The sequence below is a fragment of the Somniosus microcephalus genome, chromosome 31, assembly GCF_052327205.1.
Source record: "Somniosus microcephalus isolate GS21.2 chromosome 31, FLI_Smic_1.0, whole genome shotgun sequence".
NCBI classification, from domain to species: Eukaryota; Metazoa; Chordata; class Chondrichthyes; order Squaliformes; family Somniosidae; genus Somniosus; species Somniosus microcephalus.
The window spans coordinates 10083911-10154564 of NC_141017.1; the positions used below are offsets into that span (position 1 = coordinate 10083911).

The window sequence follows — 70654 nt, forward strand, 5'->3', positions numbered from 1 at the left end:
GGGTATGATCTGGTGGCCATTACGGAAACATGGCTGCAAGATAATCATGACTGGGAACTAAACATACAAGGGTATTTGACAATTAGGAATGACAGACAGGAAGGAAAGGGAGGTGGGGTTGCTGTGTTAATCAAGGATGGATTCACTGCAATAGTCAGAAATGATATTGGGTCAAAGGATCAGGATAGTGACACAGTTTGGGTGGAGATAAGGAATAATAAGGGGAAAAAGTCACTAGTCGGCGTAGTCTATAGGCCTCCTAACAGTTGCAAGTCTGTTGGTCGGAGTATAAATCAGGAAATAGTTGGGGCTTGTAATAAGGGAACAGCTATAATTATGGGGGATTTTAACTTTCATATTGACTGGACTAATCAAATTGGGCATGGCAGCATTGGGGAAGAGTTCATAGAGTGTATTAGGGATGGGTTCCTTGAGCAGTATGTAACTGAACCAACCAGGGGGCAGGTAATCTTAGATCTGGTCCTGTGTAATGAGACAGGATTAATAAAAAATGTGCTAGTAAAGGATCCCCTTGGAATGAGTGACCATAATATGGTTGAATTCCAAATTCAGTTTGAGGGTGAGAGAGTTGGATCTCGAACCAGCATACTGAGCTTAAATAAAGGAGACTATGAAGGTATGTGAGTAGAATTGACTAAAGTGGACTGGGAAAACAGATTAAAGTGTAAGACGGTACAAGAGCAGTGGTCTACATTCAAGGAGATATTTCACATCTTTCAAGATAAGTATATTCCACTGAGGAAAAAGGGGAGTAAAAGAAAAGACAGCCATCCGTGGCTTAGTAAAGTAATAAAGGATAGTATTTGACTGAAAACAAGGGCATATAAATTAGCCAAATCTAGTGGGAGGATAGAAGATTGGGAAGCATTTAAAAGCCAGCAAACAATAACTAAAAGATTAATTAAGAAAGGGAAGATAAATTATGAAAGTAAACTAGCAAAAAATATAAAAACAGATAGCAAGAGTTTCTACAGCTATATAAAAAGAAAAAGGGTGGCTAAAGTGAACGTTGGTCCCTTAGAGGATGGGACTGGGAAACTAGTGCTGGGGAACATGGAGATGGCAAAGACGCTGAACAAGTATTTTGTATCAGTCTTTACAGTAGAGGACACTAAAAATATCCCAACACTGGACAAACAGGGGGCAATGGGGGGGGGGGGGCGGCGGTGGAGCTAAACACGATTAAAATCACTAAGGAGATGGTACTCAGTAAAATAATGGGACTTAAGGTGGATAAATCCCCCGGACCTGATGGCCTACATCCTAGGGTCTTGAGAGAAGTGGCGGTAGGGATTGTGGATGCATTGGTGATCATTTTCCAGAACTCCCTGGACTCAGGAAAGGTCCCGGCAGATTGGAAAACTGCTAATGTAACACCCTTATTTAAGAAGGGAAGTAGACAAAAAGCTGGAAACTATAGACCAGTTAGCCTAACATCTGTGGTTGGCAAAATGTTGGAGTCCATTATTAAGGAAACAGTAACAGAGCATTTGGATAAACATAATTTAATAGGACAGAGTCAGCATGGTTTTACGAAGGGGAAGTCATGTTTGACAAATTTGCTCGAATTCTTTGAGGATGTAACATACAGGGTGGATAAAGGGGAAACAGTGGATGTAGTGTATTTGGACTTCCAAAAGGCATTTGACAAGGTTCCACACAAAAGATTACTTATCAAGATAAAAAATCACGGGATTGGGGGTAATATACTGGCATGGGTGGAAGATTGGCTATCTAACAGAAAACAAAGAGTTGGGATAAATGGTTCGTTCTCGGGCTGGCAATCAGTAACTAGTGGTGTTCCGCAGGGGTCAGTGCTGGGACCCCAACTCTTTACAATCTATATTAACGATTTGGAGGAAGGGACCAAGTGCAACATATCCAAGTTTGCCGACGATACAAAGATGGGAGGGAAAGCAGTGAGTGAGGAGGACATAAAAAACCTGCAAAAGGACATAGACAGGCTAAGTGAGTGGGCAGAGATTTGGCAGATGCAACATAATGTTGGAAAGTGTGAGGTTATCCACTTTGGCAGAAAAAATCAAAGAGCAAGTTATTATCTAAATGGAGAGAAACTGCAAAGTGCTACAGGACAAAGGGATCTGGGGGTCCTGGTGCATGAAACACAAAAAGTTAGTATGCAGGTGCAGCAGGTGATCAGGAAGGCCAATGGAATCTTGGCTTTTATTGCAAGGGGGATGGAGTATAAAAACAGGGGAGTCTTGCTGCAGTTATACAGGGTATTGGTGAGGCCACACCTGGAATACTGCGTGCAGTTTTGGTTTCCATATTTAAGAAAAGATATACTTGCTCTCGAGGCAGTTCAGAGAAGGTTCACTCGGTTGATTCCAGAGATGAGGGGGTTGACGTATGAGGAAAGGTTGAGTAGGTTGGGACTCTACTCATTGGAGTTCAGAAAAATGAGAGGCGATCTTATCGAAACATATAAGATTGTGAGGGGGCTTGATCGGGTGGATGCGGTGAGGATGTTTCCACTGATGGGTGAGACTAGAACTAGGGGGCATAATCTTAGAATAAGGGGCAGCCATTTCAAAACTGAGATGAGGAGAAACTTCTTCACTCAGAGGGTAGTAAATCTATGGAATTTGCTACCCCAGAGAGCTGTGGAAGCTGCAACATTAAATAAATTTAAAATGGAGATAGACATTTTCCTAGCAGATAAGGGAATTAGGGGTTACGGCGGGAGGGCAGGGAAATGGATGTGAGTCTAGATTCAGATCAGCCATGATCCTATTGAATGGCGGAGCAGGCCCGAGTGGCCGTATGGCCTACTCCTGCTCCTATTTCTTATGTTCTTATGGTCACAATTACGGCATCTCTGAGATCCCCTGGCATGCTCTCCTCCTTCCAGATAAGAGAAATGAGTTCATGAATTCGCGCCAGTAGTGCTTCTCCGCCATGCTTCAGTGCCTCGGCGGGGATTCCATCTGCTCCTGAGGCCTTGATGTTCTTCAGTTGTCGGATGGCCTTTTCAACCTCATGCCGGGCTGGGGTTGTGCCGAGATGGTGGCGGGTAGCATGCTGTGGGATGGAGTTGAGGACACTCGTGTCGAAGACAGAGTTGTGGTTAAGGAGATCTTCAAAGTGCTCCTTCCAGCGGGCACTGACTGCTTCCCTGACCTTGATGAGTACATCTCCGTTCTTGGCTCGCAGTGGGGAAGGGCCTTCGGTACTTGGGCCGTAGATGGTCTTGGCTGCGCTAAAGAATCCTCAAATTCGGCTGCCCTCAAAAGTTTGTCGCTATCCTCCGCCTGCTTCGCAATGACATGCAAGCCGTGATCCTGACCAACGGTTCCACCACAGACCCAATTCACGTACGAAAGGGGTCAAGCAAGGCTGTGTCATCGCACCAACGCTCTTCTCGATCTTCCTTGCTGCAATGCTCCATCTCACCCTCAGTAAGCTCCCCAATGGAGTGGAGCTAATTTACAGAACAAACGGGAAACTGTTCAACCTCCGTCGCCTCCAGTCCCGATCCAAGGTCGTCCCATCCTCTGTTGTCGAATTACAGTATGCAGACGATGCTTGCGTCTGCGCTCACTCGGAGGTCGAACTCCAAACCATCGTAAACACCTTCACTGAAGCATACGAGAGCATGGGCCTTACACTAAACATCCGTAAGACAAAGGTCCTCTACCAACCTGCCCCCGCCACACAGTGCAGCCCCCCGATTATCAAAATACATGACAAGGCCTTGGACAACGTGGACCACTTTCCATACCTCGGGAGCCTACTGTCAACAAGGGCAGACGTCGACGACGAAGTCCAACACTGTCTTCAGTGTGCCAGTGCAGCCTTCGGTCGCCTGAGGAAGAGAATGTTTGAATACCAGGACCTCAAGCCCGGCACTAAGCTCATGGTCTACAGGGCAGCAGTGATACCTGCCCTGCTGTATGCCTCAGAGACATGGACCATGTACAGCAGGCACCTCAAAGCACTGGAGAGGTACCACCAACGCTGCCTCCACAAGATCCTGCAAATCCATTGGAAGGATAGGCACACCAACGTCAGTGTTCTTGCTCAGGCCAACATCCCCAGCATCGAAGCTCTGACCACGCTCAATCAGCTCCGATGGACGGGTCACATTGTCCGCATGCCCAATACGAGACTCCCAAAACAAGCGCTCTACTCGGAGCTCCGGCACGGCAAGAGAGCCCCAGGTGGGCAGAGGAAATGCTTCAAGGACACCCTCAAAGCCTCCTTGAAAAAGTGCAACATCCCCACCGACACCTGGGAATCCCTGGCCCAAGACCGCACAAAGTGGAGGAGAAGCATCTGGGAAGGCGCCGAACACCTCGAGTCTCTACACCGGGAGCAAGCAGAAGCCAAGCGCAAGCAGCGCAAGGAGCGCATGTCAACCCAAGCACCCCACCCACCCAACCCTTCAACCACTGTCTGCCCCACCTGTGACAGAGACTGTAGGTCCCGCATTGGACTAATCAGCCACCTGCGAGCTCATTTTTAATGTGGAAGCAAGTCATCCTCAGTTCCGAGGGACTGCCTAAGAAGAAGAAGCTGAGGCTGACCAAACTCATTTCACACAGTCAGTGGGGACCTCCATCTCTCGAGAGGTGGGCTTGAACCCAGGCCCCCCACAGAGGTGAAAGGCCCAGAGTCCAACCCACTTCAACACCTCATTCTCCTCAACGCATTCTTCAACAGAAATGACCCTTCGTTCACATTAATCCCGGGAAAGGGAGGGGGTGAGGGGGAGGAGAAGGAGGGGTGAGGAGGAGGGAAGGAGGAGGAGGATGGAATGAGGGGGGAGGGGGAGAGGAGGAGGAGGGGATGGGAGTTGGAGAGGAGGAGTGGGATGAGGATCGGGGATTGTGCGGCTGCACCTCAACAAGTTTTAATCTCTTTTCCCACTCGCCCCTTCGCTCGGGCTGAGGCATCTCCATTGTCAGGAACCCTCTAGTGTCATTCTTCATGTGTTGAGACATTGAGTGTCTTCTGGCTATTCGATTGTGAGGGGCATCGCAGCCGAGCCTGCTCCTGGTTCTGGTCCTTACCCACTTCCCTGGGTTCAGGGGGTGGCGATGGATCGCAAGAACGCTGCTCGATTTACCTCCACTCACCAGCCAGAGGTACTGAGGCCAACCGTAGCACCCAGGGCGACAGAGATTCCCGGCACTGACCTCCCTCGCCTTGATACGCTTCCCCCTCCCCCTCCCCACAAACCCCCTCCCCACAAATCCCCACCCCACAAATCCCCACCCAACCCCTCCCCCTCCCCACAAATCCCCCCCTCCCCCTCCCCACAAATCCCCTCCCCACAAATCCCCCCTTCCCCCTCTCCACTCCCCATCTTTCCCACTTTGAGCTTTGTTTGTTACTACCATTTCCTGCAGCACCTTCAGCAGAGCCAGTGTCGGCACATTGTCACTTCTGGTTAATTCATGAAATATGAAAACGATGGTCGTTCACAGATCCATTTATAGGTGTTCGCGCATCTGTCATCATTCCACTGTCCGTTGTTGAATGTGTGAGCGCAGTGTTCGTCTTTATTTTTATTATTGGGCTCCCCGGGTGCCCAGAACCTGCAATGCAGAGAATGGCAGGAGAATCAACCAGAGAACAAGGAGACGTGGCTCAGCCCAGGTTTGTGGGGCTCGGTAGAATTGACCGAGTATTAACAAATGTTAAACAACCCATTTGTACGGGATCTAAGCTTTTGAAAGATGACAGATGTGATTTAATTATGTTCAAGCAGCGTTGCATTGTGCTTTAACCGAAGGAATGTGTCTGACAATTATCTGCCTCTCCATTTTCTGTGAAATAAGGAAAATATTCCCAGATCCTCAGTGGATAAATACTTAAAGGGGAAAATGTTCAGGGCTGTGGAGAAAGGGCAGGAAGGTGGGACTAATGGAATTGCTCTTTCAAAGAGGAACAGGCTCGAGGGGCCGAATCCCCTCTTGGTGATCAGTGGCCCCACTCCGGTCTTAGTTCCTTTATTCCCCTCTGACTCTCTCAATGCTTCTCCTGCAGGAACTGACTCATGCCCGGGTACAGTTCCATGGGCACCATTGCCGCCCATTGCCACACTCAAGTGACCATGTGCGAACCTAAACAGCGAGTGTTGGCAGGCTGTACAGCCAAGCCAGGTGTCCACGCGTGCACACACATTCCAGCAGGAATCACCGCTAAGTGATTAGGGGCAGGAATGCGGGCGGGTTTTCTTTGCTCCCACCTAGCCCAGGGTCACAGTGGTGAATCGTGCCTATACCTCCACCTCGAATAGGAATAGCGAATCTGACTCGGAGCAAGGATTGGTACCTGGGATTTTCCTGGTTCCGTGCCACACCAGCCTTGCAATGGACGGCGTTCGGTATGCTTTTTTGTAATTCTATCATGGGAAGCGGGCATCGCTGGCAAGGCCAGCATTTATTGCCCATCCCTAATTGCTAATTGTGGTGGTGAGCCGCCTTCTTGAACCGCTGCAGTCCGTGCTTATGTAAAACCCTTCTCTGCTGTGAGTTGGGAGAAAGTGCGACCATATAGCAGCAACGTTTCAAACTTACGTTCCGGTGGTTTTACTCTCAGTCTCATCGACCCAGTGCCATTGCCCTTCCACAGTAAGGTCACTGAGCCCTATCCAGTGGCGCTGATTCTGTATGTTGGTGATCATAAAATTCTACAATTAAAAAAAATCAACACATATTAACGTAAAAAGTGATCACCATCACAATATTTTAAAATGAACTAATTGTGTGGCGTTGCACACAGAAAGTCTTCGGGTGAAGTAGTGCTGGAGGGGTTTTGGACCGCGATTTGGTTCCTATTTTAGAATCTTATATTCTCTCCTTATTGTTATATATTTTCCATTTTAAATTCCTCTGTCCACATTTATAATGGAAAATGGCTATGTCAACTTTTCACGCTGTAATTACACCCTCCTGCCACTGGTCATGCTGCAGCGCCACCACTGCCAGCTGAGTGCAATTACAGCGTGATCTTGTAATTTTGTCTGATTATGCTGCTGCGAGGCATCTTGTGACATTTCACTATGTTAAAGGCGCTATATAAATGGAAGTTGTTGTTCGGCTAGGCAGGAAGAAACAAAATTGACAAGAATTCCTGTTCCCGATCATTAAACAGTGATCTCTGCTGGAATGTGTGCATGTGGACATCTAGCGTGGCGGTGCTGCCGATTAACAATATAAGAAATAGGAGCAGTATTAGGCCATACAGCCCCTTGAGCCTGCTCCGTCATTCAATAAGTTCATGGCTGATCTTCCAGCTCAGCTGTACTTTGCTGCCCTATCCCTTGATTCTCTTAGTATCCAAAAATCAATCTCAGTCTTGAATATACTCAACTTCTGAGCCTCCACAGCCCTCTGGGGCAGAGAATTCCAAAGATTCACTACCCTCTGAGTGAAGATATTTCTCCTCATCTCAGTTCTAAATAGCCGACCCCTTATTCTGAGACTGTGACCCTTAGTTCTATACTCTCAAGCCAGGGACAACATCCAGAATCCTCTAAGGATTTTACACATTTCAGTGAGATCACCTCACATTCTTCTAAACTCCAGAGAGCATCGGCCCATTTTACTCAATCTCTCCTCATAGGACAGCCCTTTCATCCCAGGAATCAGTCTAGTGAACCTTTGCTGCACCGCCTCCAAGGCACGTATATCCTTCCTTAGGTAAGGAAACAAAAACTGTACACATTACCCCAGGTGTGGTCTCACCAAAGCCCTGTATAATTGCAGCAAGACTTCCTTACTCTTATACTCCAACCCCCTTGCAATAAAAGCTAACATATTATTTGCCTTCCTAATTGCTTGCTTTACCTGCATGTTAAATTTCTGTGATTCACGTACAAGGACACCCAGGTCCCTCTGCATACCAACATTTACTAATCGCTCCTCTTTTAGAAAATAGCCTGTTTTTCTACTCTTCCTACCAAAGTGGATAATTTCAAATTCCCGCACATTATACTCCATCTGCCACCATATGCCCACTCACTTAACCTGTCTATATCTCATTGCAGCCTCTTTGCGTCCTCCTCACAACTTACTTTCCCACCTAACTTTGTATCATCAGCAAACTTGCTATTTACATGCATCTTGCCCTTCACAGGCTTGGGGGTATCAGACTGGTTCCATTCCTGTTCTTGGAATGGCAGCAAGCATTCCGTGAGAGGGGCCTAGAAGCTACTTCTGATCAGCCTCTGACGCGCAGCCTGAGAAGAGCCGCTCGCGTAGAAGTTCAGGCCAGCAGGCATCTTCTCAGCCACCGACAGAGATGTCCTGCACCTTATCTGAGGCTGCAGATCTGGCTGAAGCAGCTGGCACAGCTCAGTCACCACCTCCTTTCTAAATCGCAGCCTTCTGACACACTGCTCCTCCGGCATGTTCATGTAGGAAAACTGCTGTCGGAAAACCCTGCCAGCGTAAGGTCTGCTGTGGCGACGTCTGTTGGCCCTCCTCCGTCTGGCCATGCCCGCCCTCCTCTCCCAGCATCTCAGTGCCCTTTCCAGATGATTCAGCAGCAGGACGTTCCCCTCCAATGCAGCACCCATAATAAGTGCCCACAGGAAGGTTCCCCGCTGTCAAGGCTCACCAACAGCAAGGTGATGGTCAGAAGGCTGAAGATCGTCTGTCTGCGCTGGCTCAGTGGTCAAATGGCTCTCAGTGTGCAGCTCAGCAACTCTTTGTAGCTCTCGAGGAAGTTGTGCTCCAAAAATGGCTGCCGCTTTTAAACCACACCAGTCCCCTTTAAATAACGCTCCTCCAGCCCAAGAGTGACTTGGTAAGGTCCAGGTAAGCTGTCACTTTTAGCGCCAGGCGCTACGGAGGGGGGCACCACTGAATTTCCGGTCCGGGGCGCCCAAAAGGCGTTGCACACTCAAATGACGTCATAATCAGCCTGCGCCCATGAGCGGGCGCTAAGATTTAGCGCTGGCACTAAATGCATGCTCAATATAGGGCGAGGTGCTAGGCGCCTTGCGCCCGCCCGGAAATTGGCTAACGCCCCACTTCTCGGCCTCTTTAGGCGTTAATCGGTGGTGCTAACAACTGAATTTCTCCCCCATAGAGTCATATATGGCCTAGAAATTGGTTATAGCCCCACTTGGGGCATTAGAATTGGCGCTGCGCAAAGTTTATAGCCAGACACAACTTATCGCCACCTTGCGCGATATTGGGTTGCAGCGCCCCAAAGGTGATTGAGGCGCGAGTTCAGGCATTACACGGGGCTCCTAAGGCGCTGAACTTCCGGGGCAACCCAATATCGCGGCAGACGGGCGCAGCGCAGGTGCTCTCAATTACCGATGACCACAAGACTTCCAGGCGCCGGCCAGCTCTTAAAGGGGTGGGTCAGTCAGCTTCAGCATCCACACTCTGCGCCTTGCAGGCCTCAGAATCGGCACAGGCCCTTCTCTGGTGCTAAAAATGTGGACCAGATGGAGAAGGAGAGACAGAGAGCAGAGCGCTTCACCAAATGAGGCTCTGGAGCAATTGGTGGCCGCAGTGGAGCGCCGGCGAGATGTTCTCTACCCAGACAATGGCAGGAGGCCGAATCATAAGGACTACCGACGAGCTTGGAGGGATGTATGCCAGAGGGTCAACTCCAGCAGCATGGTAACCAGGAGCCCTGTCCAATGCAGAAAGAAATTCAACGACCTCACTCGGGTCGTGAGGGTGAGTGTTGTTTCTGCAAACTTCTGCATCCCTTCATTTGCACCTGACTTTATGGCTACAGGGTGGGCTGTGTCCCATTGGCCATCTGCCAGCAAGCACCCATGGCCCTTTCTGGGCACACACATGCATATTTGACTCAAGGCATCATGTAAGGGCTCTTCCACCATGGGGGGCATGAGATGATCACTCAGGACATCATGTAACATCACTTCCCCTCCTTTCCCCTGCAGTCCAAGCTGGCGAGGATTCTCAAAGACCAGCTTCGCACCGGTGGAGGTCCTCCTCAAGTGGTCACTCTCACGGATCTCGAGGAGAGAGTCCACCAGATCCTTGGAGGACGTCTGAGTGGTCCTGTAACCACTGCAGCTGCCGACCCCATTGTCGACAGCGATGGTAAGGTCCTCACCTTTTACAGCTGTCTCCTTCCACTTGTTCCCCCCGCCAGCATGCTTTCTCACTGTGTAACCATGTCATAACCTTGCCGCAATCTTGCATCCCTTGCTGCCAAGCTGTCCTTTTGCTAAAGCCACTCTTCCACCTCCCTGCTTTCAGATGCTGCATCACCAGCTCGGGAGCCGGGCCCTCAAGCTGCCAGTGCCAGTGACTCCGGAGGCGATGATCAGGAGGAAGCCGGACCATCCGTTCCAGCCTCAGGGGAGCCTACACATCTGGAGACTGGCACTGTCCGAAGCAATGGAAAGAACTGGCCAGGGCTTCTCCGAAGCAATGGCACCTGCCGCACAGGTCCTCACTGCTGCCACGCAGTCACTTGCGGGCCTCGTCCACACCCAAATTGAGGCAACGCGAACTCTCACTGCTGCCACCCTATCTGCATCAGGCAGGATCACCCCGGGCCCTTCCAGCACCACAGGAGGCCATGAATCTGTGGAGCAGTCGATTGTGGCGGATGATCCGAAGCGGCCCCGTCAGAGAGCCAGTGTGTCGTCCAACGATGCTGCAGGTGTCCTCTCTCGGCATGTGAGCATTGCTCATGCCACCGCTGGAACGTCTGCAGTGCAGCTGCCACCACCTGCAGGGTACACTGCTTCCAGCCATGCCCAGCTGAAGCAGCCAGCTTCCGCGCCCTCCAAGCCCAGAGGTCGTCCAGGCCGTCCCTCAGGGGCTTCTGTGCTTCCAGACACTCAGCAGGCGTCCCCCAGCCTTGACGCAGCCACTGGGGTGCAATTGCGGAGGAGCTGCAGGGAGGGAAGGGGCCGACCTCAAAAGAGAAGTCGGTCTCCATCAAGGGGTCAACAGTAGAGGGAGGTGCTGAGACATCTCTTTTTTCGAATTCAAGGACCTCCACACCTGCTGTGATTGTTTGTCATGTTTTGGTTAGTCTCGCGGCTTTGCCAGAGAGTTATCTGTTAGTTAGTTAGTTCTGGTTTCTGTTGACATGACGTTGTTATGCTGGAAGGAAGCACTTTTTGGAAAATAAAGATTTTTTTTTATTTACAAGGGAGCTCCTGACTCTTTACAATCATGGTGGTCTTCATAGGCTTTGTGCGAACCGAAGGGCGCGGATCCAATGACACCCAGCATTCCGTCAGAGGGGCCTAGAACCGAGTCCATATGAGCCTCTGACGGACGGCCCTTCCAGTTTCAGGAGCCCTCCCATCTTCCTCCTCCTCCTCCTCGTCTGCATGCTCCTCCTCCTCTTCCTCCTCCTCCTCCTCGTCCGCCTGCTCTGCTGGACCTTGAGGGTGGGCTGGGTACGTCGAATGGCCAGGTTGTGGAGCATGCAGCAGACAACGACGATGTGCGCCACTTGCTCCGGCGAGTACTGTAGGGCTCCCCCCGAATGGTCTAGACAACGGAAACGCTGCTTGAGCACACCAATTGTGTGCTCCACAATGTTCCTGGTCACCTGATGGCTGCTGTTGTAATGCTCTTCTGCCAGGGTGCTGGGCAAACGGAGTGGGGTCATGAGCCATGGGCAGAGAGGATAGCCCTTGTTGCCAAGAAGCCAGCCTCGTGGGTGAGCCGGGGCCTCAAAAAGGTCAGCCACTGAGGTCTGCCGCAGGATGAACGCGTCGTGGCTGCTGCCAGGGAATTGTGCATTGGCTGCCATGATCATCTGCCGGTGGTCACAGACCAGTTGGACGTTGAGGGAGTGGAAGCCCTTGCGGTTGCGGAACTCCTCGGGATTCTGTACTGGTGCCCGCAAAGCCACGTGTGTGCAATCAATGGCCCCCTGCACCATGGGGAAGTCCGCAATAGCAGCGAAGCCCTGCGCGCGCTCCCCCTGCTTCTCCAGGGTCACAGGGAAGGTGATTAATTCACGCCTCCTTCTATAGAGGGCAGCTGTCACTTGCCGGATGCAGCAATGCACCGCAAATTGTGATATATTAGCTATGTCCCCAGTGGCTGCCTGAAAGGATCCGCTGGCGAAAAAGTTGAGGGCAACAGTGACTTTGACGGCCACCGACAGAGAGGCCCTGCACCGTATACATGGCTGCAGATCTTCAGCAAGCAGGTGGCACAGCTCAGTCACAACATCCTTACCGAATCTGAGCCTTCGCAGACACTGCTCCTCCGACATGGTAAGGTATGACACCTGCTGCCTGAAAACCCTCTCAGCGTATCGTCGGATTGGGCGACGTCCATTGCCCCTCCTCCTTCTGGCCAATCCCAGCCCTCTCTCCCGCCGTTTCTGTGCCCATGCCAAATGTTCAGCCATGAGGATGTTCCCCTCCAAAGCAGCTCCCATTGTTATGCCAGACGAGCAAGACGCAGTAATCTGTAACATTCCAACTGTTCCGGACAGGGCTGAAGGTCCCAAGTCTCCGATGGCTCAATGAGAAGATTACTGTCCCACTGAAGGTCAGCAACTCTCTCCAGCAATGATCAGAATGGCCAGGCCAAATGGCTGCAGCTTTTATACTAGTGCTGTCCCCTTTAAATAGCGCCCCCCGAGTGCGAGAAGGACCTGGAAACGTTCCATCCAACTGTCACTAATAGCGCCAGGCGGAAAGGTTGCGGGCGCAACCGAATATCCGGTCCAGGGCGCCAAAAAGGCGTTGCACACTGAAATGACGTCATGATCTGCCTGCACTCGCGGGCGCGCGCTGGCACTAAAAGGCTACGCGATATGGCAGGTGGTGCTAGATTTACTGCGCCCGTCCGGAAATTGGGTAATGCCCCAATTCTCGGGCTCTTTAGGCGCTAATCGCTGGCGCAACCAACCGAATTTCTAGGCCATAGAGTTATACAGCACAGAAAGAGGCCCTTCGGCCCATCGCGTCCGCGCCGGCCATCAAGCCCTATCTAATCTAATCCCATTTTCCAGCATTTGGTCCGTAGCCTTGTATGCTATGGCATTTCAAGTGCTCATCCAAATGCTTCTTGAATGTTGTGAGGGTTCCTGCCTCTACCACCCTTTCAGGCAGTGAGTTCCAGATTCCAACCACCCTCTGGGTGAAAAAGTTTTTCCTCAAATCCCCTCTAAACCTCCTGCCCCTTACCTTGAATCTATGCCCCCTTGTTATTGATCCCTCTACTAAGGGGAAAAGTTCCTTTCTATCCACCCTATCTATGCCCCTCATAATTTTGTACACCTCAATCAGGTCCCCCCTCAGCCTTCTCTGCTCCAAGGAAAACAACCCCAGCCTGTCCAGTCTTTCTTCATAGCTGAAGCGCTCCAGCCCAGGTAACATCCTGGTAAATCTCCTCTGCACCCGCTCCAAAGCAATCACATCCTTCCTATAGTGTGGCGACCAGAACTGCACACAATACTCCAGCTGTGGCCTTACCAGCGTTTTGTACAGCTCCATCATGACCTCCCTGCTCTGATATTCTATGCCTCGGCTAATGAAGGCAAGTATCCCATATGTCTTTTTAACCACCTTATCCACCTGTTCTGCTGCCTTCAGGGATCTATGTACATGCACACCAAGGTCCCTCTGATCCTCTGTCTTTCCTAGGGTCTTACCATTCATTGTGTATTCCCTTGCCTTGTTAGTCCGTCCAAAATGCATCACCTCACACTTTTCAGGGTTAAATTCCATTTGCCACTGTTCCGCCCATCTGACCAACCCATCTATATCGTCCTGTAGCCTGAGGCTTCCCGCCTCGCTATTTACCACCCCACCAATTTTCGTGTCATCTGCGAACTTACTGATCATACCTTTTTCATTCACATCCAAATCTTTAATGTAGACCACAAACAGCAAGGGACCCAGCACCGATCCCTGCGGTACCCCACTGGACACAGGCTTCCAGTCACAAAAATAACCTTCCACCATCACCCTCTGCCTTCTGCCAGTTTTGGATCCAATGTGCCAAGGCACCCTGAATCCCATGGGCTCTTACCTTCCTGACCAGTCTCCTATGTGGGACTTTATCAAAACCCTTACTGAAATCCATGTAAACCACATCCACCGCACTACCTTCATCCACACACCTAGTCACGCTCTCGAAAAATTCAATCAAATTGGTCAGACATGATCTTCCCTTGACAAAGCCATGCTGGCTATCCCTAATTAATCCCTGCCTCTCCAAGTGGAGACCAATTCTGTCCCTCAGAATTTTTTCCAATAATTTCCCTACCACTGATGTTAGGCTCACTGGCCTGTAATTCCCTGGTTTATCCCTACTACCCTTCTTGAATAATGGTACTACGTTAGCTGTCCTCCAGTCCTCTGGCACATCCCCTGTGGCCAGAGAGGTTTTGAAAATTTGTGTCAGAGCCCCTGCAATCTCCTCCTTTGCCTCACATAGTAGCCTGGGATACATGTCCAGGGTGAGAGAGAACAATGGTGCCCTTGTGCCCATTAAAACCAAAGGTGAGGGTGGGATTAGAAATGTGGTGAATGGAGGGGCAATGGCTGGACAGTTGGGAGTTTAATAGTGCCGTTGTAAATTACTTGGGGCAGAGTTTTTTCCAGGGGCGGACACAGAAGTAAATGGGGTTGGAAGGGGGAAAGGGGATGTGAGTGGAGAGCGATACAAGGAAGTGATCAGAGATAGCCTCCTACGGGCTGGGTCACTGACGACCAACAGGGTTGGGGGTAGAAGTTAGACGGGGGAAGGCCGTTGGTGGTGCCCCAGCGTGCGACTGCAAATCCTTACCTGCTCCTCTTTAGTGTCAATGACTATGAGGTGGGACCGGGTGGAGAAGCAATGCATGTTTGCTGCATGCCAGTCCCTCACAGATGATGAAAAGTAGTAACATTTGCCTCTGAAGTACTTCCAGCCAGTGGCACAAGGTGTACATTGGGAATCTGTAAAACACTACAAATAGTTACTCTGTGGAACATTATTTCCACGGCTTGTTCATTTCATTTCCCTTTATTACACGGGAGAAAGCAGTGCGCTGTGCAAGCTCGGTGGTGTAGCTGGTGTCCTAAACTCACTCAGGTTTCTCAATACAAAACTATCCCCTCTAACCAGCCACTGAGGGGGTGAATTGGGCATTGCCCCATTCGGGGCGCTAGCTTATGAAATTTTGAAAATTTAGCGCCAGGCACTAAGGATTCTGAACTTCTACTAGATTGGGTGTTAGCACCCCAGGAAGGAAGTGAGGCGCTAAATCAAGCGCTAATGACCTCAGTGGGGCGCGACAGGGGCGCTACCAGCAGAACGCTGCTGAATTTCAGGTGCAATGAATTCAGCAATGATCCTTCACACTGGTTCCTTCCAGCTCTTCAAGGGGAGGTTGCATCACTGTGTAGATGCTTGTTGCTGGCTTCGAGGTGACCTGCGAGCGAGTGAATCCATCGATGGATACGGCTGTTCCCACTCCCAGGGAGAAAGCTCGTCGGTTCACAGATGTGGCATTGGAGGCTGGAGTGGAGCGAAGGAGGATGATGCTGTTCCCGGCCACTGGAAGGAGGCCATCGCTTCAGGTGTTCAGGGCAATGTGGAGGGAAGTGGCCCAGGAGGTCTCGGCCAGTAGTGTGGTGGAACGCAGCCTGACACAGTGCCACAAGAAATCAACAACCTCACTCGGGTGGTCAGGGTGAGTACATGCTTCAACAGCTCCTACATACCAGCATCTGAACCTCAGTCTGTGCACACTGCACAAACAACCACACCCCCACCACTCACCCACCAAACATCTTCACCGACTCAAACTCACATCCACATCTCACGCCTTGCCCACAATCACAGCTATTCAATGACAGCAGGCATATCGCCCAAACACATAGCTGGACTCTGACTCAAACACATTTGTTTCTCTTGCAGGCCAAGGTGGCCCACAATAGGAGGGAGCAGCAGAGAACAGGCAGGGGTGATGCGCAGCTCCAGCAGCTCTCAGACCTGGAGGAGCGAGTGCTGCGACTCATTGGGCAGCAGGTGGTTGGCGGTGTGGCCGTCGGCGATGTCGATCCTGATGGGGCCAAAAACGGTATCTTCAGCCCCTCTCATCTCATCCCACTTCCCCCTCACACCACAAACCTTTCTCACTTCCACCTCCTGAGAATGTCTGCGTTCCTTGCTCCCTTCCTGCCCCCACTGCCTTCACCTTAATGCGAGTGTTGTGCCTTTATGCTTTCAGTGAATCAGCAACCAGATGATCAGCCTGTCCCTGAGACCCCACTGAGAGTGAGGAAGGAGAAGAGGAGGAGGAGCAAAGCAGCGCGTCACTGCATCTCTCACCCGCAGGCACCACCTCAGATACTGGCACTACGCGATCTTTAGAGGCAAGTTTAGTAGAGGGGTCTGCACTGGGTGATGCACCAGGGACGAGTGGGCTGCAGCAAGGCCAGGGGGAAAGGGTAGCTCCGGAGTCAGCTCCCCAGAGGGTGAGTTCGCACACAAGTTCTACTGCACAGGACTCAGATGAGGAGCTTGATGGGGAGGCGTTCACAAGAAGGGTGATGGGCATACAGACGGAGATGAGAGGTGCAATGGCAAGGGTGCCCAAGAGCCTCTCAGCAATGGTAAGGAGCATGGAGGAGTCCACCTCCAACATTGCAGGGCTCTGCGCACACCATGGAGACCATCATTCCCACTGTGCAGAGGATAGTGGACTTCCAGAGAGACCGTGGGGACCCAGACCTCATGCCGCGTGTCATGGGTGATGTGGCAGCTTCCATTGCAGCACAGGCAGAAGCGATGCAACGTCTTAGTGCTGTAATGCAGTCACTGGTTGCTGCCATCGAGTCTCAGACTGCTCTCATACAGTCTCGGCTTGATGCCACGCAAGCTCTGACTGCTGCCATCGTCACTGGGTTCACCACAGTCCACCAGGGATCTCACGGTGTCGCAGCAGGCCAGCAATCTGTGCTCCAGCAGATTGGTAGGGATGCTGTGGTGCTGCCCCGGGGGACTGGAAGTGGGTTAGTAGAGCAGGAACCTATTGTATCACTCAGGATGACAGCATTCCTGATCCCATCACTGCCACTCCGCCATTGCCCTTGTCGCTGCCTGTTATCTAACCAGCCCAGACTGCTGCCGCCCAGCCTGAGATGGTGCAGTCTACAGCCAGGCTTTCCAGGCCCAGAGCTGGTTGAGGGCGTCCTGCAAGACCATCTGTAGTCTCTGGCACCGACACTCAGCAGCCTTCCACCAGCCCTGCTGCAACCACTGGGGAGACACAACGTAGGAGGACTAGATTAGGAAAGGGGGCTGTAAAGAGGGGGGGCAAGGGTTTGCACAAGGGTGATTAGTCAATATTGTTGTTGTATATATTTGGGTAATGGTTTTTGATAAATTTATTACTGGAATGTTGCAGATTTGGTGCTGTGTCTCATTTCAGTTCTGGGGTGTGGTACAGAATCACAAAGTGAGGGAATGATGGAGACATGCTCAGCAACCGGAAAGAGGCCTCGAAGCCACTGGAAACAAAGTCTGATGAGGCGGTCAGGGACCGAGCTTGTAAAATGCTGAATGAGTGGCTGCCTCCTCCGTCGCTGCTGTTCGTCCTCCTCATCCTCCTCCTCCTCCTCCTCCTCCTCCACTTCCTCCTCCTCATCCTCCTGCTCCTCCTCCTGCTCCTCCTCCTGCTCCTGCTCATCCTCCTCCTCCTCCTCCTGCTCATCCTCCTCCTCATCCTCCTCCTCCTCCTCCTCCTCCTGCTCATCCTCCTCCTCCTCCTCCTCCTCCTCGTCCTCGTCCTCCTGCTCGTCCTCCTGTTCGTCCTCCTTGTCCTGCTCCTCCTCCTGAGGTGGTGGAGCTATGCTTGGTAGCTATGGCTGCGCTCTCATGATGGTCAAGTTGTGCAGCATGCAGCAGACGATGATGAAGTGACAACTGATCAGCCGAGTACTGGAGGGCTCCTCCTGAGTGGTCAAGGCAGCGGAAGCGTTGCTTGAGCTCCAATGTGTCCTGGTCAATATTTATCCCACAACCAACATCACTTAAAAATAGATTATCTGCTCATTATCACATTGCTGTTTGTGGAAGCTTGCTGTGTGCAATTTGTTGCTGCGTTTTCTACATTACAACAGTGGCTACTCTTCAAAAGTACTTCATTGACTGTGAAGCACTTTGGGACATCCTGAAAGGCACTATAGAAATGCGAAGCTTTTTTAATTTCTCTCTCTATAACCTTTAAATTCTTGTAGCAGATCTAGTCAGTCAGTTTCTGAGACCAATCCTGCGAGGTTTTACTGAGCAGTTTAACTGCTGGGCGGGACTCCCGTTTCGCACATTTAAAGCAGTAATGATGTCCGTGGACCCCAATTTTCAGATATGATCACCTGCCCCTGTTTCCGGTGGGTGTCTTCCTCACACATTCCAGTTCAGCGCTATAAATGGTGGTCATCGCGCCCAGAGTGGGAGCGACGCGGTTAGTCGGTTTTCGCGATGTTAACCACTCACTTGCCCGGTTCCCGCTGGGCAGGCAGGGTTAAAATCAGGGCCACTGACTCCAACCAACAGCAGCAAGAGCAGATTAACTTCTCCCTCATTTGTAGTTAGTTGGAGCTTGCTGTGCACAAACCAGCTGCTATGTTCAACCGCGGAACATAATAAGCCCCATTACAAAGTGATTCATTGGCTGAGAGACACTTTGGGATGTCCCGAGTGCCTGATAATGCACTCTAACTCCAGCCTCATTGTTTCATTCTCTTCAAACCCAAACTTGGGGGTCATCACTCGATTGGCCTCGTCTTCTCAGCAGCTCTTGACAAAGGTGATGGTGTTGGGAGCTCAGGGCCTTGGCCCTTCACACAGGTTTCTCAATAATGAAATGGCAGCTTTCCAGCAATGACCCGGATTATTTCATTGATCCGACTCTCTGGAGTCTCACGCTGGCTCTTACCTGATGGGTTCAGGCACAACTTCTTGCGGAGATTGTCACCGTCTTCCTGCAGCAACGACACATTCCTCGATATTTCAGCATCTGATCAAGAGCAATGGGAGTCAATGAGTCATTCTGGTAATGTAGTGACCGAGGGATCAGACGGACACAGTGGGGAATGTGTGGTGGGGGATTTGGGAGGGGTGAGTGGGTCAAGGGAGATCAGAAAAGTATATTCAAAGAATATGGAAACATTTGAATTGTGATAAATCTCAGACTGACCATTTCTCTGGAGGCGAGTGATGTCTTGTTTGAATGTATTCTCAATCGCTGCCAGGTTTGTTGAACACTCAGTGCCTAAAAATAGGAAATGTGATGAATTATACGGACAAGTTAAAGATTCTACAGAATCAGGGCACTGTCTCCATGGGAACAGAATAAATAATAACTCACTGAGTGTACAATGTTGTTATAACTTCTGCTGAAGCCTGAATTAACCCGGTGGCATCGAATTTAGAGCCACGGTCACATTGACAGCCCCAGGCAAGGCGGGCCTTGCCCTGCTTTGACCCTGCAGTTGTGGCAACAGCGGTTGACCATTTTCAGTTACTATCTCCGTGGTGAAGCAAAGACGACTCATACACGGGTGCTCACTGAAGCTGAGATAAGAGAATTCTTCCCTGAAGACCCTGGGTGGATATGGCCACCTGCTGAGAGCCCTGCTCCCCCTCCTCCTCCTCCCTCTTCGAGCAGCTCATCCTGCTCTGTGTAGCCTCTCTTCATTCTCCCTGTCATGTCCTATATCGAGAGGAAGCACGACCAGGCCACCCATGCTTGGAGACAGCTACTTTGTGCAATATATTATAAGAAGCACAGAGAGGACTGCAAGAGTAGCCAGACCACTCCCTGTAGATTAATGAAAGTTTCAACAACTCTAGAAATCTTCCAAAAAGAAGTCAACCAGCAGTCAGAAGAAATAATCCAGCAACTAAACTGTAAGTACTGCATGATCCCTTTAAATAGCGCTGGTGGGGAATTCTTCATGCCATTTAACATCATGCTCAGCTGAGCGAGGTTAAGGGCGTTGGCTGGAGTGTGGAGTTGTAAAACGGCTTCAAAACAGCGTTGCACACTGATTCCTGTCATGACCTGCCTGCTTTGCATGCTGCCGGAAGTTGTTAGGCGCGTGCAAACCCCTTTACCAAGATGGTGGCCTGTGCACTTCCTATTGGATATGTGTGCACATCTTGGACCACGTTTTGGAAGCTTAGCTGCCCATGCACCACCTAAACAAAAAGCACAACACAGCCCACTTTAACCTAAACTGCATTTAAAATCACTTACTCGATATCTCCAACTCAGAGAGATTCTTCTGTAACTCGCGGTCCCGTCGTTCTAATTCAGCAACAACTTCTGAAACTGCAACAGACACAGATTAGAAACATTGCTGGGGAATGGGGATGGTGATTCGTGCTGGGGAAGGGATGGAGTTAGTGATGGGGAAGGGATAGAGTTATTGATGGGGAAGGGATGGAGTTAGTGATGGGGAATGGATGGAGTTAGTGATGGGGAAGGGATGAGTTAGTGATGGGGAAAGGATGGAGTTAGTGATGGGGAAGGGATGGAGTTAGTGATGGGGAAGGGATGGAGTTAGTGATGGGGAAGGGATGGAGTTAGTGATGGGGAAGGGATGGAGTTAGTGATGGGGAAGGGATGGAGTTAGTGATGGGGAAGGGATGGAGTCAGTGATGGGGAAGGGATGGAGTTAGTGATGGGGAAGGGATGGAGTTAGTGATGGGGAAGGAATGGTGATTCGTGCTGGGGAAGGGATGGAGTTAGTGATGGGGAAGGGATGGAGCTAGTGATGGGGAAGGGATGGAGTTAGTGATGGGGAAGGGATGGAGTTCATGATGGAGAAGGGATGGAGTTAGTGATGCGGAAGGGATGGATATAGTGATGGGGAAGGGATGGAGTTAGTGATGGGGAAGGAATGGATTTAGTGATGGGGAAGGGATGGAGTTAGTGCTGGGGAAGGGATGGAGTTCGTGATGGGGAAGGAATGGTTTTAGTGATGGGGAAGGGATGGTTTTAGTGATGGGGAAGTGATGGAGTTAGTGCTGGGGAAGGGATGGATTTAGTGATGGGGAAGGGATGGAATTAGTGATGGGAAGGAATGGAGTTAGTGATGGGGAAGGAATGGAGTTAGTGATGGGGAAGTGATGGATTTAGTGATGGGATGGTTTGGAGTTAGTGATGGGGAAGGGATGGAGTTAGTGATGGGATGGTTTGGAGTTAGTGATGGGCAAATGATGGAGTTCGTGATGGGGAAGGGATGGAGTTAGTGATGGGATGGTTTGGAGATAGTGATGGGGAAGGGATGGAGTTAGTGATGGGATGGTTTGGATTTAGTGATGGGGAAGGGATGGAGTCAGTGATGGGGAAGGAATGGATTTAGTGATGAGGAAGGGATGGAGTTACTGATGGGGCAGGAATGGAGTTAGTGATGGGGAAGGGATGGAGTCAGTGATGGGGAAGGGATGGAGTTAGTGATGGGGCAGGAATGGATTTAGTGATGGGGACGGGATGGAGTCAGTGATGGGGAAGGAATGGCTTTAGTGCTCGGGAAGGGATGGATTTAGTGATGGGGAAGGGATGGAGTTAGTGATGGGGAAGGGATGGAGTTACTGATGGAGAAGTGATGGAGATAGTGATGGGGAAGGGATGGAGTTAATGATGGGGAAGGGATGGAGTTAATGATGGGGAAGGGATGGAGTTAGTGATGGGGAAGGGATGGAGTGAGTGATGGGACAGGGATGGAGTATGTGATGGGAAGGGATGGAGTTAGTGATGGGAAAGGGATGGAGTTAGTGATGGGGATGGGATGGAGTTAGTGATGGGGAAGCGAAGGAGTTAGTGATGGGTAAGGGATGGAGTTAGTGATGGGGAAGGGATGGATTTCGTGATGGGGAAGTGAAAGAGTTAGTTATGGGGAAGAGCAGGAGTTAGTGATGGGATGGTTTGGAGTTAGTGATGGGGAAGTGATAGACTCAGAGTTGGGGAAGGGATGGATTTAGTGATGGGGAAGGAATGGATTTAGTGATGGGGAATGGATGGATTTAGTGATGGGGAATGGGTGGGTTTAGTGATGGGGAATGGATGGAGTTAGTGATGGGGAAGTGATGGAGTTAGAGATGGGGAAGGGATGGAGTTAGTGATGGGGAAGTGATGGAGTTAGAGATGGGGAAGTGATGGAGTGAGTGAGGGGACAGGGATGGAGTTAGTGATAGGGAAGGGATGGAGTTAGTGATACGGAAGGGATGGAGTTAGTGATGGGGAAGGGATGGAGTTAGTGATGGGGAAGGGATGGAGTTAGTGATGGGGAGGGGATGGAGTTAGTGATGGGGAAGGGATGGAATTAGTGATGGGGAAGGGATGGAGTTAGTGATGGGGAAGGGATGGAGTTTATTATGGGGAAGGGATGGATTTAGTGATGGGGAAGGGATGGAGTTAGTGATGGGGAAGGGATGGAGTTAGTGATGCGGAAGGGATGGAGTTAGTGATGGGGAAAGGATGGAGATTATTATGGGGAAGGGATGGATTTAGTGATGGGGAAGGGATGGAGTTAGTGATGGGGAAGGGATGGAGTTAGTGATGGGGAAAGGATGGAGTTAGTGATGAGGAAGGGATGGAGTTAGTGATGGGGAAGGGATGGAGTTAGTGATGGGGAAGGGATGGAGTTAGTGATGGGGAAGGGATGGAGTTAGTGATGGGGAAGGGATGGAGTTCATGATGGAGAAGGGACGGAGTTAGTGATGGGGATGGGAAGGATTTAGTGATGGGGAAGGAATGGAGTTAGTGATGGGGAAGGGATGGAGTTCATGATGGAGAAGGGATGGAGTTAGTGATGGGGAAGGGATGGAGTTCATGATGGAGAAGGGATGGAGTTAGTGATGCGGAAGGGATGGATATAGTGATGGGGAAGGGATGGATTTAGTGATGGGGAAGGGATGGAGTTAGTGATGGGGAAGGGATGGAGTTAGTGATGGGGAAAGGATGGAGTTAGTGATGAGGAAGGGATGGAGTTAGTGATGGGGAAGGGATGGAGTTAGTGATGGGGAAGGGATGGAGTTAGTGATGGGGAAGGGATGGAGTTAGTGATGGGGAAGGGATGAGTTAGTGATGGGGAAAGGATGGAGTTAGGGATGGGGAAGGGATGGAGTTAGTGATGGGGAAGGGATGGAGTTCATGATGGAGAAGGGACGGAGTTAGTGATGGGGATGGGAAGGATTTAGTGATGGGGAAGGAATGGAGTTAGTGATGGGGAAGGGATGGAGTTCATGTTGGAGAAGGGATGGAGTTAGTGATGGGGAAGGGATGGAGTTCATGATGGAGAAGGGATGGAGTTAGTGATGCGGAAGGGATGGATATAGTGATGGGGAAGCGATGGAGTTAGTGATGGGGAAGGGATGGATTTAGTGATGGGGAAGGGATGGAGTTAGTGCTGGGGAAGGGATGGAGTTCGTGATGGGGAAGGAATGGTTTTAGTGATGGGGAAGGGATGGTTTTAGTGATGGGGAAGTGATGGAGTTAGTGCTGGGGAAGGGATGGATTTAGTGATGGGGAAGGGATGGAATTAGTGATGGGAAGGAATGGAGTTAGTGATGGGGAAGGAATGGATTTAGTGATGGGGAAGCGATGGATTTAGTGATGGGATGGTTTGGAGTTAGTGATGGGGAAGGGATGGAGTTAGTGATGGGATGGTTTGGAGTTAGTGATGGGCAAATGATGGAGTTCGTGATGGGGAAGGGATGGAGTTAGTGATGGAGAATGGATGGAGTTAGTGATGGGATGGATTGGAGATAGTGATGGGGAAGGGATGGAGTTAGTGATGGGATGGTTTGGATTTAGTGATGGGGAAGGGATGGAGTCAGTGATGGGGAAGGAATGGATTTAGTGATGAGGAAGGGATGGAGTTACTGATGGGGCAGGAATGGAGTTAGTGATGGGGAGGGGATGGAGTCAGTGATGGGGAAGGGATGGAGTTAGTGATGGGGCAGGAATGGATTTAGTGATGGGGACGGGATGGAGTCAGTGATGGGGAAGGAATGGATTTAGTGCTCGGGAAGGGATGGATTTAGTGATGGGGAAGGGATAGAGTTAGTGATGGGGAAGGGATGGAGTTACTGATGGAGAAGTGATGGAGATAGTGATGGGGAAGGGATGGAGTTAATGATGGGGAAGGGATGGAGTTAATGATGGGGAAGGGATGGAGTTAGTGATGGGGAAGGGATGGAGTGCGTGATGGGACAGGGATGGAGTATGGGATGGGAAGGGATGGAGTTAGTGATGGGAAAGGGATGGAGTTAGTGATGGGGATGGGATGGAGTTAGTGATGGGGAAGCGAAGGAGTTAGTGATGGGTAAGGGATGGAGTTAGTGATGGGGAAGGGATGGATTTCGTGATGGGGAAGTGAAAGAGTTAGTTATGGGGAAGAGCAGGAGTTAGTGATGGGATGGTTTGGAGTTAGTGATGGGGAAGTGATAGACTCAGTGTTGGGGAAGGGATGGATTTAGTGATGGGGAAGGAATGGATTTCGTGATGGGGAATGGATGGATTTAGTGATGGGGAATGGGTGGGTTTAGTGATGGGGAATGGATGGAGTTAGTGATGGGGAAGTGATGGAGTTAGAGATGGGGAAGGGATGGAGTTAGTGATGGGGAAGTGATGGAGTTAGAGATGGGAAAGGGATGGAGTGAGTGAGGGGACAGGGATGGAGTTAGTGATAGGGAAGGGATGGAGTTAGTGATGGGGAAGGGATGGAGTTAGTGATGGGGAAGGGATGGAGTTAGTGATGGGGAAGGGATGGAGTTAGTGATGGGGAAGGGATGGAGTTAGTGATGGGGAAGGGATGGAGTTAGTGATGGGGAAGGGCTGGAGTTAGTGATGGGGAAGGGATGGAGTTAGTGATGGGGAAGGGGCGGAATTAGTGATGGGGAAGAGACGGAGTTAGTGATGGGGAAGGGATGGAGTTAGTGGTGGGGAAGGGATGGATTTAGTGATGGGGAAGGCATGGATTCAGTCATGGGGAAGGGATGGTGTTGGTGATGGGGATGTGATGGAGTTAGTGGTGGGGAAGGGATGGATTTAGTGATGGGGAAGGCATGGATTCAGTCATGGGGAAGGGATGGTGTTAGTGATGGGGATGTGATGGTGTTAGTGGTGGGGAAGGGATGGGTTTAGTGATGGGACTGGGATGGAGTTCGTGATGGGGAAGAAATGGAGATGGTGATGGGGAAGGGATGGAGGTAGTGGTGGGGAAGGGATGGATCTCATGTTGGAAAAGGGATGATGTTAGTGATGGGGAAGGAATGGATTTAGTAATGGCGAAGGGATGGAGTTGTTGACGGCGAAGCGATGGAGTTAGTGATGGGGCCGGGATGGAGTTAGTGATGAGGAAGAGATGCAGTTAATGATGAGGACGAGATGGAGTTAGTGATGGGGAAGGGATGGAGTTAGTGATGGGGAAGGGATGGATTTAGTGATGGGGATGGGATGGAGTTAGTGATGGGGAAGGGACCGAGTTAGTGATGGGGAAGGGATGGATTTAGTGATGGGGATGGGATGGAGTTACTGATGGGGCAGGAATGGAGTTAGTGATGGGGAAAGGATGGAGTCAGTGATGGGGAAGGGATGGAGTTAGTGATGGGGAAGGGAAGGATTTAGTGATGGGGAAGGGAAGGAGTTACTAATGGGGAAGGGATGGAGTTAGTGATGGGGAAGGGATGGAGATAGTGATGGGGACGGGATGGATTTACTGATGGGGCAGGAATGGAGTTAGTGATGGGGAAAGGATGGAGTAAGTGATGGGGAAGGGATGGAGTTAGTGATGGAGGAAGGGAAGGATTTAGTGATGGGGAAGGGAAGGAGTTACTGATGGGGAAGGGATGGAGTTAGTGATGGGGAAGGGATGGAGATAGTGATGGGGACGGGATGGAGTTACTGATGGGGAAGGGAAGGAGTTAGTGATGGGGAAGGGATGGAGTTAGTGATGGGGAAGGGATGGAGATAGTGATTGGGAAGGGATGGAGTTAATGATGGGGAATTGATGGATTTAATAATGGGGATGGGATGTTGTTACTAATGGGGACGGGATGGAGTTACTGATGAGGGAAGGATGGACTTAGTGATGGGGAAGTGATGCAGTTAGTGATGGTAACTTCGATGGAGTTACTGATGCGGTAGGGATGGATTTAGTGATGGGGAAGGGATGGAGTTATAGATGGGGAAAGGGTCGATTTAGTGATGGGGAAGGGATGGAGTTAGTGATGGGGAAGGGATGGAGTTAGTGATGGGGAAGGGATGCAGTTAGTGATGGGGAAGGGATGGAGTTAGTGATGGGGAAGGGATGGAGTTAGTGATGGGGAAGGAATGGAGTTCGTGATGGGGCAGGGATGGAATTTGTGATGGGGAATGGATGGAATTAGTGATGGGGAAAAGATGGTGAAGGGATAGAGTTACTGATGGGGAAATGATGGAGATAGTGATGGGGAAAGGATGGAGTTCGTGATGGGCAAACGATGGAGTTCGTGATGGGGAAGGGATGGAGTTAGTGATGGGATTGTTTTGTAGTTAGTGATGGGGAAGGGATGGAGTCAGTGATGGGGGAGGAATGGATTTAGTGATGGGGAAGGGATGGACTTACTGATGGGGCAGGAATGGAGTTAGTGATGGGGAAGGGATGGAGTCAGTGATGGGGAAGGGTTGGAGTTAGTGATGGGGCAGGAATGGAGTTAGTGATGGGGACACGATGGAGTCAGTGATGGGGAAGGAATGGATTTAGTGATGGGGAAGGGATGGAATCAGTGATGGGGAAGGGATGGAGTAAGTAATGGGGAAGGGATGGAGAAAATGATGGGGAAGGGATCGATTTAGTGCACGGGAAGGGATGGATTTAGTGATGGGGAAGGGATGGAGTTACTGATGGAGAAGTGATGGAGATAGTGATGGGGAAGGGATGGAGTTAATGATGGGGAAGGGATGGAATTATGACCAGGGAAGGATGGAGTTAATGATGGGGAAGGGATGGAGTTAATGATGGGGAAGGGATGGAGTTGGTGATGGGGAAGGGATGGAGTGAGTGATGGGACAGGGATGGAGTACGTGATGGGAAGGGATGGATTTGGTGATGGGAAAGGGATGGAGTTAGTGATGGGAAAGCGATGGAGTTAGTGATGGGGATGGGATGGAGTTAGTGATGGGGAAGCAAAGGAGTTAGTGATGGGGAAGGGATGGAGTTAATGATGGGGAAGGGATGGAGTTAGTGATGGGGAAGTGAAAGAGTTAGTTTTGGGGAAGAGCAGGAGTTAGTGATGGGATGGTTTGGAGTTAGTGATGGTGAAGTGATAGACTCAGTGTTGGGGAAGGGATGGATTTAGTGATGGGGAAGGGATGTGGTCAGTGATGGGGAAGGGATGGAGTTAGAGATGGAGAAGGGATAGAGTGACTGGGGGGACAGGGATGGAGTTAGTGATGGGGAAGGGATGGAATCAGTGATGGGGAAGGGATGGAGTTAGTGATGGGGAAAGGATGGAGTTAATGATGGGGAAGGGATGGCGTTAATAATGGGGAAGGCATGGAGTCAGTGATGGGGAATGGATGGAGTTAGTGATGTGGAAGGGATGGAGTTAGTGATGGGGAAGTGACGGAGTTAGTGATGCGTAAGGGAAGGAGTTAGTGATGGGGAAGTGATTCTGTTAGTGATGGGGAAGTGTTGGATTTATTGGTGGGGAAGGGATGGAGAAAGTGAAGGGGAAGGGATGGAGTTAGTGATCAGGAAGGGATGGAGTTCGTGATGGGGAAGGCATGGAATCAGTCATGGGGAAGGGATGGTGTTGGTGATGGGGATGTGATGGTGTTATTGTTGGGGAAAGGATGGATTTAGTGATGGGGAAGGCATGGAGTCAGTCATGGGGAAGGGATGGTGTTGGTGATGGGGATGTGATGGTGTTAGTGTTGGGGAAGGGGTGGGTTTAGTGATGGGACTGGGATGGAGTTAGTGATGGGGAAGAAATGGAGATGGTGATGCGGAAGGGATGGATGTAGTGGTGGGGAAGGGATGGAACTCATGTTGGAAAAGGGATGATGTTAGTGATGGGGAAGGAATGGATTTAGTAATGGCGAAGGGATGGAGTTAGTGATGGGGCAGGGATGGAGTTAGTGATGAGGAAGAGATGGAGTTAATGATGAGGATGAGATGGAGTTAGTGATGGGGAAGGGATGGAGTTAGTGATGGGGAAGGGATGGAGTTAGTGATGGGGAAGGGATGGAGTTAGTGATGGGGAAGGGACCGAGTTAGTGATGGGGAAGGGATGGATTTAGTGATGGGGAAGGAATGGAGTTAGTGATGGGGAAGGGATGGAGTTAGTGATGGGATGGTTTGGAGTTAGTAATGGGGAAGTGATGGAATTAGTGATGGGGATGGGATGGAGTTACTGATGGGGCAGGAATGGAGTTCGTGATGGGGAAAGGATGGAGTCAGTAATGGGGAAGGGATGGAGTTAGTGATGGGGAAGGGAAGGATTTAGTGATGGGGAAGGGAAGGAGTTACTGATGGGGAAGGGATGGAATTAGTGATGGGGAAGGGAAGGAGATAGTGATGGGGACGGGATGGAGTTACTGATGGGGAAGGGAAGGAGTTAGTGATGGGGAAGGGATGGAGTTAGTGATTGGGAAGGGATGGAGATAGTGATTGGGAAGGGATGGAGTTAATAATGGAGAATTGATGGAGTTAATGATGGGGAAGGGATGGTGTTACTGATGGGGAAGGGATGGAGTTACTGACGAGGGAAGGATGGAGTTAGTGATGAGGAAAGGATGGATTTAGTGATGGGGAAGGGATGGAGTGAGTGATGGGACAGGGATGGATTAAGTGATGGGAAGGGATGGAGTTGGTGATGGGTATGGGAAGGGGTTAGTGATGGGGAAGTGATGGAGTTAGTGATGGTAACTTCGATGGAATTAGTGATGTGGTAGGGATGGATTTAGTGATGGGGAAGGGATGAAGTTATAGATGGGGAAAGGGTGGAGTTAGTGATGGGGAAGGGATGGAGTTAGTGATGGGGAAGTGATGGAGATTGTGATGGGGAAGGGATGCAGTTAGTGATGGGAATGGGATGGAGTTAGTGATGGGGAAGGGATGGAGTTAGTGATGGGAAGAAATGGAGTTTGTGATGGGGAAGGGATGGAGTTAGTGATGGGGAAGGGATGGATTTAGTGATGGGGAAGGGATGGAGTTAGTGATGGGGAAGGGATGAGTTAGTGATGGGGAAGGGATGGAGTTAGTAATGGGGAAGGGATGGAGTTAGTGGTGGGGAAGGGATGGATTTAGTGATGGGGAAGGGGTGGAGTTCGTGATGGGGAAGGAATGGAGTTAGTGATGGGAAGAAATGGAGTTTGTGATGGGGAAGGGATGGAGTTAGTGATGGGGAAGTGATGGAGTTAGTGATGGGGAAGGGATGGATTTAGTGATGGGGAAGGGATGGAGTTAGTGATGGGGAAGGGATGAGTTAGTAATGGGGAAGGGATGGAGTTAGTGATGGGGAAGGGACCGAGTTAGTGATGGGGAAGGGATGGATTTAATGATGGGGAAGGAATGGAGTTAGTGATGGGGAAGGGATGGATTTAGTGATGGGATGGTTTGGAGTTAGTAATGGGGAAGTGATGGAATTAGTGATGGGGATGGGATGGAGTTCGTGATGGGGAAGGGATGCAGTTAGTGATGGGGAAGGGATGGAGTTAGTGATGGGGAAGGGATGCAGTTAGTGATGGGGATGGGATGGAGTTCGTGATGGGGAAGGGATGGAGTTAGTGATGGGGAAGGAATGAAGTTAGTGATGGGAAGAAATGGAGTTTGTGATGGGGAAGGGATGGAGTTAGTGATGGGGAAGGGATGGATTTAGTGATGGGGAAGGGATGGAGTTAGTGATGGGGAAGGGATGGAGTTAGTGATGGGGAAGTGATGGAGTCAGTGTTGGGGAAGGGATGGAGTTAGTGATGGGGAAGGAATGGATTTAGTGATGGGGAAGGGATGGAGTTAGTGATGGGGAAGGGATGGCGTCAGTGATGGGGAAGGGATGGAGATTGTGATGGGGAAGGAATGCAGTTAGCGATGGGGAAGGGATGTAGTTAGTGATGGGGAAGAAATGGAGTTTGTGATGGGGAAGGGATGGATTTAGTGATGGGGAAGGAATGGAGTTAGTGATGGGAAGAAATGGAGTTTGTGATGGGAAAGGGATGGAGTTAGTGATGGGGAAGGGATGGATTTAGTGATGGGGAAGGGATGGAGTTAGTGATGGGGAACGGATGGAGTTAGTGATGGGGAAGGAATGGAGTCAGTGATGGGAAGAAATGGAGTTTGTGATGGGGTAGGGATGGAGTTAGTGAAGGGGAAGGGATGGATTTAGTGATGGGGAAGGAATGGAGTTAGTGATGGGGAAGGGATGGAGTTAGTGATGGGGAAGGGATGGATTTAGTGATGGGGAAGGGATGGAGTCAGTGATGGGGAAGGGATGAGTTAGTGATGGGGAAGGGATGGAGTTAGTGATGGGGAAGGGATGGAGTTAGTGATGGGGAAGGGATGGAGTCAGTGATGGGGAAGGGATGAGTTCGTGATGGGGAAGGGATGGAGTTAGTGATGGGGAAGGGATGGATTTAGTGATGGGGAAGGAATGGAGTTAGTGATGGGGAAGGGATGGATTTAGTGATGGGATGGTTTGGAGTTAGTAATGGGGAAGTGATGGAATTAGTGATGGGGATGGGATGGAGTTACTGATGGGGCAGGAATGGAGTTAGTGATGGGGAAAGGATGGAGTCAGTGATGGGGAAGGGATGGAGTTAGTGATGGGGAAGGGAATGATTTAGTGATGGGGAAGGGAAGGAGTTACTGATGGGGAAGGGATGGAATTAGTGATGGGGAATGGATGGAGATAGTGATGGGGACGGGATGGAGTTACTGATGGGGAAGGGAAGGAGTTAGTGATGGGGAAGGGATGGAGTTAGTGATGGGGAAGGGATGGAGATAGTGATTGGGAAGGGATGGAGTTAATAATGGGGAATTGATGGAGTTAATGATGGGGAAGGGATGGTGTTACTGATGGGGAAGGGATGGAGTTACTGATGAGGGAAGGATGGAGTTAGTGATGAGGAAAGGATGGATTTAGTGATGGGAAGGGATGGAGTTGGTGATGGGTATGGGAAGGGGTTAGTGATGGGGAAGTGATGGAGTTAGTGATGGTAACTTCGATGGAGTTAGTGATGTGGTAGGGATGGATTTAGTGATGGGGAAGGGATGGAGTTATAGATGGGGAAAGGGTGGAGTTAGTGATGGGGAAGGGATGGAGTTAGTGATGGAGAAGGGATGGAGATTGTGATGGGGAAGGGATGCAGTTCGTGATGGGAATAGGATGGAGTTAGTGATGGGGAAGGGATGGAGTTAGTGATGGGGAAGGAATGGAGTTAGTGATGGGAAGAAATGGAGTTTGTGATGGGGAAGGGATGGAGTTAGTGATGGGGAAGGGATGGATTTAGTGATGGGGAAGGGATGGATTTAGTGATGGGGAAGGGATGGAGTTAGTGATGGGGAAGGGATGGAGTTAGTAATGGGGAAGGGATGGAGTTAGTGGTGGGGAAGGGATGGAGTTAGTGATGGGGAAGGGATGGAGTTAGTGATGGGGAAGGAATGGAGTTAGTGATGGGAAGAAATGGAGTTTGTGATGGGGAAGGGATGGAGTTAGTGATGGGGAAGGGATGGATTTAGTGATGGGGAAGGGATGGAGATAGTGATGGGGAAGGGATGGAGTTAGTGATGGGGAAGGGATGGAGTGAGTGATGGGGAAGGGATGGACTTAGTGATGGGGAAGGGATGGAGTTAGTGATGGGGAAGGGATGGAGTTAGTGATGGGGAAGGGATGGAGATAGTGATGGGGAAGGGATGGAGTTAGTGATGGGGAAGGGACGGAGTTAGTGATGGGGAAGGGATGGAGTTAGTGATGGGGAAGGGATGGAGTTAGTGATGGGGAAGGGATGGATTTACTGATGGGTAAGGAATGGAGATAGTGATGGGGAAGTGATGGAGTTAGTGATGGGAAGGAATGGTGTTAATGATGGGGAAGGGATGGAGTTAGTGATGGGACATGGATGGACTAAGTGATGGGGAAGGGATGGAGTTAGTGATGGGGAAGTGATGGATTTAGTGATGGGGAAGGGATGGAATTAGTGATTGGACCGTAATGGAGTTAATGATGGGGAAGTGATGGAGTTAGTGATCGGGAAGTGATGTAGTTCGTGAAGGGGCAGGGATGCAGTCAGTAATGGGGGAGGGATGGAGTTAGTGATGGGGAAGAAATGGAGTCAGTGATGGGGAAGGAATGGAGTCAGTGATGGGGAAGGGATGGAGTTAGTGATGGGGAAGGGATGGAGTTAGTGATGGGGAAGGGATGGAGTTAGTGATGGGGAAGGGATGGAGATTGTGATGGGGAAGGGATGCAGTTAGTGATGGGGAAGGGATGGAGTTAGTGATGGGGAAGGGATGGAGTTAGTGATGGGGAAGGGATGGAGTTAGTGATGGGGAAAGGATGGAGTTAGTGATGGGGAAGGGATGGAGTTAGTGACGGGGAAGGGATGCAGTTAGTGATGGGGATGGGATGGAGTTAGTGATGGGGAAGGGATGGAGTTAGTGATGGGGAAGGAATGGAGTTAGTGATGGGAAGAAATGGAGTTTGTGATGGGGAAGGGATGGAGTTAGTGATGGGGAAGGGATGGATTTAGTGATGGGGAAGGGATGGAGTTAGTGATGGGGAAGGGATGGAGTTAGTGATGGGGAAGGGATGGAGTCAGTGATGGGGAAGGGATGGAGTTAGTGATGGGGAAGGAATGGATTTAGCGATGGGGAAGGGATGGAGTTAGTGATGGGGAAGGGATGGAGATTGTGATGGGGAAGGGATGCAGTTAGTGATGGGGAAGGGATGGAGTTAGTGATGGGGAAGAAATGGAGTTTGTGATGGGGAAGGGATGGATTTAGTGATGGGGAAGGGATGGAGTTAGTGATGGGAAGAAATGGAGTTTGTGAAGGGGAAGGGATGGAGTTAGTGATGGGGAAGGGATGGATTTAGTGATGGGGAAGGGATGGAGTTAGTGATGGGGAAGGGATGGAGTTAGTGATGGGGAAGGAATGGAGTCAGTGATGGGAAGAAATGGAGTTTGTGATGGGGAAGGGATGGAGTTAGTGAAGGGGAAGGGATGGATTTAGTGATGGGGAAGGAATGGAGTTAGTGATGGGGAAGGGATGGAGTCTGTGATGGGGAATGGATGGATTTAGTGATGGGGAAGGGATGGAGTCAGTGATGGGGAAGGGATGAGTTAGTGATGGGGAAGGGTTGGAGTTAGTGATGGGGAAGGGATGGAGTTAGTGATGGGGAAGGGATGGAGTTAGTGATGGGGAAGGGATGGAGCTAGTGATGGGGAAGGGATGGAGTTAGTGATGGGGAAGGGATGGAGTTAGTGATGGGGAAGGGATGGAGTTAGTGATGGGGAAGGGATGGAGTTAGTGATGGGACATGGATGGACTAAGTGATGGGGAAGGGATGGAGTTAGTGATGGGGAAGTGATGGATTTAGTGATGGGGAAGGGATGGAATTAGTGATTGGACCATAATGGAGTTAATGATGGGGAATGATGGAGTTAGTGATCGGGAAGTGATGTAGTTAGTGATGGGGCAGGGATGCAGTCAGTTATGGGGAAGGGATGGAGTTAATGATGGGGAAATGATTGTGTTCGGGATGGGGAAGGGATGGAGTTCGTGATGGGGAAGGGATGGAGTTAGTGATGGAGAATGGATGGAGTAGGTGATGGAGTAGTGATGGATTTAATGATGTGGAAGCAATGGATTTAGTGATGGGGAAGTGATGGAGTTAGTGATACGGAAGGGATGGAGTGAGTGATGGGGAAGGGATGAATTTAGTGATGGGGAAGGGATGGAGTCAGTGATGGGGAAGGGATGGAGTTAGTGATGGGGAAGGAATGGATTTAGTGATGGGGAACGGGTGGAGTTAGTGAAGGGAATGGGATGGTTTTAGAAATGGGGAAGGGATCATGTTAGTAATGGGGAACTGATGGAGTTAGCGATATGGATCGGATGGAGTTAGTGATGGGGAAGGGAACATAGGAATGGAGGAGGCCTTTTAACCCCTCGAGCCTTTTCCCTCGAGCCTTTTCCGCCATTCAATGTGATTGTGGCTGATCTCTGACCTAACTCCATGTACCTGCCTTTACCCCAATCCGTTCATACCTTTGGTTAACAAAAATCTATCAATTTTAGATTTAAAATTAACAGTTGACCCAGCATAAACTGCCATTTGTGGAAGATTGTTCCAAACATCTATTGTTAGTTACTTTTATATCATATTGTTTAGATTTCCTACATAAATCTGTAAAAGTCTTGGGCCTAGAAACTCAGTGGTTAGCGCCAGCCGCTAGCGCCTTAAGAGGCCGAGAAGCGGGGCGCGAGGCGGCTGGCGCCCGGGCGCGGCGCGATCTGCACCTCTCGCGAACTTCAGTCAAGAATTAGCGGCGGTGCAAAACTGTTGTGCCCACTCAGCTGCGCGCGCTGATCCTGACGTCATTTCATGGTGCAACGCCCTTTGTGCGCCCTGAACCGGAACTTCAGTAGCGCCGCCCTTATGTGCGCCTGGCGCCCCCAGCGACTGGTAGAGGGGAACGGTTCGCAGTCGCCGCGGGGGGCGCTATTTAAAGGGGACTCGTCCTGCATTATAAGTGGCAGCCATTTTGTGCCAATCCTTCTGTGTGAGAGACGGATATTTGGAGAGAGACAAAGGCAGAGAGTTTTCTGCTTTGACTCAGCGCTCGCACAGGTACTTCTGGCTTCAGGTCAGAGCTTTGCACTTGGATTTCACTTTCAGTGCCATAGCCTTGAGTCGCCACATATAATGGGGGCTGTAATGGGTGCAAACGTTGGCTTTCTGCATTGCATTCAAAGGGATCAGAGACGCCGTGAGAGAGTGCCAGTCATGGCCAGACGGAGAAGGGCCAACAGGCGTCGGCACAGGAGGCCTTACCCACCCAGGTCAGCTTGCTCATCCATCCTGCAGGCTTTTCCTTCATCCACACAGGGAGCAAGAACCTCATAGTTGTTGGACAACGGCAAAGGCCGAGGCTCCTCCAGCACTGTACCTGGAGTCCCCTTACCTGCCTGAGTTGCAATGACATCCTCCTGTCCCTGACCACCAACCAGACCTGTACCACTATCTAACCTAAGGGTTGTGACTGCCTCTTGGATCAAAGTACCCAGGTAACTCTCCCCATCCCTGATGCCCCGCAATGTCTTTACCTCAGACTCCAGCTCAAAAACTCTGAGCTGAAGTTCCTCAAGATGCAGGCACTTACTGCAAACGTGGTTGTCCGGGATCACAAAGCTCTCCACAAACTCCCACATGCTGCAGTTGCGGCACACCACCTACACTGCCATCCCAATATGACCTTGTTTTATTTAATAAATTTGTATTTAGGTAACTTAGTTTACAGTGTAGTTTCTTGACTACTTACTTGATCTAGATTAAGTTAAGGGTACTGAAATTAAATATCTGTCTGTAACACAAAGCACTACAAGTAGCGTAGGCAAGAAGCAGCAACTCCTTCCCCCTCTTCTCCAAATTTCCGCTCTTTCCAAACTCCCAAATAAAGCACTCTATTCATTCCACTCCCTTTCATCCCACTCTGTGCATCAATATAAATGTCTGTAGTAACCAGAGCCAGTGATCAGTATCTGTGCAGTATTATCAATCCACCTGATCCCAGTGTCACCATTCTGATAGTTTCCAGTCTGAATAATTGGAGATCAAAGGTCTCCCTGATGGTTATTAAACTTACTCTCCTTCAGCTGTGAAATGTCAGTCCTAAGTTCAGCGACTGAGCTTCTTGTCTCCTCAGACGTTCCTGTAACTGAAAGAGGAACAACACTTGAGATCGTGTGGCACTGTTTGTAGAAGAAGATCAATTTTGCTTTCGAACACGAGAGATTTTCACAGGAGAAAACAGACAAAACTGTTTCCACTGGTTGGTGAGTTGGTAACTGGAGGGCATCAACTGAAGATTTGAAGATGATCAGCAACACAATGAAGGGAGAGGTTAGGAATTGTTTTATACAAACGGTTTTTAAGACCTGGAATGGCGGACCAGAAATAGTGGCGGAAAAAAAGAAAGACTTTTATTTATACAGCGCCTTTCATGACCACCGGACGTCTCAAAGTGCTTTACAGCCAATGAAGTACTTTTGAAGTGTAGTCACTGTTGTAATCCCAGAGAGCCAGCACACATGATGGGCTGAATGATCTCCTTCCGTGCTGCAAGATTCTATTGATTTTAATTGTACAGTACATGGACTCTCATTTATTATCTATTTAATTTTCTTCTCTGGGAATTCCCCCAATGTGTTCACAGCATAAAAATCTGTAGTGCTTTTATAATGGGTGATGGGAAGTGTGAACCAATCAAATCCACTTATACTTGATTGGTTCAAAATTTGAACCAAGCAAAACACTCCAGTGTGAAATGCACTGGAGATCAATCCTCGAAGAATGAGCAGACCATCTGAAAAACTAGAGAGCCCTTTGAACTGGAGATCCTGACTGGCATTTAACACTTACTGTTACTCTTTATCTGGGAAAGTTCCATCTTGAAATCGGCCAATGACGCTTTCATTTCACTGAACATCTGTGGAACTGAAATAGAAAGACAGCTTTTGCTCTCAACCCAGAAACACACTGTGGCACAGGTTAGAATAGTTTGTACACAAATGGCAGATAAGAGACTGTTCTGATACCAGACTGGAGTTTAATGATATCGTGAATAGACTAATGGTCCTGTCACCATCATTATTCTTGCTTGTTGTTGACTTTGATGTTCCTCACACGAGGTGAGGATGTGTATTCCTTTGAGAGTTCTGAACACACAACACAATTGTAGGGAGGACAAGGAGAAAGCTCAGGTTTCAGGGCTGAAGTAGGTTACAGAGATAGGGAAAGGCTGGGCCATGAATGGATTGGGGGACCTGGAGCCAATGTAGTTCAGTAGGGACAGGGGTGACGAGTGAGTGAGACTTGGGATGTGGGACACGATATGGGCAGTAGAGATTTGGATGAGCTGAAGGTTATGGAGAGTGCAACATTGGAGGCCGGGCAGGAGAACAGCCGAGTCTGGAGGGGACAGAGGCATGGATGAGGGTTTCAGCAGCACATGGTGGGTGATGTTACGGAAGTGGAAGTAGGCAGTCTTCGCGATGGAAAGGATATGGGGTTGGAAGCTAAAGTCGGGGTCCAATAGAATGCTGAGGTTTGGAACATTTTGGATCAGCCTGAGACAATGGCCCCAATAATAACTCCGCGGTGTGTTTGGAGCGGGATGTGCAATGTCGGGTGGGAAATCAGGAAGGAATTTCAGCATCTCTGTCTGTGGCATTTTAATGTAGCTACCTCATTATCATTTGCCTCCAAGTTTGACATCGAATGCGGGGCACCGGGCGTGGTGCGGACCTGCCTGACATAATCTCAACTCCAGTATTTAAAGGTCCATTTCAAAGATGGAATTTGGAGGAGTTGGGAGTTTTTGCCTACAGACAGCCATTGTACAAATGGACTCAGGACGCTCAAAGGCTGCGTCCCACTTTAATAATGCATCGCTCGATGTACTGCTGAATGCTGTCAGGAGCCAGAGAGAGATCCTCTTTGCCAGCAATGGGAAGAAGAAACCTGCTGCTGGCACAAAGGAGGCATGGCTGGAGGTGGCCCAGGAAGTGAGCAGCAGGAGCATTGTGCCACGTTCCTGGATTCAGTGCAGGAAGCGCTATAATGACCTAACCAGGTCAGGAAGGGTGTGTACAATTCCTCATGGCACATCAATCATGGCAATCAAATGAGACCATGCAGCCCTTGATCACAACGTCTCTGGATACCTTAAATAGGATGACAGATCAATGGATGTGTAATAGGTGATTGGTTGTTTATAGAACTGCTTTGTTTTAGTGGGATTGAGGAGAGGAGCGAGGAGAGTGGCTGTTGGGTGTGATTGCTACATCGGTCCAGCGCTGGCATCTAACTGAACCTTACAGCCATAAGGGATTCCCTGGCACCCGGACAGCAATGTGAGTGGCTGGTGCTGCATTGGGGTTGCCATATTCCTCTTGCTCCTGCTCCTCTTCCTCCTCGGATCCACCTGTAGATTGTGTGCACTCAGCGCCTTGTTCCTCCTGTGGAGCCTATCCTGCGCAATGATGTGCAGAGCGCAGCACACCACGATCATTCTGGACACCCTGGCTGGTGCATAATGAAGGGCGCCTCCAGATGTGTCCAGGCACCTGAAGCGCATCTAGAGCATGCCGATTGCTTGCTAAGTGACACATCTGGTTGTCATATGGCTTTTGTTGTACTGCTCTTGGGCTTCATTGGTGGGTTTTCACGGGTGTCATCGGCCAAGTTTGAAGTGGGTAACCTTTGTCTCCTAGCAGCCATGCCTTAAGTCTGCTTGCAGCTCCAAAGACATCAGAGAGCTTGGACTACCGCAGGATGAAAGCACCGTGGCAGCTCCCCGGGAACCTTGCGGTTGCACAGCAGCTGCAGATTGATGGATTGGAAGCCCTTGTGGTTGACGAATACTCCTGGTTGATCCGGGGTGCACGGATTGCCACGTGTGTGCAGTCGATGATGCCCTGCACCTGTGGGAAGCCAGCCAGAGATACAAACCCGAGTGTCCGCTCATTCTGACTAGCCTCACCTCAGGTGATGTTGACACAATTGCCAGCCTTGGCAAACAGGCCATCACTCACCTCTCTTATATATTGTTGGGCTGCCGACTGGGAGACCCTGGATATGTCTCCGGTCGTGTCCTGGAAGGATCCGGAGGCAAAAAGGTTGAGGGTTGTGGTCACTTTTACAGCCACTGGTGGCCAACCAGGTCCAGAAGGGAGCAGGTCTTCTTCTAGGAGGCTGCAGATGTCTGCCACCACCTGACATGACAACCTGAGCCTCCTGAAACACTGCTGTTCGGACATGTCAAGGAAACTCAGCCTCGGCCTGTACGCCCTGTGTCGAGGGTAGCGCCCCCTGTGAGCTGCCCCCTCTCTGTGCAGCACCTCCTCTGCTGCCCCCTCTCTGTGCAGCGCCCCCTCTGCTGCCCCCTCTCTGTGCAGCGCCCCCTCTGCTGCCCCCTCTCTGTGCAGCGCCCCCTCTGCTGCCCCCTCTCTGTGCAGCGCCCCCTCTGCTGCCCCCTCTCTGTGCAGCGCCCCCTCTGCTGCCCCCTCTCTGTGCAGCGCCCCCTCTGCTGCCCCCTCTCTGTGCAGCGCCCCCTCCGCTGCCCCCTCTCTCTGCAGCGCCCCCTTTACTGCCCCCTCTCTGTGCAGTGCCCCCTCTCTGTGCAGCGCCCCCTCTGCTGCCCCCTCTCTGTGCAGTACCTCCTTTACTGCCCCCTCTCTGTGCAGTGCCCCCTCTGCTGCCCCCTCTCTGTGCAGCGCCCCCTCTGCTGCCCCCTCTCTGTGCAGCGCCCCCTCTACTGCCCCTCTCTGTGCAGCGCCCCCTCTACTGCCCCCTCTCTGTGCAGCGCCCCATCTGCTGCCCCCTCTCTGTGCAGCGTCCCCAGTGCCAGTCATGGCCAGATGGAGAAGGGCCAACAGGCGTCGGTACAGGAGGCCTTACCCACCCAGGTCAGCTTGCTCATCCATCCTACAGGCTTTTCCCTCATCCACACACGGAGCAAGAACCTCATAGTTGTTGGACAACGGCAAAGGCCGAGGCTCCTCCAGCACTGTACCTGGAGTCCCCTTACCTGCCTGAGTTGCAATCACACCCTCCTGTCCCTGACCACTAACCAGACCTGTACCACTATCTAACCTAAGGGGTGTGACTGCCTCTTGGATCAAAGTACCCAGGTAACTCTCCCCATCCCTGATGCCCCGCAATGTCTGTACCTCAGACTCCAGCTCAAGAACTCTGAGCTGAAGTTCCTCAAGATGTAGGCACTTACTGCAAGCGTGGTTGTCCGGGATCACAAAGCTCTCCACAAACTCCCACATGCTGCAGTTGCGGCACACCACCTACACTGCCATCCCAATATGACCTTGTTTTATTTAATAAATTTGCATTTAGGTAACTTAGTTTATAGTGTAGTTTCTTGACTACTTACTTGATCTAGATTAAGTTAAGGGTACTGAAATTAAATATCTGCCTGAAACACAAAGCACTACAAGTAGCATAGGCAAGAAGCAGCAACTTCTTCCCCCTCTTCTCCAAATTTCCACTCTTTCCAAACTCCCAAATAAAGCACTCTATTCATTCCATTCCGTTTAATCCCACTCTGTGCATCAATATAAATGTCTGTAGTAACCAGAGCCGGTGATCAGTATCTGTGCAGTATTTACAATCCACCTGATCCCAGTGTCACCATTCTGATAGTTTCCAGTATGAATAATTGGAGATCAAAGGTCCCTCTGATGGTTATTAAACTTACTCTCCTTCAGCTGTGAAATGTCAGTCCTAAGTTCAGCGACTGAGCTTCTTGTCTCCTCAGACGTTCCTGTAACTGAAAGAGGAACAACACTTGAGATCGTGTGGCACTGTTTGTAGAGCAAGATCAATTTTGCTTTCGAACAGGAGAGATTTTCACAGGAGAAAACAGACAAAACTGCTTCCACTGTTTGGTGGGTTGCTAACTGGAGGGCATCAACTGAAGATTTGAAGATGATCAGCAACACAATGAAGGGAGAGGTTAGGAATTGTTTTATACAAACGGTTTTTAAGAAATGGAATGGCCAACCAGAAATAATGTCGGAAAAAAAGAAAGACTTTTATTTATACAGTGCCTTTCACGACCACCGGACGTCTCAAAGTGCTTTACAGCCAATGAAGTACTTTTGAAGTGTAGTCACTGTTGTAATCCCAGAGAGCCAGCACACGTGATGGGCTGAATGACCTCCTTCGGTGCTGTAAGATTCTATTGATTTTAATTGTACAGTACATGGACACTCATTTATTATCTATTTAATTTTCTTCTCTGGGAATTCCCCCAATGTGTTCACAACATAAAAATCTGTAGTGCTTTTATAATGGGCCGATGGGAAATGTGAACCAATCAAATCCACTTATACTTGATTGGTTCAAAATTTGAACCAAGCAAAACACTCCAGTGTGAAATGCACTGGAGATCAATCCTCGAAGAATGAGCAGACCATCTGAAAAACTAGAGAGCCCTTTGAACTGGAGATCCTGACTGGCATTTAACACTTACTGTTACTCTTTATCTGGGAAAGTTCCATCTTGAAATCGGTCAATGACGCTTTCATTTCACTGAACATCTGTGGAACTGAAATGGAAAGACAGCTTTAGCTCTCAACCCAGAAACACACCGTGGCACAGGTTAGAATAGTTTGTACACAAATGGCAGCTAAGAGGCTGTTCTGACACCAGTTTGGAGTTTAATGATACCGTGAATAGACTAATGGTCGCATCACCATCATTATTCTTGCTTGCTGTTGACTTTGATGTTCCTCACACGAGGTGAGGATGTGTATTCCTTTGAGAGTTCTGAACACACAACACAATTGTAGGGAGGACAAGGAGAAAGCTCAGGTTTTAGGGCTGAAGTAGGTTACAGAGATAGGGAAAGGCTGGGCCATGAATGGATTGGGGGACCTGGAGCCAATGTAGTTCAGTAAGGACAGGGGTGATGAGTGAGTGAGACTTGGGATGTGGGACACGATATGGGCAGTAGAGATTTGGATGAGCTGAAGGTTATGGAGAGTGCAACATTGGAGGCCGGGCAGGAGAACAGCCGAGTCTGGAGGGGACAGAGGCATGGATGAGGGTTTCAGCAGCACATGGTGGGTGATGTTACGGAAGTGGAAGTAGGCAGTCTTCGCGATGGAAAGGATATGGGGTTGGAAGCTGTAGTCGGGGTCCAATAGAATGCTGAGGTTTGGAACGTTTTGGATCAGCCTGAGACAATGGCCCCAATAATAACTCCGCGGTGTGTTTGGAGCGGGATGTGCAATGTCGGGTGGGAAATCAGGAAGGAATTTCAGCATCTCTGTCTGTGGAATTTTAACATGGCTACCTCATTATCATTTTACTTCCGGGTTTGACATCGAGTGCGCGGCACCGGGCGTGGTGCGGACCTGCCTGACATAATCTCAACTCGAGTATTTAAAGGTCCATTTCAAAGATGGAATTTGGAGGAGTTGGGAGTTTTCGCCCAGGGACAGCCATTTTACAAATGGACTCAGGAAGCTCAAAGGCTGCGTCCAACTTTAATAATGCATCGCTCGATGTACTGCTGAATGCTGTCAGGAGCCAGAGAGAAATCCTCTTCGCCAGCAACGGGAAGAAGAAACCTGCTGCTGGCACAAAGGAGGCCTGGCTGGAGGTGGCCCAGGAAGTGAGCAGCAGGAGCATTGTGCCACGTTCCTGGATTCAGTGCAGGAAACGCTATAATGACCTAACCAGGTCAGGAAGGGTGAGTACAATTCCTCATGGTACATCAATCACAGCAATCAAATGAGACCATGCAGCCCTTGATCACAACGTCTCTGGATACCTTAAATAGGATGACAGATCAATGGATGTGTAATAGGTGATTGGTTGTTTTTGAACTGCTTTGTTTTAGTGGGACTGAGGAGAGGAGCGAGGAGAGTGGCTGTTGGGTGTGATTGCTACATCGGTCCAGTGCTGGCATCTAACTGAACCTTACAGCCATAAGGGAATCCCTGGCACCCGGACAGCAATGGGAGTGGCTGGTGCTGCATTGGGGTTGCCATATTCCTCTTGCTCCTGCTCCTCTTCCTCCTCGGATCCACCTGTAGATGGTGTGCGCTCAGCGCCTTGTTCCTCCTGTGGAGCCTATCCAGGTCTTCTTCTAGGAGGCTGCAGATGTCTGCCACCACCTGACACAACAACCTGAGCCTCCTGAAACACTGCTGTTCAGACATGTCAAGGAAACTCAGCCTCGGCCTGTACGCCCTGTGTCGTGGGTAGTGCCCCCTGTGAGCTGCCCCCTCTCTGTGCAGCGCCCCCTGTGAGCTGCCCTCTCTCTGTGCAGCGCCCCCTCTGCTGCCCCCTCTCTGTGCTGCGCCCCCTCTGCTGCCCCCTCTCTGTGCAGCGCCCCCTGTGCTGCCCCCTCTCTGTGCAGCACCCCCTCTGCTGCCCTCTCTGTGCAGCAACCCCTCTGCTGCCCCCTCTCTGTGCAGCGCCGCCTCTGCTGCCCCCTCTCTGTGCAGCACCCCTTCTGCTGCCCCCTCTCTGTGCAGCGCCCCCTCTGCTGCCCCCTCTCTGTGCAGCGCCCCCTCTGCTGCCCCCTCTCTGTGCAGCGCCGCCTCTGCTGCCCCCTCTCTGTGCAGCGCCCCCTCTGCTGCCCTCTCTCTGTGCAGCGCCCCTCTGCTGCCCCCTTTCTGTGCAGCGCCCCCTCTGCTGCCCCCTATCTGTGCAGCGCCCCCTCTGCTGCCCTCTCTCTGTGCAGCGCCCCCTCTGCTGCCCCCTATGTGTGCAGCGCCCCCTCTGCTGCCCTCTCTCTGTGCAGCGCCCCCTCTGCTGCCCCCTCTCTGTGCAGTGCCCCCTTTGCTGCCCCCTCTCTGTGCAGCGCCCCCTTTACTGCCCCCTCTCTGTGCAGCGCCCCCTCTGCTGCCCCCTCTCTGTGCAGCTCCCCCTCTGCTGCCCCGCACCCCCTTTGCTGCCCCCTCTCTGTGCAGCGTCCCCTCTGCTGCCCCCTCTCTGTGCTGCCCCCTCTTTGTGCAGCGCCCCCTTTACTGCCCCCTCTCTGTGCAGCGCCCCATCTGCTGCCCCCTCTCTGTGCAGCGTCCCCTCTGCTGCCCCCTCTCTGTGCAGCAGCCCCTTTGCTGCCCCCTCTCTGTGCAGCGCCCCATCTGCTGCCCCCTCTCTGTGCAGCGCCCCCTCTGCTGCCCCCTCTCTGTGCAGTGCCCCCTCTGCTGCCCCCTCTCTGTGCAGCAGCCCCTTTGCTGCCCCCTCTCTGTGCAGCGCCCCCTCTGCTGCCCCCTCTCTGTGCAGCGCCCCATCTGCTGCCCCCTCTCTGTGCAGCGCCCCCTCTGCTGCCCCCTCTCTGTGCAGCGCCCCCTCTGCTGCCCCCTCTCTGTGCAGCGCCCCCTCTGCTGCCCCCTCTCTGTGCAGCGCCCCCTCTGCTGCCCCCTCTCTGTGCAGCACCCCCTTTGCTGCCCCCTCTCTGTGCAGCACCCCCCTTACTGCCCCCTCTCTGTGCAGCGCCCCATCTGCTGCCCCGTCTCTGTGCAGCGCCCCCTCTGCTGCTCCCTCTCTGTGCAGCGCCCCCTCTGCTGCCCCCTCTCTGTGCAGTGCCCCCTCTGCTGCCCCCTCTCTGTGCAGCGCCCCATCTGCTGCCCCCTCTCTGTGCAGTGCCCCCTCTGCTGCCCCCTCTCTGTGCAGCGCCCCCTCTGCTGCCCCCTCTCTGTGCAGTGCCCCCTCTGCTGCCCCCTCTCTGTGCAGCGCCCCCTCTGCTGCCCCCCTCTGTGCAGCGCACCCTCTGCTGCCCCCTATCTGTGCAGCGCCCCCTCTGCTGCTCACCCATTTGCTTCTCCCTCTCTTTTGCTCCCCTCTCTGCTGTCCAGCTGCAGGTCTCTCAAGAGCAGTTTTGATAGATGGTCAGTACATGCAGAGAGGGAATAATTTATGTCAATTAGCATGGCGGCAGGAAGGGAAGTTGGGTGGTCCGCAGTTTGGTGGGAAGGGTGTCAAGAGAGCAGGGGATGGGTCTCATGGACAAGCTGAGATGAGAGAGTGCAGCAGGGGAGATAGGAGAGAAACTAGACAAAGACACAGGATTAGCACTCAGTAAGGGAAGAGCCTGGGGGCAGGTTTGGCCCGGTGTGCTCGGGGAGGTGCGGAAGCAGCAGAGGCAGCTGAACAGATGGTCTCAATCTTAATGACAAAGAAATCCATGAGCTCTTCGTACTGGTTGTTGCATGTGAGGATGGAGCGGGCATGGGAGAGGGGTTTCAGGAGATGGTTGATAGTGGAGAAAAGAAGCCGGGTTGTCTATGCCATTCAGGGTGATCCTGGATTATTGGGCGGCTTTGGCAGCGGAGAGTGAGGTCCGATAGCACTTGATGCAGGCCCGCCAGATCTGGTGATGGATGGCTAAACTAGTTGTGGGCCAGATATGCTCAATTTGTGTCCCTTGCACTTGAAGGAGCAAAGGTGGTTCCTCTAAAGTTCCCCACTGCCCTAGCCCTGAACTAGTATCTTTTTCCCATTTCTCTCAGACCTCCCCTCTTGACCTCTCCACGTGCATCTTGTCCATGCGACCCACTTGCTGCTTCCCCAACCTTATTCCCACCAAACTGCTGACCACCCAACTTCCTTTATTAGCTCCCATGTTAGCTGATATTGTTAACGGTTCTCTCTCCTCAGGTACTGTCCCCCTCTCCCTCAAATCTGGCGTTATCACCCCTCTCCTCAAAAAAACCTTGACCCCTTTGTCCTTGCAAACTACCGTCCCATCGCCAACCTCCTTTTCCTCTCCAAAGTCCTTGAACCTATTGTCGCCTCCTAAATCCGTGACCATCTTTCCCAGCACTCCACGTTTGAATCCCTCCAATCAGGTTTCCGCCCCTGCCACAGTACCGAAATAGCTCTCATCAAAGTGACAAATGAAATCCTATGACTGTGACAAAGGTAAACTATCCCTCCTCATCCTTCTTGACTTGTCTGCAGCCTTTGACACAGTTGACCACTCCATCCTTCTCCAAAGCCTCTCCACCGTCATCCAGCTGGGTGGGACTGCACTTGCCTAGTTCCATTCTTATCTATCTAATCGTAGCCAGAGAATCACCTGCAATGGCTTCTCTTCCCACTCCCGCATCGTTACCTCTGGAGTCCCCCAAGCATCTATCCTTGCCTCCTCCTATTTCTCATCTACATGCTGCCCCTTAGTGACATCATCTAAAAACACAGCGTCAATTTCCACATGTACGCTGACGACACCCACCTCTACCTCACCACCACTTCTCTCGACCTTTCCAGCTCATCCATGCCTTTGTTACCTCTAGACTTGATTATTCCAATACACTCCTGGCTGGCCTCCCACATTCTACCCTATGTAAACTTGAGGTCATCCAAAACTCGGCTGCCCGTGTCCTAACTCGCACCAAGTCCCGTTCACCCATCAGCCCTGCGCTCGCTGACCTACATTGGCTCCCGGTTAAGCAATGCCTTGATTTCAAAATTTTCACCCTGGTTTTCAATCCCTCCAGGGCCTCGCTCCTCGCTATCCCTGTAATCTCCTCGAGCCCCACAACCCCCCGAGATATCTGCGCTCCTCTAACGCCCTCTTGAGCATCCCTGATTATAACCGCTGAACCATCGGTGGCCGTGCCTTCTGTTGCCTGGGCCCTAAGCTCTGAAATTCCCTCTCTAAACCTTTCTGCCTCTCTACCTCTCTTTCCTCCTTTAAGACGCTCCTTAAAACCTAGCTCTTAGACCAAGCTTTTGGTCACCTGCCCTAATTTCTCCTTATGTGGTTGGTGTCACATTTTTTGTCTTATAATACTTCTGTGAAGCACCTTGGGACATTTTACTACATTAAAGGCACTATATAAATACAAGTTGTGGTTTTTGTTGTTATTAGATCAGTGAGCCTGTATTTTCTATAAGGTGTTATTATGTGTCCTGCCCACGCTGTCTAGTTTTAATAATACTGATCCCCAGTCCCACTACTGAATTAATATTGGGCCAAATCTTGCTGGAGTGGGGCATCTTGCGATGTTAGCCGTTAGTTAGACTTTTTCCTGCCCCCTTCAGCTCAAAGGTTTTTTGCGCTGTAATTTGCTGGACGTTCGAGCTGAGAGCGGTGCGGCGAAGGGCCATCATGGGCCTTAGTGAATGACAGGACCAACAGTCTAACTCCTTAATCAATGAAATGTAGGGACTGAGAAATGAACTAGGAATGACTGAGAAGAGGGTGAATTCAATGCCAACAAAAGATTGAATTAAGAGAGTGAGAAGAAAGAGGCAGGAAGGAAAAGTGGGAAAAAATGTTTTTAAATTTTACATTTTTAAAATCTCCAACAGCAATTCAGTACCTGAAGGAATGAGATTCCACACATTTAATTGTTCACTTTCTGGGCCAGGGAGGTTGACTGGCACTCATTAACAAATATTGCATTGTTTAAAGGGTACCTATGCTGTTAATTACTAGACTTAATTTTCTAAGCAGAGTTTAATGGACAATTAATGTGCAAATGCAGCAACTTCAGGAAACTCACGGGGAGGTTAAGGGCGAGATACCGTTTTCGCGAGGCTAATGGTGGAGCGGCACAAATCGTCCAGCAACTTGTGGTGATTCGCAATTCGCAGGGTATCTCTTCCTTGCCACAAGATGTCGGACAATTTGTACGTTAATAATGGCGTGCTTTTTTCACACAGTTATAGTTTCAGCAAGTTCTGGCCCGATACCTACATTATTAATGCATGCTAATTGATGCACAGCTCTGAATTAGCTTTGTTAACTATCATTGCAGAATTCACAACAGTAAATTCCATAGTTTCAAATATCACAAAACTTACACAGTATAACTGCAGTGCCAAGAATCACTACAGACAGCAGGATGGAGAGACCCAGGAGAATGTAGATGACCAGAGGTGACCGTTTTCCTCCGACAGGCTCTGCTGATCGGACACCAGTTTCTGCAAAGTGTAAGAGAAAGTCATCACTGAAAGGATTAGAGGGAACCGTCTTGTGAAAAAGGCTCCAAACCTTTTCTCATTTGGACCTGGAGAGGAGGCAGAGGAGCCGAGTGTTGTTGTCAACACTGGAATGTTTGAAACTTTGCACTATTGGGCCTCTCGAACACACATTTCTTCAATTTAAGAACATTCATCAACAGCAGGTTAGAGATCTAAACTGGGCCGGAAACTGAAGTGATGCAAGTTATGGACAGTTACAAACAACAGGCACAAAATATCATTTACTCAGGTAATCTGCAGGGTACAAGGAATAAATACCATTCGTTCATCTCACCCCTCTGTCCTCACCATTTCTTCAACATTTCACCATCCTTCATCCAGCATCTTTACATCATCACCTTCCTCACAGATTTCAGTGTGAGCCAAGAACACCATCAGTTAAAGGGATGGTCACGGGGGGTTTCTGACCCCACTGCTTTATTTCGCTGTGTGTTAACAACACCATCAGTTAAAGGGATGGTCACGGGGGGTTTCTGGCCCCACTGCTTTATTTCACTGTTCAGATCTAAATCCATCAGTTTTTCTGAAGAAGTGGAATTTCCTAACAACACGCTCCCCAACCAATGAGAAATGACCTTTTCACTGTTGTTAATTGATCTGAAGGTGTTAATGAATTCGAACTAATTAACTCAAACTGAATAAACTCTACAATAATGATCAGATCACTGATGTGTACCTGGCTTCAACTCCTGTTTTCCTCTGCATCCTATTAGTTGATCAGAATAAAAATCACTGAGATTTTGACAATTGTCTAGCTCCATGTCACCAGCTGGATGAACTTCTTGTCTTTGAAGAACGTGTGAGAGGCTGTTAGAGAAATGGGACTTTTTTTCTCACTCAGTTCCTCTTGCTGCGCTTGCAGTGTTTCTCTGATAAACCACAACTATAAATATTTTCTGTACGATAGCAAAATACTGCAGATGTTGGAAATCTGAAATAACAACGGAAAATGCTGGAAAAACTCAGCAGGTCAGGCAACATCCGTGGAGAGAAATTTGAGTTGACGTTTCGGGTTGGACCTGACCTGCTGAGTTTTTCCAGCATTTTCTGTTGTTATTTCAGATTTCCAACATCTGCAGTATTTTGCTATCGTACTAGTGTTTGGTTCACTGCCACACCTCTTCTAGGAATGCCTACCTTGAAGAAGTTCTGCTCTTCTCTTCGACGGGATCTCCGTTTGGCTCTTCAACCTTGTTCATTTTCATTACTTTCTTTTATTCTTTTGTCCGATCGCAGCCCTGCCTTCGATCTAGTTTCTTTTCTTTCCAGTTTTGAAGAAGGGTCCAACCCGAAACATCAACTCAAATTTCTCTCCACGGATGTTGCCTGACCTGCTGAGTTTTTCCAGCATTTTCTGTTGTTATTTTATAAATATTTTCTGATGGACACACACTTCTGTTTTTAGATGATGGGTTTAAATGGCAATGCCCTGAACTGAGGACCTTGAGGGGTCCATCAGGCATTCCTGCCCTAAACCTGCTCTCAGACTGAGGGCTTTTATACAGATCTCTTTGGGTTTGTAGATATTCACTGTCGTAGGTTCTTTCTTCCACTGCACACTATTCCAGAATATTATGTTGCCTCCCTGGTGCCAGGGTCAAGGATGCCACTGAGCGGCAGCAGGACATTCTGAGGGGGGGAGGGTGAACAGCCAGATGTTGTGGCCCATCTCAGTACCAATGACATACGTAGAAAGAGGGATGAGGTCCTGCAAGCAGATTTTAGGGAGCTAAGAAAGAGATTAATAAGCAGGACCTCAAAGGTAGCAATCTCCGGATTACTCCCGGTGCCATGTGCTAGTGAGTACAGAAATACGAGGATAGAGCAGATGAATGTGTGGTTGGAGAGATGGTGCAGGAGGGAGGGCTTTAGATTCCAGAGGCATTGGGACCAGTTCTGGGGGACGTGGGCCTTGTAAAAACCAAATGGGTTGCACCTCAACAGGGCCTGGAACAATATCCTCATGGGGCGGTTTGCTAGTGCTGTTGGGGAGGGTTTAAATTAGCTTGGCAGAGGAATGTCAACCTGAGCGTGTTTTCAGAAAGGAGGGAAGCAAAGTTGGAATTTAAGGCAGAAAATTAGAAAGTTAACTTGGAAGGCAGAGGAAAGAAAGGCTAGGAAATAGACAAGAAAAGGGTTTGGCAGTGCTTAATGTTATATACTTCAATGCATGGAGTATAGGGAATAAGGTAGATGAGCTGAGGGCACAGATAGACACTTGGAAGTATGATATCATAGCTATTACTGAGACATGGCTGAAAGAAGGGCAGGAATGGCAGCTCAACATTCCTGGTTACAGGATTTTCAAATGAGATAGAGAGGGGGATAAAAAAAAGGAGGGGTGTCATAATATTGGTTAAAGAAACAATTACAGCTGTGAGGAGGGATGATATGTTAGAAGGATCATCAAATGAGGCTGTATGGGTTGAACTGAAATACAAAAAAGGGCCAATCACACTGCTGGGACTGTACTATAGACCCCAAATAGTCAGAGATAGATAGAAGAGCAAATATGTAGGCATACAGTACGATAGCAAAATACTGCAGATGCTGGAAATCCGAAATAACAACAGAAAATGCTGGAAAACTCAGCAGGTCAGGCAACATCCGTGGAGAGAAATTTGAGTTGACATTTCGGGTCGAACCCTTCTTCAAAACTGGAAAGAAAAGAAACTAGATCGAAGGCAGGGCTGCGATCGGACAAAAGAAGTGAAAGAAACAAAAGAGCTAGACGAGATGGTAATAGGCTGAGATTAGGTGTAAAGTGTACTGGCAGGGCAAGAGATAGCTGCCAGTTGTGAGACAGAAACAAAAGGAAAGGCGGGGGGGGAAAAGGAGTGGAAAAATTACAAGAAAAAATGAAATAGGGGCCGAGGTTATGATCTGAAATTGTTGAACTCGATATTGAGTCCGGAAGCCTGCAGAGTGCCTAATCGGAAGATGAGGTGCTGTTCCTCGAGTTTACGTTGAGCTTCCGTGGAACAATACAAGAGGCCAAGGACGGTGAGGTCTGAGTGGGAATGGAGCGGTGAATTAAAATGACAGGCGACCGGAAGCTCGACACTAGTTCGGCCACAGCTAGAATAATGTGTACAGTTCTGGTCACCACATTACAGGAAGGAAGAGATTGCACGAGAGAGCATACGGAGGAAATTTACCAGGATGTTGCCGGGACTGGAGAATTTTAGCTATGAGGAAAGATTGGACAGGCTGGAGTTGTTTTCTTTGGGACAGAGGAGGCTGAGGGGAGACGTGACTGAGGTGTATAAAATTATGAGGGGCCCCGATAAAGTGAATAGGAAGGACCTATTTCCCTTAGAAGAGAGGTCAATAACCAGGGGGCATAGATTTAAAGTAATTGGTAGAAGTATTAGAGGGGAGTTGAGAATCTTTTTCACCCAAGAGTGGTGGGGGTCTGGAATGCAATGCCTGAAAAGGTTATAGAGGCAGAAAGCCTCATTACATTAAAAAAGTGCTTGGATATGCAGTTGAAGTGTCGTAACCTACAGGGCTACGGACCAAGAGCTGGAAAGTGGGATTAGGCTCGATAGCTCTATTTCAGCTGGGACAGAAACGATGGACCGAATGGCTTCCTTCTGTGTTGTAAGTTTCTGCGATTCGATTAACACGTCATTCCCACTGGATGGTTTTAGAATTCCCAATAAAGCATTGACAGCAGGTGGCAATGGGATGTTATCGGATGAGGAAGAGCTGCGTGTGCTTGGGGTGGAAGGGGCGAAGCAGTGGAACTGGCTGGATGGGTCAAAGAGACTGTGATTTGAGGTAATGGGTGGTATGTGTGAACCGGGGGTGATCGTGCTGTTGAAATGGGTGTGTTAGACATGTCCATTTTGTGATATCACAAAGATCATGATGGCCAAGGTAGGCCATTCAGCCCATCTACCTCTTCCATTGAAATCTATGATCTCTTCTCTAACGCACCATTTAACTGCAGAGTTCCTGCCCAGAGGCCACTATGTTGTTCATTCTGTGTGTGAAGGGCTTTCTGTTGTCAGTCCTGAACCTGCCATTTCCCAGTTTGTACCCGTGTCTCCTTGTCCTGCTCTCATGGGTTAATGTGAAATAATGCTCCAGATTAACCCTTTCTATTCCACGTGGCATCATATACACCTGGTGCCCTCCGCCATTTCCCCCCTAAAGTGTGGGGCCCAGAATTGAACATAGTACTCCAGTTGGGGTCTAACCAGTGATTTATAAAGGTTTACCATAACTTCCTTGCTTTTGTACTCTATGCCTCGATGCTCCCGGGCACACGTCTCCCTGTAAGACAGCATGCTCACTGCCGCAGACTGAAGTCGATGCACAGGAGGCTGTGGAGAAAGTGCACAGAGGTTTCTTTATACAGGGTGATTCAAGGTGCTTTAGAGAATGCACACTGAAAAAATCTCCTTAAAAACTGTATTATGCAAAATATTCTGCTCTGATTTAGATTGCTAAACATGTGAAGAGATTTTAGTTTCTGTTTTACTATTTTGCAATGTTTCAGTAAATCACAGCTCAATCCATCAGTGGGATTACTGTGACAATGATATAGTCTTCGGGACAACCTCCCTGAAACCCCTCCCTTTTAATCCTTCTTTCTTCCCTCCATCTTTAAATGTCTCCTTGTAGGAATTGTCAGATTCCTAATCAAAAGACTGAGATTGAGTCAGTCTGTCAACCAAACGAATTTAATACTGTTTTGCAGAAGTAACAATCAAACGCAGGAGAACTAACAAACAGGTCTATGCTCAATGCTGGCTCCACGAGGACTGAGAGAGAGAGCTCCTCCCTCTGACGTCATGACATCATGACGTTTCCCGCCGTTGGGAACGTCACGTGACCCACGTGGTGACGTCATCGCGTTTGGTCTTAACCCTCTAGGGACCGCGCTATTTACATGTTGTAAAACGAATTCAGGTACAGATTCATTCTGCTACAGATAATTATGTACATTGATGTAAGAGTCCCTTGGTGGCTCTGCCACATGCGCCCCCCCAGAATTATCTTTAACAGTGAAAGTCAATTGAAGAGGAGGTCGGACAAGTCTGTTCGAACGACTCCTATATTCCCGGAGAGGAATTTGTGGAGCGGTAGATGGGCTGACAGGTGGAACGATCCGTTCGGATGTAGTAGCAGAGGGCGGTCGACCACGGTGTGGTGGCTGTGCAGTTTCAACCGGCCGGTTGAGGTCCAGGTGCGCGGGCTTGAGGCGGTCAATCGAAATGTAGTCGGGTTTGCCCCCGATGTCGACCAAAAAACTCTTGTCGCCAGCCTCCCGCACCCGGAAGGGGCCCGTATAAGGAGGCTGGAGTGGACCGCGATGGGCATCATGGCGAACGAAGACAAACTCGGCCTGCCTTAACTCCGTTGGAATATGAGAGGAAGGAAGGCCGTGGTGCGACATCGGAATCGGCTTAAAGGAGTTGGCCGTTTCTCGATGGGTGCTGAGTTGATCAGCCGCGGACCACGGCTTAGTTGGCGATGGCAAGAAATCACCCAGCACCCGGAGTGGCTGGCCGTACACCAGTTCCGCGGAAGATGACTGCAGGTCTTCTTTAGGCGCCGTGCGCAAACCAAGCAGAACCCACGGGAGTCGATCTACCCATGCAGTGCCCTGAAGGGTGGCCCTTAGCGACGCTTTTAGCGACGGATGGAAACGCTCACACAACCCGTTCGCCTGCGGGCGGTAGGCCGTGGTGTGATGGAGCTTGGTGCCCAAACCTGAGGCTACAGCTTTCCAAAGTTCAGACGAAAACTGTGGACCGCGGTCGGACGAAATATCTGATGGGACACCGAAACGGGCGACCCACGAGGAGATAAAAGCCCTGGTGACATCAGCGGAGGTAGTAGACGCCAAAGGAACCGCCTCTGGCCATCTTGTAGTGCGGTCGACCATGGTCAGGAGGTGTGTGAACCCTTGTGACGGCGGAAGCGGCCCAACGAGGTCTACGTGGACATGGTCGAAACGGCGTTCTGGCACTTCGAAAGTGGCCAAGGGGGCTTTTACATGTCGTTGAACCTTAGATTTTTGACACACGACGCAGGTGTTAGCCCAGTCGCAAACATCTTTACGCATCCCTCTCCAGACGAATTTAGATGCCAGTAATCTTTGAGATGCCTTCGCGCCAGGATGCAAAAGTCCGTGTATGGCATTGAAAACTTTGCGACGCCAGGAGGTCGGAACGATCGGGCGGGGATCCCCCAAGGAGATGTCACAGAGCACGGAGGTGCCTGCTGAGTGGAACTGCACATCTGCTGGCTGGAGGCAGGTTGAGTCGGAACGGAACGCCTGTGTTTCCGGATTGGTGGCTTGGTCGGCAGCCAGTTGGGAATAGTCGATCCCCAGCTGAACGGCTTGGACGGTCGCACGCGAAAGACAATCAGCCACCACGTTGTCCTTTCCGGCCACATGCTGGATGTCGGTAGTAAACTCCGAAATAAAGGTAAGTTGTCGCTGCTGTCGAGCCGACCACGGTTCGGCGGTCTTGGCCATAGCAAACGTCAGTGGCTTGTGATCCACGAACGCGGTGAAGTGACACCCCTCTAATAAAAATGGAAAATGGCGGATAGCCAGAAACAGCGCCAACAACTCCCTGTCAAACGTGCTGTATTTGCGCTCATTACGTCGTAGTTGGCGACTAAAAAACGCCAGTGGCTGCCACGTGCTGCCGACCCACTGTTCTTGCACGGCGCCTATGGCGTAGTCCGAAGCGTCGGTCGTGAGAGCGAAAGTGGCACCCGGCAGTGGGTGTGCCAACATAGTTGCGTTTGCAAGAGCGGTCTTCATGTCGCTGAAGGCGCAGTCCATCTCGGGTGTCCAAACCACGGGCCCTTTACCCGGCTTTCCCCTGAGAGCCTCGTAGAGTGGTTGCATAAGTTGAGCAGCCCTGGGAACGAAACGGTGGTAAAAATTTACCATACCCAGGAACTCCTGGAGGGCCTTGGTGGACTGCGGCCGTGGGAAAACTGTAATCACCTCTACATTCGACTGAAGCGGCATCGCACCCTCCGAAGTGATGCGGTGGCCCGAGAAGTCGATATGTGGTTGGCCGAACTGACATTTGGCTGGGTTGATTATGAAACGATGCTGATGGAGGCGGCGAAAGAGGGTGCACAACTGGCAGATGTGTTCCTCTTTGGTGCAGCTGGCGATCAGAATATCGTCAAGGTAGACGAATAAAAAGGGAAGGTCCTGGAGCACCGAATCCATCAGACGCTGAAACGCCTGCGCCGCATTCTTAAGCCCAAACGGCATCCGGAGGAACTGGAAGAGGCCAAAAGAAGTAATGACCGCCGTCTTTTGGATGTCTTGGGGGTGTACCGGCACTTGATGGTACCCCCGTACGAGGTCGACCTTCAAGAATATTGACTTTCCCGCCAAATGTGCGGAGAAATCCTGTATATGCGGTATTGGGCACCGATTGGGAGTTGTAACGTCATTAAGGCGTCGGTAGTCACCGCATGGCCGCCATCCGCCACCGGGTTTCGGGACGATATGGAGTGGCAAGGACCAGGGACTATTCGACCGGCGAATAATCCCCAACCGCTCCATTGCGGCAGATTCTGCCTTAGCGGCCGCGAGTTTGAGGAGTTCCAGGCGGCGAGCTCATGCGTAAACCGGAAAGACGGTCGTTGCGATGTGGTGCTCCACGCCGTGTTTGCCGGTGGATGAGGAGAAAGTAGGCTTGGTTAGCTCCGGAAATTCCCCGAGCAGGCGAGTGAATTCATTAGGTGCGGGCGTAGCACAGGAGACTGTGTGCGACACAACTGTGCTGCGGAAACAAGGGATGGAGTTGAAAGTGGCCGCGTCGAATCTGCGCCGAGGATGGTTTGCGAGGTTTTGGCGGTGATGAAGTCCCATTGAAAATGCTGTCCGCCGAAACACACCTTGGCTCGCCGTTTACCGAAAGTACGGATAGCACCGCCGTTGGTGGCCTGGAGGGGAAAACCACGCCTCCCAGTCTGGATGTCGAGGACGGAGGCGGGCATGATGCTACACTGCGCCCCTGTGTCGGATAAAAATCGTCGGCCGGAGATGGAATCAGTAATATAAAGGAGCTTCCCGGAATCGCCGATCGCCATCGCGGCCGTGGGACATCCCTCAGGCTCGGGCTTCCTTTCCCGGACTTGGCGCTGGTGTTTTTTCTTCGGTTGAGGCGTGAAACTGCAGGGAGGCCGGCAGCATCTGGCTCTCGCGCCGAAATGGGCGTGGTAAAAGCACAAGCCGGGCGATGGAGGCGTCGGGGCGGGATCCGCGAGGGGGGGTTGCCTCGTGGCGGCGCAGTGACCGCATAAATGGTGTCTGCCTCAGCGGCAAGTGCGACGCAATCCGTAGCATTCGATCTTGCGAGGGCTGCCTGTACCTGCTCGGGCAATTGGCTCAAAAACAACTCTCGAAAGAGGAAGCATTGCGATTCGGAGTGAAGGAGTGTGAGCATCTGGCACATTAACTCCGATGGCTTGGAGTCGCCTAACCCGGGCAGCGTAAGTAAACGGTGTGCGCGTTCCGCCTTCGTGAGGCCGAAAACCTGAATTAACCGCGCTTTTAGCATTTCGTACTTGCTGTCGACCGGGGGGTTTTCAAGCAGGTTGATGATCCTTGAAGCCGTGGAGCCGTCGAGTGCGGAGACCACGTAGAGGTAACGGGTCTGATCCGCCATGATGTTTCGCAGTTCAAACTGAGCTTCCGCTTGCACGAACCAGGAGGCCGCCTGTTGTTCCCAGAACTGAGGGAGCTTCAAAGCCACCACGTACGCTTCCATCATCTCGTTGCACGTCGCTTCCTCCGCAAAGATCGTTCGCGAAAGTTCGGGGTCATCACTGTAGGAATTGTCAGATTCCTAATCAAAAGACTGAGATCGAGTCAGTCTGTTAACCAAACGAAGTTTAATACTGTTTTGCAGAAGTAACAATCAAACGCAGGAGAACTAACAAACAGGTCTATGCTCAATGCTGGCTCCACGAGGACTGAGAGAGGGAGCTCCTCCATCACGTTTCCCGCCGTTGGGAACGTCACGTGACCCACGTGGTGACATCATCGTGTTTGGTCTTAACCCTCTAGGGACCGCGCTATTTACATGTAGTAAAACGAATACAGGTACAGATTCATTCTGTTACAGATAATTATGTACATTGATACAAGAGTCCCTTGGTGGCTCTGCCACATCCTCACTATTTCTCGTTTTGCCTGTACATTCGGTCCCCTCCGCTCCCTCTCCTGCCCCTGCTCCGTGTTGCTACTCTCCTTTGTGAAGTGCTTTGCCATGTTTTGTTATGTCAAAACGCTGTATAAATGTCAATGTAAAATCTGTAACCTCGCCCGACTCCGCCCCTGCCTCAGCTCATCCATGCCTTTGTTACCTCTAGACTTGACCACCCAACGCTCTCCTGGCCGGCCTTCCATCTTCCACCCTCCATAAACTTGAACTCATCCGGAGCTCTGCTGCCCGTACCTGAAATCGCACCAAGTCCCGCTCACTCATCACCCCTGTGCTCGCTGACCTACATTGGCGCCCTTGATGGCAACGCCTCCATTTTAAAATTCTCATCCTTGTTTGAAATCCCTCCCTGGCTTCGCCCCTCCTTAACTCTGTAACCTTCTCCAGCCCCACAACCCCCCGAGAACTCTGCTCTCTTCCAATCCTGGCCTCTTGCGCACCCCCGATTTTAATCGCTCCCCCACTGGCGGCCGTGCCTTCAGCTGCCTAGGCCCTAAACTCTGGAATTCCCTCCCTAAACCTCTCCACCTCTCTCTCCTCCTTTAAGACGCTCCTTAATACCTAACATGTGTCCCAATATCTCCTTATGTTTCTCGGTGTCAATTTTGTTTGATAACGCTCCTGTAAAGCGCCTTGGGACATTTTACTACGTTGAACGCGCTATATAAATGCAACTTGTTGTAAATCGTTCCAGTTCGGAATTCTGTCGAAATAAAGAACTTGCATTTATACAGCGCCTTTCACAGCCTCAGGGCATCCCAAAGCACTTTAAAACCAGTGAAGTACTTTTGGAGTGTAGCCACTGGTGTAATGTAGGAGGCGTGAGAGGCAATTTGTGCACAGCAAGCTCCCACAAACAGCAATGTGATAATGACCAGGTAATCTCCTTTTAGTGATCATGGTTGAGGGATAAATATTGGCCAGAACACCGGGGAGAACTCCCCTGCTCTTCTTTGAAATAGTGCAGTGGGATCCTGGGAGAGCAGACGGGGCCTCGGTTTAACGTCCCATCTGAAAGACGGCACCTCGGACAATGCAGCGCTCCCTCAGTACTGCACTGAGAGTCTCTGCCTGGAGTTTGTGCTGGAGTGGAGCTTGAACCCATAACCTTCTGTCTCGGAGGTGAGAGCGCTGCCCTCTGAGCCACGGCTGACACTGAAGGAGTTTAAAATTATAAAGGATTCGATAGAGTAGATACAGAGAGACTATTTCCTCTGGTGTCAGAATTCAAAACAAGGAGGCAGAATCTTAAAATTAGAGTCAGGCTATTCAAGAGTGTTGAATCAGGAGGCACTTCTTCCACACAAAGAGTAGTGGAAATCTGGAACTCTCTCTCCCAAAAGGCTGTGGATGCTGGGGAATAATTAAAATTTCCAATACTGAGATTGACAGATTTTTATTAGGTAAGAGTGTCCAGTGATAAGGCAGGTAAATGGAGTTGAGCTACAGATAAGCCATGATCTCAGTACCTGGCAGAACAGGCTCGAGGGGCTGAATGACCTACTCCTGTTCCTATGTTCCTCTCCTTGGCAGCCGTGTCTTTGATTGTGGCTCCTGTTCTCCACAGGGAATCGGTCTGTTTTCCACTGTGCAATGCTGGAGCAGACCTTTCCTTCATAGTCAGCCTTGGCTCAGTCGTAGCACTCTCACATCAGAGTCAGAAGGCCGTGGGTTCAAACCCCACTCCAGGACTTATGTCAACCCAGACTAAGGATTCCAGTGTGGTACAGAGGGAGTACAGCACTGTCAAAGGTGACATCCTTCAGATGTGACAATAAATTGAGGCCCCATCTGCCAGTTCTGCTGGGTCAGGTAGATGTTACGGATCCCATGGCACTAATTGAAGAAGAACAAGTAATTCTCCCACTATACCCAACAATTAACCTTCACCCAACACCACCAAAGACACATTCGTTATTCACCTCATTGCTCAATGTGGGATCTTACAGTGCACAAAATGGCTGCTGCAAAGTTAATCATTGTGTGCAAACTGATTTTAGGCATTGATAAAGCAGGAGGCGAGGAGGAGTTGCAGAGTTCTGTGCCCTGCGAAAGAATGGATTCGAGTCAGAGATGGTTTAGGAGGAGGAGAAACATGGAGGAAAATGCGTTTGTAGATTACATGAGCCACGATGGAAAATTTGGAGGAGAAATGACGATAGTCTTATGGAAGTAGAGATGAGGAAGGTTGTGAAGGGTGAAGTAGAGATGAGGGAGGTTGTGATGGGTGAAGTAGAGATGAGGGAGGTTGTGAAGGGTGAAGTAGAGATGAGGGAGGTTGTGAAGGGTGAAGTAGAGATGAGGGAGGTTGTGAAGGGTGAAGTAGAGATGAGGGAGGTTGTGAAGGGTGAAGTAGAGATGAGGAAGGTTGTGAAGGGTGAAGTAGAGATGAGGAAGGTTGTGAAGGGTGAAGTAGAGATGAGGAAGGTTGTGAAGGGCGAAGTAGAGATGAGGAAGGTTGTGAAGGGTGAAGTAGAGATGAGGAAGTTTGTGAAGGGTGAAGTAGAGATGAGGAAGGTGGTAAAGGGTGAAGTAGAGATGAGGAAGTTTGAGAAGAGTGAAGTAGAGATGAGGAAGGTTGTGAAGGGTGAAGTAGAGATGAGGAAGTTTGAGAAGAGTGAAGTAGAGATGAGGAAGGTTGTGAAGAGTGAAGTAGAGATGAGGAAGGTTGTGAAGGGTGAAGTAGAGATGAGGAAGGTTGTGAAGGATGAAGTAGAGATGAGAAAGGTTGTGAAGGGTGAAGTAGAGATGAGGAAGGTTGTGAAGGGTGAAGTAGAGATGAGGAAGGTGGTGAAGGGTGAAGTAGAGATGATGAAGGTTGTGAAGAGTGAAGTAGAAATGAGGAAGGTTGTGAAGGGTGAAGTAGAGATGAGGAAGGTGGTGAAGGGTGAAGTAGAGATGAGGAAGGTGGTGAAGGGTGAACTAGAGATGAGGAAGGTTGTGAAGGGTGAAGTAGAGATGAGGAAGGTTGTGAAGGGTGAAGTAGAGATGATGAAGGTTGTGAAGAGTGAAGTAGAAATGAGGAAGGTTGTGCAGGGTGAAGCAGAGATGAGAACGTTTGTGAAGGCTGAAGTAGAAATGAGGAAGATGTGAAGAGTGAGAGGTTGGAGACCAGAAGTGAGAGTGGGACCAACCTTTTCTTGCATGGTAACCAACAGTGGGAGGGAGGCTGGAAAAACTTGTCCAGGTGCTAATTGTGCTGCTCTGTTTCTGTAATGAGTGTATGTCTCTCCCAGGCCACTCTGACCATGCTCCTTGACCATCTAAGCCGGGTGGCCTCACTACAAGAGTCCAACAAGATGACCTGTCAGAACCTTTAAGGGGGGGAACTATCTTTTACAGCTCATGTATACTGCTGTACAAGCAGTGACCACACCTGTATATAGCACTGAGTAGTAATCTGTACAGATCAGTTCCCGTGTGAGCCACGTTGAGTAAACACCTGTTGTACCGTTCTCCTGCAGTCTGTGTCTTATTATACACAGACACAACATTGGCGACAAGGCAAGTTCGAACCTACCTGCAACTCTGCATCACCTCCCGGGGATTCGTTCCTGGAGATCAGTGGATTGGAGGTCAAGGCCAGAGACTCGGGCGTTGACCACGGGCAACCACCCAGTCATTCAGCAGAGACTCGAGAATTGCGGGGGAGGCTGTCGAGAGCCAGGATTGGCTTTCCAGTCGAGGTGGACCAGCGAAGCGGGCTGGCAACAGATAGTACGCAGACCCTTCCCGGACAACGGTGGGCTAGAGCCCGACCGAGCGGCACAGCAAAGGGCCGAGCAGCGTCGACGGGGGAGAGACAGAGAGGGCAGAGCGCACATGGCGCAGCCGGTGTTCAGGGGCCAAGCAGCGTCGAAAAGAGGGAGAGAGAGACGCGCAGAAACCCGCAAGGCACCGCCATTGCCACAAGGACCGCCGAGAGCGGCGTTGGCAGCAGCGCAGGAGAAGCGCGCAAAACCTACAGGGCGCCGCCATTGCCATGAGAACTGCCGGGAGTGGTGTTGGCAGCAGCGGGGGAGGAAGGAAAGAGCGGGAGATGCCATTTTAAGCCATTGGGAGATGCCATTTTAAACCACACCCAAAATGCCGAAGAGTGGCAGTATCACCGCATTTGACAATGAAGTCGAAGATTGGACTACATATGTCGAATGAATAGAGGTATACTGCCAGGCAAATGAGGTGTCAGATGACAAGAAAGCGTCGGTATTGTTAAATTTAATGGGTGCAAAGACGTATGGGTTATTACGAAATCTAGTAACCCCAACGAAGGCAATGGAAAAGAGTTTTGAAGACATAGCAATGATACTACAGGAAGATTTAAACCCCACACCGCTGCTGATAGCAGAAAGATTCAAGTTTCACAAACGGAACCAGCATAAGGATGAAAGCAATGCTGATTATTTAACAGAACTGTGCAAACTATCGAAACACTGTCAGTTTGGAGCGGGACTGGCAGATACCTTAAGGGACAAGTTTGTATGTGGGCTTCAAAGTGAAGGAACCCAGAAACGGCTTTAATCTGAAAAGGACCTTACGCTGGAAAAGGCTTTCAGCATTGCGGTATCATATGAAGCAGCAGCACGGGGCGCTGCAGAGATACAACAGAGACCGCAAGAATATGGCACAAACGAAATGTCATATAGAACAGAGCAGTGCTATCGCTGTGGTAGAACAACACATGACCAGAATGATTGCTGGTTCAAAGACAAAGTGTGCAGACAGTGTGGAAAATTAGGACACATAGCACGATTCTGCAGGTCGGGAAAGAAAACCAGCAATAAGAAACCTACCAAAGGAAAGTACAAGAAGGTACATAAGATGACGGAGAATAGTTCAGATGAACAAAAAGGTGATAACGACTCCGAAAGCAGGGAACTGAGTTGTCTGAAACTACATAATGTGATCACAACGGAGGATCACCGAACCATTTGGGTCACTCTCAAGATAGCAGGACTCCAGGTAAAGATGGAATTGGACACAGGATCAGCCCTAACAGTCATAAACCGACGGGACTACGAGCGGCTATTCTCACACATACCCTTGAGAGACACAAAAATTATTTTGAAGACGTACACGGGGCAAAAAGTCTACCCCAAAGGAAAAATAAGGGTGACCGTTATATATAACGGTAAGGAAACACCAAAACTAGACCTGTATGTATTGCAAGATGGAGGACCACCATTACTGGGACGTGAATGGATCCGGAAAATACAACTGGATTGGTATTCCATACAGGCACTGACTGTGGCTGACAAAAAGGATGACGACGTCACACCTGGGCGACTGTCAAAGATCCTAACTGACATGAAAGAAGTGTTCCAGCAAGGACTCGGAACACTAAAAGGCATGACAGCGATGATTAAAATTGAAGAAAACGCAAGCCCAAAATTTTTTAAGGCCAGACCGGTACCTTATGCGATCCGCCCAGCCGTCGAAGCAGAGCTGGAGAGTCTGGAACGTTCAGGTGTACTGTCCAAGGTAGACTGGAGCGAGTGGGCTACACCCATCGTCCCTGTGATGAAAAAGTCGTTGAGCAGCACGCCTGGGGAACCAAGGAAGGTTCGCATCTGTGGGGACTTTAAGGTAATAGTGAACCCGGTCCTTCACACAGTATAATATCCACTTCCGCGGATTGAAGATATTTTCGCCTCGCTATCTGGAGGGAAACGCTTCACGAAGATTGATCTGGCCCAGGCGTATCTGCAAATGGAAGTAGAAGAAGCATCAAAAAAATACCTCACAATCAACACCCATAAAGGTCTCTACCAATACAAGCGGCTGGTATTCGGGGTAGCATCAGCTCCAGCTATTTGGCAGAGGGCAATGGAACAAGTCCTGCAAGGGATCCCAGGGACCCAGTGTTATTTGGACGACATCCTTGTCATGGGCGAAAATGACAGTGATCACCTTGCCAACCTGGAGCAGGTGCTCACTAGATTGCAGGAATATGGGCTCCGAGCTAACCGCCCCAATTGCGAGTTTTTTAGAAAACAGATCTCGTATTGTGGCCACGTTATCGATAAAGAGGGGTTACATAAGTCCCCAGAGAAGATTGAGGCAGTAGTCAAGGCTCCAGCACTGGGAAATTTGTCACAACGGAGGTCGTTCCTCGGGCTGGTAAACTACTACCATAAGTTGTTGCCAAATTTGTCTACAATACTACACCCACTGAATATCCTACTGCAAACTGGGGTGCCATGGAAGTGGAGTGGCAAATGTAGACGAGCTTTCCAGAAGAGCAAAACACTAATCACATCGAAAGAGGTATTGGCCCATTACAACCCAGCATTACCAATTCGGTTGGCATGTGATGCGTCACCCTACGGCATTGGAGCGGTGCTGTCGCACAAATTCTCAGACAGCTCAGAGAGGCCAATAGCCTTTGCATCACGATCACTAACCTCAGCCGAGCGTAACTACGCCCAGATTGACAGGGAGGCCCTCAGCCTAGTGTGGGGATTGAAAAAGTTCAATCACTATCTGCACGGGCAGAAATTCACCTTGCTGACTGATCACCAGCCTCTTGTCTCCATTTTTAATCTGAAGAAGGGCGTTCCGGTGATGACTGCGCAACGACTACAAAGATGGTCACTCTTTCTAGGGGTGCACCACTATGAGATTGAATATAAGGGCACGAAACAGCATGGAAATGCTGATGGGCTATCACGCCTGCCACTGCCTACTGCGGAGGAAGCACCAGCAGTGGATCCTGTCGAAATATTCCATTCGACTACTAAGTGTCACAAAACATATTTGAAATTTCTTTATCTGAATGCACGCAGCATTCGTAACAAAATGAATGAGTTAACGGCACAAATAACTACATATGGGTATGATCTTGTGGCCATTACAGAAACATGGCTGCAGGGTGACCATGACTGGGAATTAAACATACCAGGTTATTTAACAATCAGGAAGGACAGGCAGGAAGGGAGGAGAGGTGGGGTGGCTATGTTAATAAAGGAAGGAATCACTATAATACAGAGAAATGATATTGGGTCAAAGGAGCAGGATAGTGAAACATTTTGGGTAGAGATAAGGAATAATAAGGGGAAAAAAACACTAGTGGGCGTAGTCTATAGGCCTCCGAACAGTGGCAACTCTGTTGGATGGAGTATTAATCAGGATATAGTTGAGGCTTGTAATAAGGGAACAGCTATAATTATGGGGGATTTTAACTGTCATATTAACTGGACAAATCAAACTGGGCAGAGCAGCCTTGAGGATGAGTTCATTGAGTGTATTAGGGATGGGTTTCTTGAGCAGTATGTAACTGAACCGACCAGGGGGCAAGCAACCTTAGATTTGGTCCTGTGTAATGAGACAGGATTAATTAAAAAATGTCCTAGTAAAGGATCCCCTTGGAATGAGTGACCATACATGGTTGAATTCCATATTCAAGTAGAGGGTGAGAAGGTTGGATCTCAAACAAGCGTGCTGAGCTTGAATAAAGGAGATTATGAAGGTATGAGAGCGGAATTGATTAGAGTGGACTGGGAAAATAGATTAAAGGGTAAGACGGTACATGATCAGTGGTGTACATTTAAGGAGTTATTTTACAACTTCCAAAAAAAATATATTCCACTGAGGAAAAAAGGGTGTAAAAGAAAATATAGCCATCCGTGGCTAAGTAAAGTAATTAAGGATAGTATCCGACTAAAAACAAGGGCATATAAGGTAGCCAAATCTAGTGAGAAGATAGAAGATTGGGAAGTCTTTAAAAGACAGCAAAAAATAACTAAAAGATTGATTAAGAAAGAGAAGATAGATTATGAAAGTAAATTAGCAAAAAATATAAAAACGGATAGCAAAAGTTTCTATAGTTATATAAAAAGAAAAAGGGTGGCTACAGTAAATGTTGGTCCCTTAGAGGATGAGACTGGGAAATTAATGGTGGGAAACATGGAGATGGCAATAACGCTGAACAAATATTTTGTATCAGTCGTTACGGTAGAGGACACTAAGAATATCCCAACACTGGACAAACAGGGGGCTCCAGGGGGAGAGGAGCTAAATATGATTGAAATCACTAAGGAAGTGGTACTTGGTAAAATAATGGGACTTAAGCCGGATAAATCCCCTGGACCTGATGGCTTACACCCTAGGGTCTTGAGGGAAGTGGCGGTAGGGATTGTGGATGCATTGGTAATAATTTTCCAAAACTCCCTGGACTCAGCAAAGGTCCCGGCAGATTGGAAAACTGCTAATGTAACACCCTTATTTAAAAAGGGTAGTAGGCAGAAGGCTGGAAACTATAGACCTGTTAGCCTAACATCTGTGGTTGGTAAAATGTTAGAGTCCATTATTAAGGAGACAGTAACGGGACATTTGGATAAACATAATTTAATAGGACAAACTCAGCATGGTTTCATGAAGGGGAAGTCATGTTTGACAAATTTGCTTGAGTTCTTTGAGGAAGTAACATACAGGATGGATAAAGGAGAACCAGTGGACGTAGTGTATTTAGACTTCCAAAAGGCATTTGACAAGGTGCCACACAAAAGGTTATTGCTCAAGATAAAAAATCACAGGATTGGGGGTAATATTCTGGCGTGGGTGGAGAATTGGCTCTCTAACAGAAAGCAGAGAGTTGGGATAAATGGTTCATTCTCAGACTGGCAATCAGTAACTAGTGGTGTTCCGCAGGGGTCAGTGCTGGGTCCCCAACTCTTTACAATCTATATTAACGATTTGGAGGAGGGGACCGAGTGTAACATATCAAAGTTTGCAGATGATACAAAGATGGGAGGGAAAGTAGTGAGTGAGGAGGACATAAAAAACCTGCAAAGTGACACAGACAGGCTAAGTAAGTGGGCAGAGATTTGGCAGATGGAATACAATACTGGAAAGTGTGAGGTTATGCACTTTGGCAGGAAAAATCATAGAGCAAGTTATTATCTTAATGGCAAGAAACTGGAAAGTACTGTAGTACAAAGGGATCTGGGGGTCCTGGTGCACGAAACTCAAAAAGTTAGTATGCAGGTGCAGCAAATGATCAAGAAGGGCAATGGAATGTTGGCTTTTATTGCTAGGGGTATAGAATATAAAAACAGGGAGGTATTGCTGCAGTTATACAAGGTATTGGTGAGACCACATCTGGAATACTGCATACAGTTTTGGTGTCCATACTTAAGAAAATACATATTTGCTCTCGAGTCAGTACAAAGAAGGTTCACTCGGTTAATCCCGGGGATGAGGGGGTGGTCATATGAGGAGAGGTTGAGTAGATTGGGACTCTACTCATTGGAGTTCAGAAGAATGAGAGGCGATCGTATTGAAACATATAAGATTGTGAAGGGGCTTGATCGGGTGGATGCGGTGAGGATGCTCCCAATGATGGGTGAAACTAGAACTAGGGGGCATAATCTTAAAATAAGGGGCTGCTCTTTCGAAACTGAGATGAGGAGAAACTTCTTCACTCAGAGGGTGGTAGTTTTGTGGAATTTGCTGCCCCAGAAAGCTGTGGAAGCTACATCATTAAATAAATTTAAAACAGAAATAGGTAGTTTCCTGGAAGTAAAGGGAATTAAGGGTTACGGGGAGCGGGCAGGAAATTGGACATGAGTCTAGGTTCGGAATGGTCATGGCCCTGTGGGTAGTGGAGCGGGCCCAGGGGCCGTGTAGCCTGGTTCTGTTCCTACTTCTTGTGTTCTAATTCTGTGTTAGATTTCAGGAGATGGTTTTATTCCTGTTCCTGGCTGGGGTGGAGATCGCCTTTACAGAAGGTAAGTACTGTAGAAAATATAGGGACAGAGTGATCTCCTGGAAGAGTTTCGATCGCCTAGATGGGTCGGAGAGGAATTTCCCAGATTTTTTCTCCCAAATTGGCCATTGGGTTTTTTATCTGTTTTTTTGCCTCTCCCGGGAGATCACTTGGGTTCGGGTGGATGGAGAGTGATAGAAGATTTGAGGTTAGGATCAGGTCAGCCATGATCTTATTGAATGGTGGAGCAGGCTCGAGGGGCCGATTGGCCTACTCCTGCTCCTATTTCTTATGTTCTTATGTTCTTATCCTCCCTCTCCTCTCCTTTCCTCCCATCTCTTCCCCTCTCCTCCCTCCCCTCCCCTCTACTCCCCTCTCCGCCCCTCTCCTCTCCTCTCCTCTCCACCCTTCCGCTCTCCTGCCTCCCCTCCCTAACGTCTCTTCCCTCCGCTCCACTCCACTCTCCTCACCTCCCCTCTCCACTCCTCCCTTCCCCTCTCCACCCTCCCTTCTCCACCCCTCATCTCCCCTCTCCACTCCGCCTTTCCACTCTCCTCCCCTTCCCTCTCCTCCACTCATCTCTCCTCCCCTCCCTCCCCTCTCAACCCCCTCCACCCCTCATCTCCCCTGTCTGCTACTCCCTTCCCCTCTCCTCCCCTCCCTCCCCCTCGCTTCCCTTCCCCTCTGCTGCCCTCGCTCCGCCTTCCTCCCTTCCCCTCTCCTCCCCTCCCTTGCTTTCCCTCCCCACCCCCTCTCCTCCCCTCCCTTCATCTCCCTCTCCTCCCCTCTCCTCCCTCCTCTCCTGCCATTTCCTGCCCTCCCCTCTCCTCCCCTCCCCTATCCTTCCTCTCCTCTCCTCCTCTCCCTTCCCCCCTCCTCTCCTCCCTTCCACTCTCCTCCCTACCCTCTCTTCCCTCCTCTCCTGCCCTCCCCTCCCCTCCCCTATCCTCCCTCTCCTCTCCGCCCCTCCCTTCCTCTCTCCTCTCCTCCCTTCTGCTCTCCTCCCTCCCCTCCCTACCCTCTCCTCCCTCCCTTCCCCTCTACTCCCCTCTCCGCCCCTCACCTCCCCTCCCCTCTCCTCCCTTCCCCTCTACTCCCCTCTCCGCCCCTCACCTCCCCTCCCCCTCCTCCCCTGCCCTCTCCACTCCCCCTTCCCCTCTCCTCCCTCTCCTCTCCTCTCCTCCCTTCCCCTCTCCTCCCCTCTCCTCCCCTCTTTTTGGTGCCTCTATCTCATTTCCCTTCCCATGAGATCAATGGTTGACTGACTGCCGACCATATCAGAATCTACTGCCGGTTCCTGACAAACTCTCCTGGTGTTAAATTGCCATGGACGGCCCAAAGCAGCTGAGATAAGGCCGACCAAGCAGCCAGTTGTCCGTTGCTCTTTGGTGGTTCTTGGACCAGCTGCCTCTCTCCGGTAGGAATTCTCTGCCATCCCATGAACACGGTGACAGTCTGTGGTTCCTCCAACTCCACTTATTGCCGAGAGGCTTCCTGGGAAACCATCCAGGCAGAAGGACCCTGTTCTTGCTTGACTCTCCTCCTTTGCCTGCCTGCTTCAAGGCTTCTTCCCATTTTCTCCTTACTGTGGACCTCTTCTCTTACGGGGTGTGTCCTGCGGTACGTTGGCCTCCCTGGGACCGACTCGAGTGGTCAAAGACCCGATGCTGACAACTACCAAACTTGGGCTTTAGACATTGTGGAACCAATTGGGATTCCGCACCAGCAGTATTCAACATGCACCGAGTACCGTAACCCCTGCAGAACTGTTACTTGCACTTTTAGACTCGATCCTCATTCTGTAGATATATCGTCAAACCCTCAGTGAACGGAAAACTCTGCAAATCTTCTGCAAGACAGAGTCTGTTGGCAAACTATCTGGAAATCATTGTCCCGGGCATGTTATCTGTTTAGTGGGCATTTAGACCCCCTGGGTGTAAGGTCAGGACCCCCCTGGCTGAGGTCAGGACCCGCTGGGTGTGAGGTCAGGACCCCCCTGTGTGTGAAGTCAGGACCCACCGGGTGTGAGGTCAGGGCCCCCCCCCCGGGTGTGAGGTCAGGACCCCTGGGTGTAAGGTCAGGACACCCTATCTGTATCACTGCCTGTCCCTCTATCTCTGCCTGTCTCTCTCTCTCTGCCTATCTCTCTCACTCTGCCTGTCATGCACTCTCACTCTGCCTGTCTCTCCCTGTCTCACTCTGCCTGTCTCACCCTGTCTCACTCTGCCTGTCTCTCTATCTCTGTCTGTCTCTATCTCTGTCTCTCTGGCCTAGAAATTCGCTATCGCCGCGCCAGGCCTTTAGCGCCCGAAAGTTAGCGCACGCCCGGATTCCCGTAGCGCCTGCCTGAAATTCAGTTGCAGCGCCCCAAGACGGAGGCATGCGCTATTGCAGGGTTTGGCCGCCTCCGCTTGGGCCGCTGAAAGTCAATTTCAGGCGTCCAGCTGCCGCAGCGCCACCCGATGCGGTGCGGCAGGCTGGGGTACTGCAGGCCTCCTCCTTCTCTTAAGGAGGAGCTGCCTGCAACCGTGAGATCGCCGCTGGATTCCCCCGGCAAATGAGCCCGGCACCACGGAGAAGTGCCGGGCTCGCGGGGGTCAGAGACCAATGCCACGGGGAGGGGTGGTGTGGGAGTCCGGGGAGGAAGGAGCGGCCAAGCGGCTGCCAGGAAAGCGGCCAGCCGCACCTCCACCTTTACGCCCCGGCCTCTCGGAGCTGCAAGGCCCCGTTTTACAAACGCTCTTTGCGCCCGCTACGGGTGAGGCGGCGGCAACTGAATTTGGGCGTCGGGCCGGCATCGCGTTGGAACTGGGGCGCTGCGCACACCGATGACGTCATCGGTGCTGGCGCAGCGCTACCGGCTAACGCCACCATTTGCGCTACACTGAATTCCAGGCTACCAACAGCGCCGGGGAAAAGGCCTCTTTAGGCTCTAAGTGGGCGCTAACACCACTGAATTTCTAGGCCTCTATCTCTGCCTGTCTATCTATCTCTGCCAGTCTCTCGATCTCTGTGTGTCCCTCTATCTCTGCCTGCCTTTTTATCTCTGCCTGTCTCTATCTCTGTCTCTCTATCTCTGCCTGTCCGTCTATCTCTGTCTGTCCCTCTATCTGTCCTGTCCCTCTATCTCTGCCTGTCTGTCTTTGCCTATCTCTTTCACTTTGCCTGTCTCTCTCTCTTTGACTGTCCCTCTCTCTCTCTGCCTGTCCGTCACACTTTGTCTGTCTCTCGCTGCCTCACTCTGCCTGTCCCTCTCTCTCTCTGCCTCTCTCTCTCACTTTGCCTGTCTCTCACTGTCTCACTCTGCCTGTCCCTCTCTCTATGCCTGTCCCTCACTCTGTGCCTGTCTATCTATCTCTGACTGTCTCTATCTCTGTCTGTCGCTCTATTTCTCTCTCTTTCTCTATTTCTGCCTGTCCCTCTATCTCTGTCTGTCTCTCAATTTCTGCCTGTCTCACACTACCTCTGTCTGTCTCTCTATCTCTGTCTGTCGCTCTATCTCTGCCTGTCCATCTATCTCTGCCTGTCTCTATCTCTGTCTGTCTCTCTATCTCTGCCTGTCTATCTATATCTGCCTGTCCATCTATCTCTGCCAGTCTCTCTATCTCTGCCTGTCTCTATCTCTGTCTCTCTATCTCTGCCTGTCCGTCTATCTCTGTTTGTCCCTCTATCTCTGCCTGTCTGTCTTTGCCTATCTCTTTCACTTTGCCTGTCTCTCTCTCTTTGACTGTCCCTCTCTCTCTGCCTGTCCATCACACGTTGTCTGTCTCTCGCTGCCTCACTCTGCCTGTCCCTCTCTCTCTCTGCCTGTCTCTCTCACTTTGCATGTCTCTCACTGTCTCACTCTGCCTGTCCCTCTCTCTCTGCCTGTCCCTCTCTCTCTGCCTGTCCCTCTCTCTCTGCCTGTCCCTCTCTCTCTGCCTGTTCCTCTATCTCTGCATGTCCCTCTATCTCAGCCTGTCCCTCTCACTCTGCCTGTCACTCACTGTCTCGCTCTACCCTTCTTTCTATCTCTGCCTGTCTCTCTATCT

At 50.2% G+C, this 70654-nt stretch overlaps 2 protein-coding genes across 2 annotated transcripts; both read right to left on the minus strand.

Annotated features, from left to right (window-relative positions):
• Window positions 1-5342: 5342 nt before the first annotated feature.
• Window positions 5343-19227, minus strand: LOC147097572 (uncharacterized). The gene is made up of 5 exons (XM_085971519.1): window positions 19159-19227; window positions 18898-18978; window positions 14760-14911; window positions 6567-6679; window positions 5343-5582 (listed from the first exon to the last, which is right to left on the minus strand). Exons 3-5 carry the CDS (start codon window positions 14814-14816, stop codon window positions 5435-5437), a joined length of 318 nt encoding a protein of 105 aa, XP_085827645.1. The 5' UTR covers window positions 14817-14911; window positions 18898-18978; window positions 19159-19227; the 3' UTR covers window positions 5343-5434.
• LOC147097573 (uncharacterized) lies at window positions 18815-48457 on the minus strand. The gene is made up of 9 exons (XM_085971411.1): window positions 48373-48457; window positions 47517-47636; window positions 41221-41295; window positions 40444-40515; window positions 36594-36668; window positions 35818-35889; window positions 20221-20295; window positions 19159-19233; window positions 18815-18978 (listed from the first exon to the last, which is right to left on the minus strand). The coding sequence occupies exons 1-9, from the start codon at window positions 48455-48457 to the stop codon at window positions 18815-18817; spliced, it is 813 nt and encodes a 270-aa protein (XP_085827537.1).
• Between the last annotated feature and the right edge of the window lie 22197 nt (window positions 48458-70654).

Excerpts from the sequence above, each read along its gene's own strand:
- LOC147097573 (XM_085971411.1), bottom strand. The coding sequence starts at position 48,457 with ATGGAGCTAGACAATTGTCAAAATCTCAGTGATTTTTATTCTGATCAA. Across the intron at positions 36,669-40,443 it reads CATTTCACAGCTGAAGGAGA|TTCCACAGATGTTCAGTGAA; the intron begins GTAAGTTTAATA and ends TTTCTATTTCAG. Across the intron at positions 35,890-36,593 it reads TTCCCAGATAAAGAGTAACA|TTACAGGAACGTCTGAGGAG; the intron begins GTAAGTGTTAAA and ends TTCCTCTTTCAG.
- LOC147097572 (XM_085971519.1), bottom strand. The coding sequence starts at position 14,816 with ATGCATTGCTTCTCCACCCGGTCCCACCTCATAGTCATTGACACTAAA. Across the intron at positions 6,680-14,759 it reads TTGACACTAAAGAGGAGCAG|AATTTTATGATCACCAACAT; the intron begins GTAAGGATTTGC and ends TTTTAATTGTAG. Across the intron at positions 5,583-6,566 it reads GAGAGTAAAACCACCGGAAC|GTTCTGGGCACCCGGGGAGC; the intron begins GTAAGTTTGAAA and ends TCTGCATTGCAG.